General features: G+C 37.8%; 2 protein-coding genes across 3 annotated transcripts; both read right to left on the bottom strand.

The window, feature by feature from the left end:
- Positions 1-17,484: 17,484 nt before the first annotated feature.
- Positions 17,485-48,853, bottom strand: LOC118831388 (cyclin-dependent kinase inhibitor 2A-like). Of its 2 annotated transcripts, none has more exons than XM_036738709.1 (3): positions 48,488-48,853; positions 19,301-19,601; positions 17,485-17,702 (listed from the first exon to the last, which is right to left on the bottom strand). In XM_036738709.1, the coding sequence occupies exons 1-3, from the start codon at positions 48,663-48,665 to the stop codon at positions 17,684-17,686; spliced, it is 498 nt and encodes a 165-aa protein (XP_036594604.1). In that variant the 5' UTR covers positions 48,666-48,853; the 3' UTR covers positions 17,485-17,683. The 2 variants fall into 2 exon arrangements, with proteins under 2 accessions (XP_036594604.1, XP_036594605.1); XM_036738710.1 differs by lacking the exon at positions 48,488-48,853 and adding an exon at positions 23,112-23,304.
- Positions 48,854-64,143: 15,290 nt separating this feature from the next.
- Positions 64,144-68,716, bottom strand: LOC118830620 (cyclin-dependent kinase 4 inhibitor B-like). Its single transcript, XM_036737517.1, has 2 exons — positions 68,050-68,716; positions 64,144-65,930 (listed from the first exon to the last, which is right to left on the bottom strand). The coding sequence occupies exons 1-2, from the start codon at positions 68,206-68,208 to the stop codon at positions 65,670-65,672; spliced, it is 420 nt and encodes a 139-aa protein (XP_036593412.1). The 5' UTR covers positions 68,209-68,716; the 3' UTR covers positions 64,144-65,669.
- Between the last annotated feature and the right edge of the window lie 3,373 nt (positions 68,717-72,089).

Below are 72,089 nucleotides of genomic sequence, written 5' to 3'. Positions count from 1 at the left end.
AAAAAATGAGAGCAAAGCTCAGTGATAGCCCAAACCTCAGTAAGAATTCCATAGTTGCAGGCCAGACACAACCCCCCAAAACACTGATAGAGTATAAGAAAATCAATCAAAACCAGCAATGCACCTAGATGAAGGAGATTCACCACGGCTGTTGCTGTGCATCTCATGATATTAGTTTGGTTTTGGATGGCCAGGCATCTGCATGAGTGTGCTCTTTCATAAATCCTATTAGCATTGTGTCTTGTTTCTTTTCAATGCATGGTCTAACCTGCTGTGTGGATTAGAACCCACCCTGGCTATTGATATCATCTGCACCACTGGTATGGACTCGTTCCTTTTTTCCACGTCAAATGGCATGACAAGTTATCCAATGAAAAGGGTTGGGAATATAATCACTCCACAAGCAGTAAAAATGGGCTCCTCCCAACACAGCTAAATAAGAATTAGTCATGAGTTGAGCCTGACGCCAAAGGCAGGAGGTGGTGCACTGGGGCTTGGGCAAGTGGATATTTATCACTTTTTTCTTTGCCAAAAGAAACCCAGGAATTGAGAAATAGTTGAAAGCATCTAGCAGTGGCAGTAGGATCAAAAGAAAATAAATCATGATGACACAACAAGGACGCAAATAATGAATACAGCTTCCTGCTCACCACAGGAACAGAGCATCTTTAGGATCTAGAAGCTACTGCTGCTCACTACAGGAAAGTTGAAATTTGCTGTTTTTGTGGAAGAGAAAGGCCTGCACAGGGTAAGCAAAGCTTTGCACTGGGGGTCCCCCACCTCCGTAACGTTCTTTGCTTCACAGAATCCTTCATTTCCATCAAAACATGGCCTTGATGCCATTTCCTCCTTACACAAGGATTTCCCTGTTCTCCACAGTTGTTAGTCTCTCTCAATGTCCTGAAAATCCTATATATTACTTTGTGCACCTGTGTTCATATAAAATATCCTTCTAGAATATATTTTCTGAAGGTAGGGACTGGTTTTTTCCTTTCTTCCTCCACTGCTTTGCACACAGTACACACAACATTTTTTGTTGTTGAAATGAATTGCCAACCAGTTCATCTGACCAACCCATTATATCCCCAAATTATTGCACCTATTAAAAAAACTCTACCATGTACAACCTCATTAATAAGGACCCACCTCCACTCATGATTTAGCAATCAGACTGGTACACAGCCAGGATGCATATTAGAAATCTATGGACCATGTAAAACTCTCTTTTGAAACGTTAATTTCTATCTCCTTGCCTCCCTCACACATGCCCCTAGACCATGGAGTGTAATGGAAAGAGCAGTGAGTTTGAAGACAGAAGACGTAGTTTCAAATCCCACATTTTTACTAGAATTTGGGCATCTCTCAGTGTTATTCTAATTTTTTCATTTTAATTTGATATTTGGCTTATTAGATTTGTGACAGCGGGAAATGACTTCTCTTCCTTGGACTTCTACTTCCCTCATGTATGAAATGAATAGTTTGCACTGGATAATCTCTAGCTTTGTGACAGTGGAAAATGACTTCTCTTCCTTGGATTTCTCATTCCCTCATGTATGAAATGAAGAGTTTGGACTGGATAATCTCTAAGGTGCTCTTCCAATTCTAAATTTATGACCCTATGACTAGATCAACCAATCCACATGCACTTAGGTCCTAGGGATATGAAGCTAAGAGTCAGAGTCTCTACCCTCAAGGAACTTATGTTCTATTAGGAAAGACAACATGCACATATATAAAACAGACATAAGGTAACCTAGGAGGTGGGGAAGGGAGAGTCTAAGTATAGAGGAAAATATGAAAAACATCTTATGTAGAAAGGGGCTCCTAAACTGAATCTTGAAAGAAACCAGGGATTTCAAGAGGCAGAGATGAGGAGTAAATGTAGTCCAGACATGAAGGAGAACTAATTCAAAGGCAAGAGATGGAGCACCATGTGTCTATAACTGCAAGTAGGCCAGTATCTATGGAGGGGAGTAATATGTAAGACTAGGAAGATGGGATGGATCCAGGCTCTGGAAAGTTGTAAATGCCAAACAGGAGCTTATATTTGCTCGTAAAGATAATAGGGAACCATAGTTTATTGAGTGTTCATATCTATATCCACAGATGTATCTATATACATAGATATACTTCTGCCTTTCTCAGCCAAACAACTTGAAAAAAGCTGTCTACACTTGGTGTCTCCACTTCCTCTCCTCCAAATCTCTTCTAAATCTGTCACTGTCTACCTCTTCACTCAAATTCCAAAGGTAACGATGATCTCTTAAGTCCTAAATCTTATATCCTTTTCACAGTTCTCATCATTCTTGACTTCTCTTCAACATGTGACACTGCTGACCATGGGACTCCTCCTGAATGTCCTCTCTTCTCTAGGCTTTTGTATACACACACCCACACACACAGCTAAATAGCACAGTAGAGAGAGTATTGGGCCTAGAGTCAGAAAGACCTGAGTTCAAATCCAACCTCAGACACTTGTACTAGCTATGTAACCCTGGGCAAGTCACTTAGCCCTGATTGCCTCCAACAATAAATAAACAAACAAACAAACAAATAAATGAATGAATGAATGAAGTGGGGATACTAATAGTACCCACCTCCCAGGCTTGTTGGGAGGGTAGAATGAGGTAATATTTATAGAGTGTGCTTGGCACAGTGGCTGGTTCATTGTAGGCACATAATAAATGTTTGGGATAGCCAAATCAATTCATAGGTGTCACTGTGCCACCTGGCTGCCCCTAGTATCCCAATTTTATAGTTAAGAAAATGAGCCTGAAAGGAGTTAAGTGCTTTGCCCAGGATCAAATAGATAGTTAAGTGTCTGAGGCCAGATTTGAACTCAAGTCTTCCTGACACTCGGCCTAGTGTTCTATCCGTTGTGCCATTTAGCTGCCAATGAGATATCTAGTTCAAAATGTTCACTAGGAAGTTGGTGATGTGAGATTGAACTTCATGAGAGATGCCTAAGCTATATGTGTCTAGAGATAGGTAGATATCAACTGGAATCGTCTGCAAAGAGATGTTAATTGAACATATGGGAACTCACGATATAACCAAGTGAAAGAATACAAAGATAAAACAGATGAAGGCCCAGGTGAGAGGCTTGTGGGACACATACTCAATTAGTAGGTATGACATAGATGATGATGATTCCTCAACAGAAACTTAGGAGTGGAGCAAAAGTTAGGAAAACCAGGAAAGAATAGTGTCATGAAAACCCAAAGATGGGAGAATATTCAGGAAGAGTGCCATGGTCAACAGGGTCAAAAGTGTTGAAAAGAGGTCAAAAATTATAATTCTGAAAAGGACATTAGAATTAGGACTTAAGAGATTATTCATAGTAGAGGTAAAGACATAAAGAGACAGTAAGCTAGAGAGTGATGGATTTAGGAGAGTTGGAGGAGAGGAAGTGGAGACACCAAGTGTAGAATGTTTTTTGTTCAAGTGGTTTGACTGAGAAAGGAAGAAGAGAAATAGAATGATAGCTAACCAGGATGGTGGGATGTAGTGGAGGCTTTTTGGAGATTGAAGAGAGATATATTTGTAAATATCAGGGAAAGAATCAATAGATAGGGAAAGATGTAAAATTAAAGAGAAGGGGGCATGGTAGTGGTGATAGTCTGCTGGGAAAAGTGGGAAGGGATGGGATAATGTATCCATATGGAGGATTTGCCCTTGACAAGGAGAAGAACCTCTTCTTTACCAGAAAATGGAGGAAAGGAGGAAATAGTGGAAGATTATGTCAAGGGATTTTGAGATGAAAGGAAAGGGTTGTGAAATAAGAGGATGTGTTGCAAAATGAGGAGGAGGAGAGAAGAAAGCTTTAGGCAAATGGATTGTATTTTCTCAATAAAACATGAGGCGAGAGCCTAAACTGAGAGGGTAAGCAGAGGCAATTCTGTGGCAGTTTGAGAAGAGAAGAGAGGTTTGGAATAGTTGTTGTGGAGAGTCAATTAAGGAAAAATAAAAGAATTGTCTTGCTTTAGTGAAGGCTTAATTGAGATTAGAAAAAAAAATTGATAGGGGAACCATTCAGTAGAGTTGTGTGACTATCCAGATTTTGTTCAGTAGCATGTGAATAGAAGCAAAGGAAGGATATGATAAAAGAAATCCATAATTAGGTTTTATTAAATGTGAGCAGCAATAGCATATGGAAATGAAGAATTTAGGAGAAGAGTCTACTGTAGAGTTGAGGGTTAAAATTGGAAAGGGAGGATACTATAGCCAGAGCAGAGCAGAGACTGGCCAACTATTGAAGGGTGGAAGGATTAGAAGTTATGATTGGGTCAAAAATAGATTATAAAGACTTGTGGCTGATGGCAATATGTGTGACCAGTTCTGTGTATTAAGGTGTAATAGATCATGTTAGCTGAGTACACTGAGGAACACAAAAGCTAGGTTATTTGAAGGAACATCAACATATATGTTCTTCTAATTTCTAATGCCTTCTAAGTTGATGGCAGAAGTTGGAGTCAAGAGGGGCAGAGTGGCTCAGATGTTGAAAGTCATTGAGAAAGTAGAGAGAATGTCTTCAAGGAAAAGGATCACAGCCACAAAGATCTAAATTAATCAAAAGCTACTGAATGCTGTCAGAAGAAGGAGAGTTTGGATGACACATCAGGGAACAAAGGAATATTCTGATTCTGTCTCCAAGACCAGCGAGTTGGAGATTATAAGAGAAAACATTGCTAGTACTGGAAAGGATGGGCAGGGATGAATTGTTATCTGGGGGTACCAAGTCTCAATGAGAGCAAGACGATGAAAGGAGTATAAGAGGAAAATGTCTAAAATGAAGAGATATTTGCAAATTAATTATTGGGTAGGTATTCCTGAGGACACAGTGGGAGGGATGTAAAGAAATAGGATGAGACGTTATGGGGATAGGATTGAGGTGGATGGGGATGAGATATAAGGCAGCAAGGGTTGGAGATGGAGAGTTTGATCTTTGGCAGTTATAGATTCATAATATATGAGTTAAGAGGTGAAAGGGGGTGGAAGTTTGCTAACTATATGGCAATGAGCCCAGGAAGAATATCAGTGAATGGGAGGATAAATACATGCACATAAATACAATGTGCAAGATCTGATTACCGGTCTCTCCTGTTTCTTGGGGCAGGGGGGAGGGGGGCTGTGCTTATTCACAGTAGCAGTAAAATAAGTAGCCTAGTGTTCTGGGAATGGGAGCAATGCATCAGAGGTAATTTCTCAACTCTTTTCAGCTTTAAATCCTATCATATTTATTTTTTATTTCTTCTACTAATTTTTTCCTGTAGATTTTGCTTTAGCAGCAATATGTCTCTGTTGTGTCATTTTGCAGTCATATCCAGCTCTTTGTGACCCCATTTGGAGTTTTCTTGGCAAAGATACTGGAGTGGTTTACCATTTCCTTCTCCAGATTATTTTACAGATAAGGAAACTGAGGCAAACAGAGTAAAGTGACTTTCCCAAGGTCACACAGCTGCTAAGTGTTTGAGGTCAGATTTGAGCTCAAAAAGACTAGTCTTTCTAATTCCAGGCCTGGCACTTTATCCACTGGCACAACCCAGCTGCCCAGTACATCTCTCAGGAAGGCAATACAAGTTAAAGTAGCATGTATTGAACTTCAAGTCAGAAGTTGTATTCTACTAGTTTTCTCATCTGTCAAATGTAGACCCTGGAACAGATTAAGTTTAAGAGACCTTCCCAGATGAACATTTTGTGAATTCATGAATTATAGGCAGAAGAAAAGGAAACAAGCAGATAAAAAGACCTGAATAGTCCAGCTAGGAATGCTACTTCACAAAATCACAGAATCTCAAGATTTAGAGGGGCCACAGTGAACATTTAGCCCAAGAAATCTCACTGGAATCCCCTTTCTAACATTCTAGACAAGTGGCCCCTGGCTATGACAATATGTCATAGAAGATAGAGATTTAGCCTTGAGGTCAAGAAGATCTGGATTCAAGTTCTGCCACTGACATATGCTAGCTATTATGACCACAGGCAAGTCATTTAACCTCTTAGTACCCCCAAGCAACTCTCTAAGAGTGTAAGTTGCAGACAATTTGTAGATCTTACTCTGTGGAAGGAGTTCCCCACACCGATGACATCATAGGTTGATACACCCAGGTAAAGTGAAATATTACTTTTATCATCATCAGGAAGTCTCCCTTTATAAATTTCTCACAGCACATTGCCTAGACCATTCTTTTGTGTTTATCTCATTTTTGGATTCAAGAAGACTTGTCTTCCTGAATTCAAATCTGGCCTCAGACACCTGCTAGCTGTATGACCCTGGGCCAGCCACTTAACCCTGTTTCCCTCAGTTCCTCATCTGTAAAATGAGTTGGAGAAGAAAATGGCAAACTATTCCAGTGTCTTTGCCAAGAAAACCCAAAATGTGGTCATGAAGAATCAGATATAACTGAAATGGCTGAACATTTTCCCACATATGTTCATTATAATGTATACCTGTCCTTTCAATTAATTACAATTAAATTATAAGTCACTTGAAAGCAGAGTTCATGCTATTTTTATTTTTGCATCTCCAGGGCCTAACACAGTGCCTTGCACATAGTGTTGACAGAGATTGGAGGAATGTTTCAACAGAGAGATTCATGGCTGGTTAGAGGAAGAACAGGAGGAAGAGGAGGAACCCTGACCAGGTTAGGCCAGTGAAAATTCCTATCATTGTTTCTTTTTCTTTTTAAAAATAAGGCTTATGATGACTTTTGTTTTTTATGTCATAGTCATTTCCAGATATGCTCCCCTACTCCTGAACCAAAGGACCTTTCTTATAACAAGGAAAAAGTTGAACAAAAGTGGCTGCATTTAATAGCATATAGAACATTCTGCACCTGAGGTGCCTACTATGAGGAAGGGCCATGATAGTTTCTTACTAACTTTCAAAGAAGGCTTTGCTCTTCCCTATTTATCTCTCATTTCCCATAATAGCTCAGTGTGTATAAGTGGAGGAGATGAGGAGCTTAGAGTCCTGGATTCCAACCTTGTGCTGGAGAGAGAGCAAAGTTGTGAGTAGAGTTATGCAAATATTTAGCTTTTTCCTCTGAAGGTTTGAGGTGTGGATGGTGGGGGGGATGACAGAGCTCTGTATCTTTCCTTTTCTTCCTTTCCCCCAAGGAAGGCTGATATTAGGATTTAGTCCCAACCTTAAAAGGAAGTCAGAAATTGTGCTCTCCAATATCAGTCAATCTTTACTCCTGCCCTCCTCATGAGATTTCAACCAGTTTTGTGCCCAAAGAAAATTTGTTATCAAATAATAATAACTTTCAATTTTGCAAAGAAGTTTCTATACATTATCTCATTAGAGTATCATAGTAACCTTGAGGGAAGATACTAGAGTATTATCTTTATTTTACAGATGAGCAAATTGAAGTTCACAGAGATTAATTGACTTGTCCACGGTTACACAACTAATAAGTGTCAGAGGTGGCATCTGAACCCAGCTCTTCCTGAACTCCAGATCCATACTACCCTTCACACCACACTATGCTATCTTTCTAATTAGAAGATATTCAGAATGATTTTCTTAACATAGTGACAAATGAATTGTTGAAAAAGTTTAAACTGGTAAGTACTACAGAATACAAATGAATTGTATACCAAGTATATTTAATGACAAAAAATTTTAGTAATATGAAAATATTATTCATGATGGTGAAAAATAAATGTATATTGTCAAAGATATCTCTTTGCTCTGTGTTAATATAAAGGATACTGCTGAAGAGCTTTTATTGATCTTATTAAAAGTTATTTTAGAGGAAAGTGTAGAGGAAGTTGTATGACAATGGAGCAAATGTGAAAGTCGAGCACAAGGATATTTGGCTATTAGTTTCTTTTCTTCCCTCCAAATCCATCCTTCTCCCATTCCTTAGTACTGTTGGGGGCACCACCATCCTTCCAATCACCCAGGTTCAAAATCAGCTGCCAAATCTTGTCATTTCTACCTCCACAACAACAATGTCTCCTCCTCTCCACTCACATGGACTACTCTAGTTCTGACCATCATCACTTCTTGCCTAGACTATTTCAATGGCTTTCCAAATGGTCTCCTTAATTTATCTTTCCTTATACCAATCCATCCAAAGTGACCTTCCTAAAAACTCAAGTCTGACCATGCCCACTCCCTACTCAATGAACTCCAGTGGCTCCTTGTTACCCTTGTTTGGAATTTAAATCTCTTCAGCTTACAATCTCCTAGGGGGAGGTGAAGAATAGAACATATACAGAAATAAATATAAAATCATCTGAGGAGAGGGAACATTTATAGCTCAGGGAAAGAGAGAGGCTCCTGGTGGGAAGAAATAATTAGAATAATAGTAACAATAACTAGCATTTATAAAGGTTTTACTTTGTGTCAAGCACTGTGCTAAGCTCTCTACAAATATCTCATTTGATTCTCACAATAACCCTACGAGGTAGGTGCTGTTATTATCTCCAGTTTTCAGTTGAGGAAACTGAGGCAGACAAGGATTAAGTGACATGCCCAAGGAAGTGGTGCCTGATCAGAGTCATGAAGGAAACTAGGTTTTCTAACAGGCAGAAATAGGAAGAGTGACATCCAGGTATGGTTGAACAGAGACAGACAGGGAGAAAAGTTATGCCCAGCGGAATGGAGTAGGAAGGAAATAGAATAGATTGTAATATAGGTAGTGTCCACTATGAAAGAGGAAGTGTGGCATAGTCACTACAATGCTGAACTTTGAGTCTGGAATACTAGATTCAAATTCCACCTCAGACACTGTGTGATCCTAGACAAGTCATTTAATATCTTTGAGCCTCAATTTCCCCATCTATAGAATTAGGGCATTGAATTTGATGACCTCCAAGATAGTTTCAGGCTTTATAATCTATGATCCTAAAGTCCTATAATACATTTCCTATAAAGTCTTATAAATGTATCACCAGACAGTAGTGGGAAAATAAAAAAAAATTGATAGCACTAGGTCTCAAGGAATGTGGGTGCATTGTTTGAATTCATATTACATATTTCTGTTGCGCTGGAGCCAATGACCATATTTATATAATTACAATTTCAAATAATGCAAACTTCAATACATGTTACCACTTCAGGGGATTTGTTATTCATACCAGGACCAAGCTGTAAAATCATGAACTTAGAGGAACATATGAACTGTTTATATTGTCTATCAAAAAAGCTTTTTCAATGACATAGACATTGTCTTCTGAATTGCTTGGAATCTCTGATTTTCAGATGTGTTAGCTAAGAGTAAATTATTTTTCCCAACAACCCTGTGAGGTAGAAAGCGCCACAACACCATTGTAAGGATAAGAAAACTGAAGTTCACAGGGTTAAATGCCCTGCCCATGATGTGTCACACTTTTCACAGGCCAGAGCCAGGATTTAACTCAGGGGAAATGACTTCTAATTCAGCCTTCTTTTCAATGTTCCCTACTATACTGCTTTTCTAAAGTCAAAAAGGATTAAGTCATGATCTCAATCAAAGTTTATATCACAGAATCTCAGAATCAGAAAATAATTTAAAGGGCATTCCAACTCAGAACACCAACCTGACTCACTACATTCTCAACAAGTGGTCATCCTATCTCTGCTTGAATCTCTCCAGGGATAGAAAACTCACTCTTCAACATGTACAAAATTAAGCTCATCATGGTTCTATGCTTCCCCCCCCACCCACCCCCCACCAAATACACCCTTCCAAACTTTCCTACTTCTGATGAGAGCACAACCATTTTACTAGTCACTCAGAATCATTATGCTTGGGTATTATCCTTGGTTTATCACTCTAATCTCATTTATACAATCAATTGCTAGTCTTGTTCCTAACTACCCAATTGAAATACTGGCCTCCTAATTGGTCTCCCTGCCTCAAATCTCTTCCCTCTCATCTATCCTCCATATAGCGGACAAAATGATTTTCCTAAAGCTTAAGTGTCTCTATGTCAGTGCCCTACTCAATAAACTCCAATGGCTCCCTATTGCCTTCACGATCAATATAAAGTCCTCTGCTTACCTTTATAGGCCTTCACAACCTGTCTCCAATCTTCCTTTCCAACTTTATGACATATTACTCCCCTTTCTGTATTCTAAAGTCCAGCCAAATTGGACATTTTGCTGTTCCACAATATGACGCTCTATCTCCCATCTCCTCACTTTTTTACTGGCTGTTTCCCATGACTGGAATTAATTCCCACTTTTTTTTGCCTCTTAGAACCTCATATTTCCTTCAAAACTCTTCTTAAATTATGCATTGTACTTAGTTGTTCCTGATCTCCCCAAATCCTACCTCTCCCCTCAAAAATTCCCTTGCATTTATTTTTAAAAATTATCTACATGCATAGTGTTCCTTATTATTTCTCCTGATAGAATGAAAGCTCCTTAAGGATAGAGACTGTTTCATTTTTGTCTTTATTTTCCCAGAACCTAGCACAATGCCTGGTGCATAGTAGACACTGAATAAATAATTATCGATTGATTGGTTCTTGAAGCAGTACATTCCACTTTTGGATAGATCTGATTTTTAGGGAAATTTTTCTTTTTATCAACTCAAAATTTTCTTTCCTGAAACTTATCATTACTCCCATTTTTTTCTTGAAGAAAAACATAAAAATCTAACTTATCTTCATTATGATAATTCTTCAACGATGTGGATATAGTGATCAGGATCATGAATGGTGCCAGAGAGCATATGTGCTTTCTGAGCTTCTCTTGTCCATGCTAAACATTTCCAGTTCCTCCAACCTGATTCTCACAATGTATACTCTCCAGTCACATCATATTATGACTTACCTTCCCTGAATCATTCATAAAGTCTCTAACCATGAGCTCATTCTGTCATGTGTGTCATTTCTAAACTCTAGGGCACAGATCATCTTATAATGGGAAACAGCTTGGTAGTAACATACAGGGACTGAATATTGCTTGAAAGATAGGTTGGAGCCAGACTGTGAGGGAGTCTGTATTCTATCCTATAGAATCTATAATAAGAAGTCCCTTAAGGTGACCTGACCTTGTATCTGGAAGTATGGCTTCACAAATAACATGACAGAAAAAGGAAACTTAGGTTATTCTTAAGGCATTCCTTTTTTTAAGTAGCCCAGCCTGGTGATTGTGAGAGCCCTAGTTCAGAAGTTATGTTGAATGATTTAGGCATACATTGTTGATACTCAAATGGTTAATAAGTGAGATCATACATGTGAAAATTATAAGTTCTTTTAAAATGTCAGATATTATAGCTACCATCCAATTCAACAAATATTTATTGAATGCCTGTTATATACAAAGCACTATCATAGAATCATAAATTTAGAACTGAAAGGAACTTTAGTAATTCAATCTCAACAAACACTCATCTAGCACAGCTTCTAGTTATTTTACAAGGAAGTGCCAACAAATAAGCCAGAGGGTAAATAAAGCCTCTAGGGAAGTATGAAATACAGGGCTAATGTCACCAAAGGTCCTTTAAGGAAAAACATTGAAATTATTATCCTGTTTCAGGTTAACAGAATGCAGGGTACACAAGTAGCCTTCTAATACTTAAGGCCGGAATTCTGTTCCTGTTTGCTTTAAGGCATGCTAAATTGTACCTTTTTAGGCCAAAGGCTGGAAGACCACATTGACAAAAATTATGTTTTGTGCCACATAACATAAAAATTATAGTGTAAACCTAGATTCTGCTCATTGCTACATTCATGTGAACTGGAGTCTAAATCTTGGGGGGTATTTTGGATAATAACTTGGCCTGTCTGGCTTATTTGCCCTCACCCAGATTGCTAATGGAAACTTTGAAAGGCATTCAGATATAAATTTTCGGTTGCCTATGGTTAATCTGATCTGGGTAAACATTGGATTAAGAACATATTTAGTCTTAGGGAATCTATCTCACTCACATTTTGGAGTATATAAAAGCCCATCTTCTCCTTCTTCCCCAGAGTGGTTTGAGAAAGCTTCCAGTATCTGCAGGACTCATGGCTCCAGTATAAACAGGGAATTAAGCCTTTGATATAGACAGTTTTGCCATTGCTGCTCACAAATTGCTCTTGCCTTTGCCATGAGTTCCTTTGCTCATCTGCATGAAGGTGCCTGGTCTGGTGCTTGCCTGGTCTCTGGCACCATTCACGGACCTGTTCATTATTGTCTCCATGCTTTCCTAGGTAATCCCTCTTTCCGCATGGTCATCAACCCTCAGTAGCAGGTGTAGAATAAATGAGAAAAATGTATCTCCCTTCCCCCTCTTTTGTTGAGGTAGGGGATTTATGGGTGTGGAACATTGCATATACTGTTAGACTATTGTGTGGCTTAATTTCACTGTATTGCTTCCCCAACACTTTATGTCTGTCAGTGTCTCTGTCTGAATCCTTATCTCTCTCTGTCATTCCCCACTTCACCCTCCACCCCACTTAGCTGAGTGAGAAAGGGGATATTTGTTTGAAAATGAAAGTTATATAAATATATGTGTGTATAATATCAATAAATTTTTAATTTGGAAAAGTGCCGAAGACAGTGGAATAGATGAACTCAAACATTCTTTTCCAGATTTCATGTGCTAGTTATTTGATGTTAAAATAAAGTCAATGAGTTTCTCCTATGAACAGCACAGCCCCAAGAGTGCTACAAATCCACTAAGCAGAGATCTCTAACTGAAGTCTCCAGCTAGCTATCCATGGCTGGTGAAAGTCCTTCAGATTTCCTCTACATCATACTAATGGAACCCACACAGAGATACTGTGGGAGGGAGAGGCTATTGACTCCTACTCTGAGCATTCAGTAGGGGAGTAGTTGGAATTGCAATAGATGCTGAAGACAAAAGCAGTGTCTTAATTTATCTTGTGTTTGATTGGGAGAGATAAAGAAAAATTTGTTTTGAAACTGGGTGGGGGAGTGGGAGTGGGGAAGGTAAGTAAGCCTTCATTCTCACCAACTTCACCCTACCACTTCCCCTGGCCAGTACACAGAGGCTGAATACAAGTGGTGCTACACAGTATGGGTTGAGGAGGTGAATGTCTTTGAAAAAAATAGAACAATTGTGCACTTGATTAGATGGCAAAAAAAGAATGAAGTGAGGAAACTCAAGGCTTTCTGAACTTTTTGGTCATGGTGACTCATCTGTCTATGTTTTGATTTTAAGAAATCAGCACTTGTTCTGTATTTGATCATCTTAAAGACTTACTGGGAATTTTGGTGACTCTTGTGAGCACTGAGAAGCTGTAACTTGTCCAGGGTATGACAAATATGAGTCAGAAGGAGGGACTTGAACCCAGGTCTTCCTGACTTGGAGGCCAACAACACCAAGCTGCTTCTCTTGCCCCTAGAAGTCCTAAATCTTCCACCTAGCATTTAAAGCCTTCTACAATCAGGGTATTAGTTACTTTTCTTGTCTTTCTTCATACTCTTTTCCTTCATGTAGTCTCCTCTCCAGGCAAACTGGTATTCTAGTTGTTCAGCAAACAAAACATTCCATTTCTTGCCTCAGTGGTTTATACAAGCTGTCACCCTTGCCTAGCATGCATTACCTCTTTACCTCATACTCCTAGAATCACTATCTGCTTTCAAAGCACAGTTCAGAGATCACAGCCTACACAAAGCATTTCTGGTGCCCCCAGCTAATGATGTTTATTTAATTGAAATGAAGGACCAAACTTTATATTTGTATTTCTCCAGGATCTAGCAAAATGTAGATATTTAATAAATGCTGAAAGTTACAGAGAAAACACAGTGACTCCCCTGAGCTCTCTCCCAAACCCTTTGAAGCACCTTCAAATAATGACATAAATTCTTTGAGCAGCAGAACCACAAAAGGATAGGGTGAAATAATTTTCCAACCAAGGACAAATTAGAAGGTCAGCAGGAAAGGTCTCACACCTGGGTGAGAGTGGAGCACAGTCCATCACAGGTCTTGCCAGCATAACCCAGGACCAGCAAACAAGAAACAGGCCTTGGGAGCCACTGAATCAATATCAGCAGCTGCTGCTTCCAGAGTACTCAGTCCACAGAGGGTAAGGGTGTCAAACAATTGATCAGAAGGAGATTACAGGAGCCTTTTTGCTGGCACTGGGAGCAGGACTCTGATGCTTTGCCTATATTCAGATCTGGGTTGCAGTCCTGGGTGCCAGTCCCCAGGTGAGGAAGCATATTAGTACACCAGATTTTGCAGCTGCAATGGAGCATGGACACTCATCACAGTGCCAGGGGAGAAAAGAGTACTTGTGCTCACTCACAGACCAGAGCATAGGCCAGGAGAGTAGTAAACACACTTCTCCTCAGATCATACTGCCTTAGAAGAACTGAAAACTTACAGGTCCCTAGAAGTATCTCTAAAAACAGTTGCACAAAACCTCTGAAGTTTGGGACAGTGTACCCTCCACCCTGGAAGCAAAGCCCTACTTTAACAAAGAGTTAAAAGTCAAGAAATATACTGGAAAATGAGCAAACAACAGAAAAAAGTTACCATGATAGAAAGTTACTGTGGTGACAAGAAAGATCAAAATACACTCTCAGAAGAAGATAACAAAGTCAAAATTCCAATATCCAAAGCCTCCAAGATAATTATGAATGGGTCTCAGGCCATGAAATAGCTCAAAATAGATTTTAAAAATCAAGCAAGAGAGGTAAAGATAAAAGAGAAGTGAGAGTGATGCATGAAATCATGAAAAGAGAGTCAACAGCTTGGTAAAGGAGACACAAAAAATACTCAAGAAAATACCACCTTAAAACACAGAATAGACCAAATGGTAAAAGTACAAAACCAAAAGAACAAAAAAATAGAAGATGATGTGAAATATCTCATTGGAAAAACAACTGAAATAGAAAATAAATCCAGGAGAGATAATTTAAAAGTTATTTTACTACCTGAAAGCCATGATCAAAAAATGACCCTGGACATCATCTTTCAAAAACTTGTCAAGGAAAATTGCCTTGATATTGTAGAAGCAGAGGGTAAAATAGAAGTTGAAAGAATCTACTAATTACTTCCTGAAAGAGATCTCTAAATGAAAACTCCCAGGAATATTATAGCCAAATTCCAGAATTTGCAAACAGCCAGTAATAAACAATTTGAGAATCATGGAGCCACGGTCAGGATAACACAAGATTTAGTAGCTTCTACATTAAAGGATTAACGGGCTTGGAATATGATATTCTGGAGTGCAAAGGAGCTAGCATTACAACCAAGAATCACTTGCCCAGCAAGTATAATATTTCAGGAGAAAAAAATGGATATTCAGTGAGTTAGAGGACTTTCAAGTCTTCTTGATGAAAACAACAGAGATGAATAGAAAATGTGACTTTCAAATATGACTCAAGGAGCATAAAAAGCTAGACAACAAAGGGAAATCATAAAGGATTTAATAAGGTTAAAGTGTTTGCATTCCAACATGAGAAGATGATACTTGAAACTCATAAGAACTTTCTCATTATTAGGCCAGTTAGGAGTATAGATAGACGGAAGGCACAGGTCTGAGTTGCATATGAAGGGAAGATATCTAAAAAAAATTAAAGGGTGAGAAAAGAAATGTGCTGGGAGAAAAAGAAAGGGAGAGGTAGAATGGGGTAAATTATCTGTCATAAAGGAGGCAAAAAAAGTTTTTTACAGTGGAGGGGAAGAGGGAGGACCTTATTCTCATCAGAATTGGCTCAAAGAGGGAATAACACTCACTCAATTGGGTATAGAAATCTTTCTTACTCTACAGGAAAGTAGGAGGAGAAGGAGATAAGAGAAAAGGGGCTGGGGTGATAGAAGAGAGGGCAGATTGGGGAGGGAGTAGTCAAAAGCAAGACCCTTTTGAGGAGGGACAGGGTAAAAGGAGAGAGAACAGAATAAACAGGGGTGAAATAGAATGGAGAGAAATACAGTTAGCAATAGTAACTGTGAAAAAAAATTTCAAAGCAAGTTTCTCTGATGAAGGCCTCACTTCTCAAACATAGAGAACTGAGTCAAATTTATAAAAGTAAGAACTATTCCCGAATTGATAAATGATCAAAAGATATGAACAGTTTTCAGAGGAAGTAATCAAAGTTATCGATACCCATATGAAAAGACTCACTCTTGATTGGAGAAATGCAAATTAAAACAATGCTGAGGTACTACCTCATACGTATTAGATAGGCTAATAGGACAGAAAAGGAAAGAGAAATGTTGGGGGAGTTGTGGGAAAAATGAGACATTAATGTACTGTTAGCGGAGTTGTGAACTGATTCAACCATTCGGTAGAGCAATTTGGAACTATGCCCAAAGCACTATAAAACCATGCATACCCTTTGATCTAGCAATAGCACTACTAGGTCTGTATACCAAAAGAGATAAAAAACAAAAAGGAAAATGACCTGTATGTACAAAAAATATTTATAGCAGCTCTTTTCTGGCGGCAAAGAATTGCCAATTAAGGGGATGCCCATCATTGAGGAATGGCTGAACAAGTTGTGTTACGTGATTATGATGGAATACTATTGTACTATAAGAAAAGATGAGCAAGATACTCTCAGAAAAACTTGGAAAGACTTACATGAGCTGATGCAAAGTGCAATGTATTATGTACAAAGTAACAGCAATACTGAAAGATGGTCAGCTGTGAATGACTTTGCTACTCTCAGAAATACAGTGATCCAAGACAACTGTGAAGGGTTTATGATGAAAAATGCTATCTGCAGAGAAAGAAATGATGGTGTCTGAATACACATTGAGACATACTTTGTTTTTACCTTATTTTTCTTGAGCTTTTTTTGTCTTTCTTTCACAACATGACTAATATGGAAATGTTTCGCATGACTACACATGTATAACCTATGTTGAATTGCTTGCCTTCTCAATGAGGGGGGGTGAGGTGGGGAGAGAGGAAGAGAGAATTTGGAACTCCAAGTTTTAAAAAACTGTTAAAAAATTGATTTTACATGTAATTGGGGGAAAATAAAATACTAAATAAATTCTGACTGAGTAAAAATGAATGCAAAGAGAAGACTGATTTCTACGACTCTCTTTGTAAGAAAACCCTAACAAATAATTCATATTTAAGAGCCATGGAAATAATTTTAATGTTTACTATATAAATAAAACAACTAGATGGGTCTATCCACCGATAGGTCACTGGAACTGGAATTAAGAGGACCTGAGTTCAAATCCAGCCTCAGATACTTACTATCTATGTGATCCTGAACAAGTTACCTAACCTCTTTGCCTAGAAGGTGGTTTTGTGGATAGAGCACTGGTCTAGAGACAGGAAGACCTGAGTTCCAATTTGACTTCAGACACTTACTAGCTGTGTGACTGTGGGCAAGTCTCTAACCTCTGCTTGCCTTAATCCACTGGAGAAGGAAATGTAGCCACTTTACTATCTTTGCCAAGAAAACCATCTGGACTGTTGGTCCATCAAGTCATGAGGAGTAGGACATGACTCAACCACCACTACCACCACCACCACCACACACACACACACACACACACACACACAACATGAGCCCAGCCACAGCCTACTGAGCAGCTGCCAAAGTAAGAATGATAGAGACTGCTGTTTCAGGGCCTCAGAGAGAAGCAAGTTTATTAAAAAATTTGCCTTCAACAAATATGGAAATGCCAAACAAGATTTAGTTGAAGGCAAAGCAAGACACAATATAAGTAACTAAGCCTTCTGAAGTTGCTCCAGGGAAGAGGGAGGGCAGGAAGCCCTTTCTTGGGACTCTTCAGTTTACCAGCTGTCTAAGGAGCCAAGTTTATGGAGGACATCGAAATCTACAAAAGAAAAGAGCAGTTTAAGAAAACTCCACAGAACTAAAAGCCAAATGACATTCCTTTTGCCATCCCAGTTCTCATCCAAAATCTCAAAAGTTCTACAAAGAACTAGCTTTCATTTAATTCAAACAACCTCTTCTCACTGCTTGTCAGGAGCTAGTCAATCTTCTTTCAAAGGATCTTTCTACGGACTGTTTATATCAAGACTCCTCCCGCCCTTTCTGTATCCCTCCTCATACTTGGGCTTTCCTATTGATTATCACCAATTCATCTTGTATATATCTTATTTGTGCAAAGTTGTTTGAATATTGACTCCCTCATTAGACCGTGAGCTCCGCCAGGGCAGAGCTTTTTGCGTTTTGGCGGGGGAAGGGGGTAATCTCAGCGCTTAGCACGGTGCTTGGCTCAAAGTAGGTGCTTGTTGACCAACCCAGAGCAGTTCATAAACAAGTGGCATATGGCACGCTACTGCTTTGAAATTTGCCTCTCCTCGCCTACTCCCTCCTGTACAATAAGAGAACCCATGTTTCTAACAGAGCACAGCGTCCCTAACTGTAGGTCTTGACCTGGGGCAGCTCTGCGTCCCCCAGTTGAATAGGGGTTCCTCTGTGGGCTATCGATCTTTATAGATCCCCTTATCCCCACTATGAACTTTTCCACCGGTCATTGCGGGAAAACGGACAAAACCAAGAATGCTGATTTTGAAAGGCTGGGGGATAGCTCCAACTAGTTCTTTTCTTCTTGGCTTCACAAGTGGTGTAGGCTCTACTTACAGATCCCTTTCCACGATTTTGTGAGGAGCCCAGAATCTATCCGCGCACTCTCCATAGCTATGGAAGGAAGAGGCAAGGGAGGGAAAAATGGTTCTTGGAAAGCCTAGTATTTCTGCGGACTTGGAGTGGAGAGGGCGTGGGGTAGGAAATTTTCGGCGAGGACGTTAGTCTACCAAAGTAAAAGCGCTGCAATTTACAGTTTTAGAGCGCTGTCTGTCGGGCATGGAGAAGTTACTAGTAATCAGAAGTTACTAGAGCACCGTCACGAAGTCTTTCTCAAAGGCTGAATTTGAACCCAGGTCTTTTTGAAACAGGGTTTTCTATCCATTATGCCCCACAACCTCTAAAAATCATCCGTCACACGGAATAGGTTCCTAACATATTTATGAAATGGAATCGTATATATTTCTATTTTGGCTGCACTCAATTCTGAACACACCTGACCTCTAGCCACAGCAGCAACCTGCGTGCATACCACGGTAGCTACATTTTACTGTGGGTAGAGTGCTGGACCTGAAGTCAGGGAAACCTTTGTTCAAATCTGCCTTGAGACACAAGCTACGTGACCGTGGGTAGATCACTTAACTTCCCTCAGGCTGTTTTCTTATCTGTAAAACGGGGATAATTGCACCTACCTCCCAGGGTTTTTGTGAGAAACAAATGAGATATTTGTAAAGCGCTTTGCAAACCTTAAAGAGCTAAATAAATGGTAGTTATTATCCTTAACTTTGGTGGTCCTAGGGAAGGGAAAAAGCAGTGTCAGTCTTAACCAAAGAAGTTCCAGACACATTTACTATTTTTAATTTTTTTTTATTTTGGCCTCACCTGGAGGATCCTATTCTACATGCTGGATCGTGGATTTCAGTCCTCCCTTCACCACCTCGCGCAGATATGTAACCACGAGGTGGTGTCCCTGTTCCTCGGCTAGGTCCACGGGGAGGCGACCCAGCGAGTCCCTGACGTCCAACCGTGCTCCTGCCCGGTGAAGCAGCATCAGAGTGTCCAGGAAGCCCTCCCGGGCAGCGTCGTGGACTGGTAGAGCCAGGGTTGTCGGGTCTGGGGTGTTGGGGTCCGCTCCGTGCTGCAGCAGGAGCTCTGCCACGCGCACACTGCCCATCATCATGACCTAGAGGACAAATGGCAGGGTTGGACACATTAACAAAGCAGCTTGGGAAAATTCCAATCATAAAGCGCAAAACGTGAGGTTTATGTTCTATTTATCTCTGTATCCCCAGCAACTAGCACTGTCTTACGTACAAAAAGATGCTTTAGAAAAAAAAATTTTTTTAGGTCGAACTTAATTTAAAGATGGGATAAGGCTCACCAAGGTGAGAAAGTTGGGAGAAGTCAGTACTACAATAACAGAATGGGCAAAGAGGAAGTGAATTTAGCCATGGATGTATGCATTCATTTTTGCAGTACTTCAGACTAATAGAGCTGGAAATGTAGTTGCCTGAGGCGTTGTTTACAGCGCAGAACAAGGACACCAGCTGATTTTAATTTTGATTTGACAACACTCTTTGAGTTGCCCAGTAGATGAGATGATATAGATTAATTCCAATTAACCTTACTGAAGAAAGTACAGTTCCGTGAGATCAAAGGACCATGAAAGTGGCAAAGAACTGCTGCCAGGATCTCACCACACAGATCAGACTATTGGGTCCTTGAGGAATCTAGACTTATGTAAATTGAATTAAATTCAGTTTAAAAATTAGTGAAAAGAACCACTGATTTGTAGTCAGAGAATCTGCATTTGAATCCAGGCTCAGCTACTTACTATATATATGATCAAAGGTAATTCAAGTTACTTTCTAGGGCTGAAGTTTTCTGGTTAGTAAATGAGATCCCAGTCCTAGAGGACGTCTAAGTCCTTACCTGAAACTCTTTATCCCAAGGATGTTCAGCAATCCAGCCACTCAAAACGCTCTTAGGCCATGAAATAGATAAATGAGGCCAGAGCATATACAAGACTATTTGAAGAAATTTATTTTCTGATTGTCAAATAAATACATTATTGTATTATATGGAATTTTATTGTATTGTACTGATATGTGGGCAACTCCATTTAATTGGCTTTAATTATTTTTTCAAAGAAAAAATAAAATTGTCATGGCTCACATGTGAAGGTCTGTAGCTGTCAAATTCTTCTGTGGAACTTTCAAACAAAAATATAATGTCCCAGTAGTGATATTATGCATTTGTGTATATTTGTACAAGCGGCACGTGGTTTGGAAAACAAGGTGGCTATTATAATGGAGGGTGGATATTAAAACTAGCATTTTAAAAGTCTGAAATGCTAAAATTGAATTGATTTTTCATAAATAACATAGGCTAAAAGATGAATTTTGGGGTTTTGCTATATTTATGCAGCAGATGGCTGTTCAAGTTGTGAGCTCTGCCACAGTTCATGCCTTTAGTCCTGGTGGTATCTGATTTTAAAAAAGAAAATTTTGAAACTTAAAAAGAAACCTAGTTTAATTTAGCTTTTATTATTTAACCAGTTTGGCTTATCCCAGGAATACATCTATTTCATGGATAGCGGAAATGATTATGACGTAGTATGACTTGTAAACTTAAAAATAATTTCCAAAGAGAAGTGCTTTGAGTTATGGCAACATCAAGGAAATAAGTAAATAGCCACCCGAGGTGATAAATTTAAGGACAATACTCATGGATTCTAGTTTGATGAGTTCATTTACAAACCAGTTTAGTGGCTTTTAAACTTCAGCACTCATACATAGCTCACAAAACTAACAACAAACGACAACAAAAATTAAAAGATTTCGGGACTTGGAGTTGGACCAGATCTTAGGGACCATCAAAATCAACACCCTTATTACTTTAATTTGCCTATGTAAATACCAATTAAATCCCAAATGGTTTACAAAGTACACTAAAGGAGTTGAATATTCATTACAAATAGTAGTAAAGCTGTTGAAAGTATTCCTTTAAATATTCATTGGAAATAGTAAAGTTAATTGAGCATTTTCATTTAAATTTTCTTCAACAATCCTAGGTGGTAATCCAGGGGGACCAAATTAGATATTCGAGGGAAAACATGCTATGTTGCAATTACCATCGTTGTATCACCTCTCATTAAACTCTACATAAAATATTGGATGTCATAATTCAGTTCACCTCCTAAATAAGAAAGAAACAATGCAATATTTGGAGGAAGTGTTTTTTGAAAACCTCGAAGTGTTTAAAAACAACTCAAAAGATATTTGCTTTCACTAATTGTTTCTGACAACGTAGATAGCAGCCAACCCTAACCTGCCCAATCTCTTGTCTGAATCCAAAAAGCTAGCCACAAGGATAGTACCCAGGTTCTAGGCGCTTTCAAATTCTCATCCCTTTTTAAAAAGGCCATTTAAATATAGTCTTTTTGAAGATTGTATTTTAATTCATTATTTCAAAACATAAACCTAGCTATTTTCTGTCCTGCGCTTCCCTTGTTTTCAAAAGCAATTTTTCAAAGTTCTCAAAAATTATTTTTTCTAAAAGAAACACGCCATTTTGTTTCACTGACATACTTAAAATATTAAAATACATACACATTTTAAAATCCAACATTTACTAGCACAATAATTTATAAGCGGGAATTAACAACCATAAAGTACTTTTGTAGACAGCAGTTTCTATCTTAAAGGTGAAGCGTTTATTGCTTTGAGGTCACATTTTGAAAAGGAACGAATATAACCATAGCATTTTATTTGCCCCTCCCCCAATATCTGATTATTCATCCACCTCGAAACCAAAATATCTTCACCCCCCACCCCACTCCTTAGATCCACAATAAGCTAGGCATTGTTAGTTTTCTCCACCATGAACTACATTTTTATGTTCTGTAGATGTTTTGGAGGCAGGAAAAAGAACTTTCATTTGTGAGTGGAATCTTTGGTTTTTCGTTTTTGTTCTCTGTTTTCTTGGGCAGAGGTCGAAATAATTTCACACGAAATTAGTAAACTCTGAACTAGAATAATCCCGGGATCCTGAAAGGGTAACAATTTATCTCTTTCGGGAGATAGTAGTGGAAGCAATTAAATGCTTTTGTAGACTGGACATAGCCTTAATTGTACACGCAGGCACACAGGCACACACAGGCACACACACACACACACACAATTATTACTTTGCAGGTCACATTTTGAAAAAGAAAGTGTTTTCTCTGCCCCTCGCCAGTATCTGATCACTTACCAGTCATCCATCTTGCAACTAAAGTATCTTTATCCTGTCCCACCCCACACCTCAGATCCACAATAAATTAGGATAAGATAACTTTTATATTTACCATTGTTAATTTTCTCCCCTATGAACTGTATTTTGAAAAGCTGTAGATGGAAAAGATGGCTCATTTGTATACATATGCACGAATTATTCCACCCATTTCATCATCTGGAATCTTTAACTATGTAGTTCATTATTTAGAAACATACACCACTGCGAATGCATTTTTTAAAAATTACTATTTCTTTTAACTTACACCCCACCCCCGAGAATAATCTGAATCAATACTTCATTCTTTAAAGCCTATGATGAATTCCCTTTTATAGGGAGCTCGGTAAAACTCCTTCCCCCCTTTCCTCCTCGCTCCCTTCCTCCACCCCCATTCTCGAACACTTCCTTTTCTCTCTACCTGAATGGCGCTGCGACCGAAGCGGTTCACGACATTGGGGTCAGTGCCTGATTCAAGAAGCTCCCTTACTATCTCAGTCTGACCTCTAGCAGCAGCTTCTGTTAGGCTCTCTACAGACAGATTCATACTTTTCTCTGGACTGTGCCTTCTGTGCATCCCGGTTTCTTTGCAGTATACTGCACCCTCACAACTCCCTCCGAATTAAATACCGCCCGATTTTTCTCTCCCTCCAATTCCCCCTCCTCCCCCACCCCCGTTAACTCCCCAACCCCTCCTTCCTTCTTAACAGCCCCTTCTGATTTGAGGAACACAGCAACTCTTTCACCATTATTTTTTTCTGGACCTCCGGTCCTAAAGGGGGGAGGGGCAGACCCGGGCTAGGCGGAGCGAAGCAGGGAGGAGGGAGGGGGGTGAGTCAGAATTGGGAGGGTGGAGATGGGGAAATTTGCCCAAAATGTAGGGCTTTGTTACTTAGGTCACTAACTTTTCTTAACTACTGGGTTTATGTAGAAGCCAGCTGTATCGATAGCTTAGGAAATCACACTCTTCAACCTCTTTCTATTCTAAGGGTAAAATCCTACCTTGACGACTAACTATGGAGGAACTTGGCAATGAGCAGGGTGAGTGGACCGCGTGACGGGAAGTGAGAAGCATAAAGAGAATAACCGTTCCCCTTCGACACCCCCCTTCTCCACTGCTTTCTATACAGAAAAATGCTTGGGCTCTGTGACTGTAACAGAACCTAATACCAACTGAGCGCAGCTCAGAGACAGTTATAACTGAATGGCGATAGTTTAGGTTCTCTATGTACTGCTGTATCAGTTTTATTACTTCGGCAGCACCTACTTTCCAATTAAATGGGAGTGCAATGTGATGTAGTGACCACAGCTTTGATTTTGGAGTCAGAAGACATGGATTTGAATCCTGGCTTTGCTACTTAATAATTGTGAGTTTAACTTTTCTAAGCATCAGTGCCCCCACCTGAAAGATGGGGCTTTATGGTCCTTTTCCCAGCACTAAATCTTATGACCCTGTACAGACTTGAGGACATGATATACATATAAACAGACACATACATATACATGTGTACACACATGCAGATATCTGGAAGGAACTGGGGCTATTTAACTTCATGAAAAGAAGATTTAAGAGGCACATAACAATCTTAAAGTTTTTGAGAAGTTCTTATGTGGGAGATGGATTAGACTTTATTTGCCTGAACCCAGAGGGCAGAACTGCAAGCAGTGGGGTCAAAGGAAGGTCCAGAGAATCAGTTTTAAATTTGATATAAGCAAAAACTTCATAATATTCAGTGCTGTCCCAAAGTGAAATAAGTTGCCTTGGGAGTTAGGGGATCCCCTCAGTATTTATCTTTCATTCATCAAGTATTTGTTAAGATTACTATCGTAGGCATTGGGAAACACAAAGATTTTTTTAATGTGCTAGCCCTCAAAGAGCTTACACATTGATGGAGAGAGACATCATAGATGTATAGAGATAAATCAATATAAATACATAAAAATAAATACAGAGTAATTTCAGAGAGGGCACTAACAAATAGTGGGGGTATCTGTAAACATATTGTGTAGGAGGTGGCATGTATATACTTCCCTCTCCTCCCCAGCAAAGAGAGTATACCAGAGAGTATGGTGTAGCCTAAGCAAATAAGTATTATTAGAATTGGATGTTCATGGAAAACCAGGTGAGAGGATAGAAATGCTGTACAAATGTAGTATTATTCCACCTGCAGGGGAATTGCAGTTACCCTGGAAAGCATCCCTAGGTAACAACTATGATTGCATTTGTGTTCAGTCTAGACTGAAACAGAGCTCGTAAAGTAAGACAGGAACTACTCTTGGGACAGGGTGGAGCATGAAAAATAGATATGGAAAGAAGAAATTGTCCTAGGACCTTAGTGGCCAATCCATGCATGAAAGGAATCCTTACTATAACATACCAGGAATATTATCCTACTGTCTTTGTTTGAAGACCTCTAAGGAGGAAACTTCCATTGCTTGAGAATGTTCAATGCACCTTTCCTTTGCATCAAGCTTTAATTTTCTCTTTCGGACTTTCACTCCTAGTTTTACCCTGTGGGGCCAAAGAAGTCAAGTCTAATCCTTTCTTCAAGTAAGACTTAATCCTTCAATTGATCCTCATATGTCACAGACTCAAGTCCCTTCACCATCCTGGCTGTTTTCCTCTGGGCATTTTCCAAGATTGAATATAATACTAGAAATGAGGTCTGAAGAGGGCAGAATATAGTGGAACCACTATTTACCTACTGCTGGTAGGTATGCCCTTCATAATGCTGCTCAAGACTGCATTAGCCTTTTTTTTTGGTGGGGGGTGGGGGAATGCCACACCATGGTTACTGATTCAGATGGAGCCTGCAGATTGCTAGCTATTACTCCTAATGTTGTGTCATCTGCAAATTTGATAAGCATACCATCTATATACTTTTATCCAAAATATTGATAAAAATGCAAGCAGTAGAGGACCAAGTACAAATACATAGACATGACTCTATCAGAGAACTCCTGCCATACTAATATTGTATCTTTAACAACTACTCTCCAATGGGATCCGAATCCATATGTCTGTATTATTGTATAATGCATAACTTTCCATGTTATCCAAAAATGGTATGAGATACTTTATTAAAAGTGTTGCCAACACTAATTCATTGTTGGTGGAATTGTGAATTGATCCAGTCATTTTGGAGAGCAATCTGAAATTATGCCCAAAGAGTTATAAATCTATCTATACACTTTGATCCAGCAATACCACTACTTGGTCTACTTCTGAAGATAATTAGGGGAAAAGAAAAAGAACCTATATGCCCTAAAATATTTATAGCAGATCTTTTTGTGGTGGCAAAGAACTGGAAGTTGCAGGGATGCCCATCAATTGAGGAGTGGCTGAACAAGTTGTGGTATATGATTGTGATGGAATACTTCTGTGCTATAAGAAATGATGAGCTCAATGATTTTAGAGAAACACAGAAAGACTTGCACAAAATAATGAAGAGCAAAATGAGCAGAACCAAGAGAACATTATATACAGTAACAGCAATGGTATTTTAAGAATGACTTTGAACAGATAAGTTATTTTGACTATTATAAATATCCAAATTAACTATAAAAGACATACGAAGAAAGATGCTATCTGCATCCAAAGAAAGAACTTTTAAATAGGTGTATAGAATAATTTTACATATAAATATATATCTATTTGTATCTAATGGTAGCCATGGGGGGAGGAGAAAAAAGAAATTTACATGATAATTTTGTTGTATATTTGAAAGGAATAGCAAGTTGTGCATAGTAGATTTTCAGTTTCATGTGCAATTGTCTTTTTTGTTATACTATGTTAGGGAAATAAGTGCTTGTTTTATTCCATAAATTAAAAACAAAATTTGATAATGAAAAAAGTTTTGCTAAAATTCTAAGCAAACCATATCCACTGCAATCCCCTCTATCTACTAGTTTAGTGATCCTGTTAGAAATGTAAATGAGGTTAGACAGGCACAAACCTATTCTAAATGAAGTCATGTGTGGCTCTTTGCAAACACTGCGCCTATTTCTAGTTGTTCACCAACCATCTCTTTAATGATCCTTTCTAGAATGAGGCAGCTAGATGGCATAGTGGATGAAGCACCGGATCCTGAGCTGGGAAGACCTGAATTCAAATGTAGCCTCTGTTACTTACTAGCTATGTGGCCCTGGGTAAGTAACAACCTCTCAGCTTCAGTTTCCTTATTCGTAAAATGGGAATAATAGTAGCACCTACCAGCCAGGGCTGTTAGGAGGCTAAAATGCAATAATATTGTAAAGCACTCTCCAAACCTTAAAGCTCTCTATGAATGTTAGCTATTAGTCATTTTCCCAAGAATCAAAGCCAAAGTCACTAGTCTCACAGAGTTGACAGACTCTATTCTCATCCTTTTTGAAAAATTAGGATATTTTTTATTTAGGATATTAGGATTCAATTAATGTGGGACTACTAATTTTGTATAATTTTTCAAATATTAGTGACAGTGGTTCAACAATCATTTCTGACAGTTCTTTCATGACCAGAAGATGTGGATGCTCTCTCACTCCTTACTTACTTTCTAACTCCTCACTCAGTTTCTCACTTACTCTCTTACTTACTCCTTGGGTATCAATTCCATGTTAGTCATTTTTGTTCTGTTATTTCCAGTGTAAAGGTCATTCTCCTTAGCAGAGAAAACAAAAACAAAATAAGGGTCGAGTATTTCTATTATAAAGATACTATCCCTTCCTTGATTTTCCATCTTCTAATAGAGGTTTTTTGAAATCTTGTTCTTAGATTCCTTCATCAGTCTAAGGTCATTATGAGCGTTTCAAAAGCATTCATGATAATCTTTTTACAAGACTGTGTCATGCTCTTATATTCATCTTTTGTTACTTGGCCTTCCATAAATTGTACATTTCTCTTTTTAATCTAAGTAAGCTAGTAAGTTTACTGTTAATCACACTGGTCTCCTTGGACAGATACCATTTTTTTCTCTAACTTGTAATTGTTTCCCTTTGTGCCTTCAGAATTTCATTCTTGGGGTGCCTTTCCCTATGTAATCTCTGGCATCATACCCATTTTTCCTATAAACCTTTTGAAATATGCCTTATCAAAATCCAGGGTACATGTTAACTATGCTTAGATTCCTTTCCTTGTCTATTGACTCTAGAATGGAGTGGTCATTCCCCCCACCTAAGACTTCAATCATTTCCATCCTAGCAACCAATTCGTTCCTCTCAATGAGAATCAGATGCAGAATAAAATTTTCCCTTTTTAGTTTCTCCATATTTTGGAAGACGAAACTGCCACTACAGCAAATCAAGAAACTATTAGCTGTTCTACTTTTAGTGGAGAGAGCTCCAGCAGACATCTGGGTAAAGACTCCATGCTTACCATATTATACCCGTGTGCAGGCTTTTCCAACCTTCTTATTTATTCTTTCTACATAAGTGATCTGTTGCATATTCCAATGACAAAATCACTTCTATTTATCCCTCATTTATCCTTCAGCCAAATTTTCTTCATTATGCTTTGTCTTCCAGTGATTGTCTTTGGATTTGTGTACCACATTAAAGGGAGAAGGGAATTTTATGGTACAAAGATAGGATATCTGAAAAGAGGCACAGGTCTATGAAATGTTGTTTTTTTTTACAGAAAGGTGAACATATCCTCCACCATATGTCTCTAGGAGTTGTGGGCCTGGGAAAGGGATTGCAGGGAAAGAAGGAGATCCTTTAGCCTTCTAACTTCCCTTTATTCTCTCTTCATTCTGCCTTCCCTTAATAACTCCCCCACCCCTTTCCTTGTCTTTTTGTACATATTAATTTCTTTGGACTGGAAAAACTAAAACTCTGTATATATTCAAACTTAAGGAGAAACTACATATTGATAAAACAGTATACAATAGCGGGAAGACCAATGGTTTGATAGTTACGGAAGTTTACTGCTAAACCTTAACTGTCACAGAATTTCCAAGTTGGGAAGGATGTTAGACACTATTTAATCCAACTCATACCTGAGCAACAACCCCTTCTACAAAGTTAAGGAAAAGTAGTAATCAAGAGTTTTATATAAAGATATATAGTTCAAGGGAAACCCATTATTTTCCAAGGTACTCAATTACACTTTTGGATAAATGTAATTGTTTGGAAGTTTTCCCTTATATCAGTCCTTAATCTGCCATTATTTAAGTTCCACCCATTGCTCTTAGTTCTATCCTCTGTGGCCAAGAAGAGAATACATTTATTCATTCTTCTACAACAATCCTTGAAATGCTCAAAGGCAGGAATCACATCCTTCCTTAAGTTATTTGGGAAGCTACTTGAGAATTTCTTAACTATCTAAGGTATTTCTGGGGAAAAGTGGGATAAAGGAGGTCCATTCTGTTGCTAGTTACCCATTTGAGTTCAATAGGAAAGAAATTTGAAATTAATTACCAAAGACTTTTGAAGCACAGACAGTTTTAGGAATGATTATACCACATGTAGCCTATGGGGCTGGTCACCCCTCTCTGTTACTGACTCTTTTCCTTAATAATTCTCATCCTGCATTCTAAGTCAATCAAGACATATGTTCTCTTATTTCCTAAAAAATTACAAGTATATTAATCAATTAGCTCTGAGTTGCCACACTATACATAAACTGGGGAAACATTTTTCCCCATATGCTTTTGTTCCTCCTTCCCTCTGCTCTATCCCCTCCTAAATCCTTGGTTTCATTTGTTTTGTTGTTTAGCTGTTTTCAGTCATGTTCTACTCTTTGTGACCCTATTTGGGGTTTTCTTGGTAGAGATACTAGAGTGGTTTGCCATTTTCATCTCCAACTTATTTTACAGATGAGGAAACTGAGGCAAACAAGGGTAAGTGACTTGCTCAGGGTCACACAGCTAGTGTCTGAAGGCCACATTTGAACTCATCCACTGTGCCACCTTGCTGCCCCTCTTGATAGACTTAAACTATTTATGATAGTAGCAAATAATAAAACAAATGCATAGTAACAATGTAGCACAATGAATAAAGTATGTAACCAGAATTACCTTGTGTTCTTCGTGAACAAGAGGAAGAAACTTTGAATAGAGTAACTCTCACCAAAGCTTTTTAAACTCTTCCTCGCAAAGTTAAGAAGCACAGTACTCAGGAAGGTGTTCCATCTCTAAAGAATGTTCTTCCAGATTTCTTTTTCAGAGGATAAGGGTTAAATTAAGTTATCCCAAAATGTCCCTTCAGACACTTTTCTCCTTGACTGTTACCTGCTTCATTCTCTCAGAAAGGAACTTCTTAGTCCTTTCTCTGTGTGCCCCACACAGATCTCCTTTGTCCTTGACAGTTAATTCTCTCCAAATAACAGTTAAATTGTGTATTTAAAGATGTTATGCTCTTGATGATGGTATTAGAGAAGTATTTATTATATTACCAACAAAATAGCACTTAAGAAAACCCAGAACTGTTCATAATATTGAACAATTTGATCACAACTTTCCTCCTTGATCATTTGCTGCCAGCTGAGAAATACTTCTAGAAAAAGATAGTGATGTCAAAATGATGTTATATAAACACAGGTTTAGGAAATGTCATCGAAAACCTCCAGAGCTGAATCAGATTTAATTATTGAAAAGATTTACTTTTAGACTTGAAGTATAGTTCATGGAACTCAGAAAAATAGCTTATTTTAAATAGATGTCACTGATGAAAAGATATATCTTTATATTAAAAAGAATCCTAGTTGTTCAAATATTGCTTCTCCTTGAGGATTTCTCATGTCTAGCAATGCTTGATACAAGGAAGGTGGTTTGGGGGAGGGAATAGTATCCGAATATAAATATGCATTTGTTACACTAAACATGCACATGCCACAGCTAATGAAGAATTGTTTACCAGCCTAGAGAGCATCTGTTAATGATGTACAAAGTGCATTTTCAATTTCCTTCTTAGTGTCATATCACAAATATTCCCTTTGATAAATGATAAAACAAGAATAGGGTCCCATTTTATCTTTCAGTCATGTTAGATATGTCTATTACAAGGCTCCCCATGATTCTTCTCCCTCCAGAGCCACCACTTTTCATCAGAATAATGTTTAAAGGTTGTTAGTTGTAGTTTCCACTTATAAAATTTCTTCTTCCACTGTTGTCATTTACTTACTATATAATTGTGGAAAAGCCAATTAACTTTTCTTGGTCTCAGTTTTTTTCTGCTCTAAAAATGTGAAGAAAATGATACTACCTATCTCTATTTACCAAGGTTATTGTGAGAGTAAATAGAGGTATACCTCAATTTATAAAATATATGTTTGTTCCTGAAATCGGTGTTAAATTTAATTTTAATACACATGAAAAATACTACCTAAAATAATGCTACAGTAAATTTTGTTAAGAGATAAAGCATTTTCCAAAGTTTCCATTTTTGTATATTAGATTTTCTTAGAATGAGGTATATATGTGTGTCTCTGTATAATATTTGAATCCTTTGAGATCTAGAGAGGAAAAGACATAGATAGCTTTAATAATTGGCAAGTTTTCCTTATATCAAGCCAGAATCTTCCTCTATGTCATTTGCATTCATTATTCTTGGTTCTGCTCTCTGGGGCTAAGCAGAATAAGTTTGATCCTTCTTCTGCATGAAAGACCTTCAAATACTTGAAGAGAGCTGTCATGACTCTTAAAAGCATCCTCTTCTCCATGCTAATCCCTTCCACTTGTTTCAAATGATCTTCTTATGGTATGATTTCAAAGTCGTTCACTGCACAGTTGTCCTCTTGATAGAAGGATGATATTCTCTAGGTTATCAATGCTGTTACTAAAATATTGTGTCCAGAGTTGAATGAAATTTTCCAGATATGATCTTACCAGGGCAGAATGTAGTAGAACTACGACTTGGTAAAAATCAGTAGAACTAATACTGGGGTGCAGGTAAGACCATGCCAACATTTTCTATCCTCTATCAGGAGTTCTAAGAACAGTTTCTACTACACAAGTATCACATAATTTCAAGTTACTTTCTTTGAGTAGCATAAGAATGCAGGTTGTTTTTAACCTGCCACATTAGCTACTAGGCTCATATTGAACTTAAAGTGACTAAAAACTTGAGATTTTTTTTGAGATGCATGGCTATAGCCATATTTCTTCCATTCTGTACTGATGGAGTTGACTTTTTTTGGATGCAAGAGTTAATTTTTAAATTTGCCCCTATTAAATTTTATCTTGTTAGAATTGGCTCAAAATTCTACCTGTCAAGATCTTTTTGGGATCCTGACTTTTTCATCTAATAGGTTGGCTGTTAATGATGGCTTTGTGTCACATAAGAATCTTATAAGAATATCATCTGTATCTTCAACCAAATATTTGATAATAATGATCAACTGCACAGGTACTCCACTAGGGTCCTTCACACATGATGAGAAATCCAGAGATTTTCCTTTGGATGTAGACATTGAACTAGTTCCAAATTCATCTAAATTTATCTTAATTTTGTTCACATGTCTCTATCAGGAGATTTTGTCAAATGCTTTGCAAATAAAGGTAAAGTATAGCTTTAGCATTGAATGAATGAATGAAAAAATTTGCTAAATGCCTAAATGCTTATAATGTTCTAGGCATTGTGATAATCACTGAAGACACAAAAAAATCAGAGATTAATCCCTACTTGTAAGAGGTTCACATTCTAATATAAAGATGCAACATGTATAGGACAGTTGTGGCTAGGGAAGGATATTTTATTTGGACAATCACAGAAATGGTGAGTGGAGCCAAAGGACAGTCAGTTGACTGCTGAGCTAGGTACTCTCTTAATATCAGCCCCATGCAGGGTATTAACTTCACATCAATCATTTTTGTTCTGTTCTTTCCAGTCCAAAGATAATTCTCCTTGAGAGGAACACACACACACACACACACACACACACACACACACACACAAACACACACACAGTAAGACTTGAACAGCCCTGTCTCTTACCATCATCTCATCCATTCTCTTCTTTGAGCCTCTTCTTTTCTCTTAAAAGCTTAAAATCCTTTTTTCTTGTCATTAAGTTTCTTGAACAGCCTATCCTCAGCTCATTCTGAGCATTAGCACTTCTGATACAATTCTTACAGCACTCTTACTGTATCACTTACTTCATACCCATATACAATTCTTGCTTTTAACGTTATCTTCCTTTATCTACCTTGTTTCCTTCATGTACATGTTTTTTTAAAAATCTAAGTTGTTTAATTAGTTCTCTTTATATCCATATTAGTTTTAAAAAACACTGTTCTCTAATGTAGCGTAATCAAATAAGAGTATTGGCTTCAGAAATAAAGGTGCAAATACCAACCCTGAGGCTTACTACTTGTGCAATCTTGAAAAAATCCCTTACATTCTGAGAGCCTCATATGTAAAATGAGGGCTTTGTATCAGATGGCCTCTGAGGACCCTTCTGGCTTTAGAGCCAAGATTCTGTTGATCTTCTCTCAAATTTTTTCATCCTTATGTCCTTATTTCTTTATTGAGAAATTCCTATTCTTTTGTGATATGACTTCTAGAGAATTTTAGTCCATGGCATTTTACCTGTACTTTTTTGAACTCTTTGAAATCTGATGTCCTAAATATTAGAATGCATGTAAGACCATGCCAAGATTTTTTGTCCTCTATAAAGATGTCTAAGAACAGTTTCTAATGCACAAAGATCCCATCATTTCAAGTTCAATAACCAGTGTCATGGTTAGATATAGAATATTATTTCTAATGGTCACTCATTTCCTGTACCTTTTTAAAAAAGTGAAATTACTTTTTTTGCAAAGAGGAAAAAGAGAAGGGAGGAGGGGGAAAGAAAGAGAAGCAGAGGGAGAGGAAGAGGGAGAGGGGCATTTTACGGGCTAAGTTTCCAAGTTTAATGCTGAAGAAGCTGTTTCCTCTTAGGCACGTTATCAGTTATCAGACTATGCAGTATAAGTAAAGTGTCATATTAATTTGTAAATTTGGTTGCAAGTGGATGATCTGAACAGCAAGGCCTTCAGAAAGCTGGGTTAAATCCCACCTAATTAGCACAGTGGAATTGTGTTAAACAAATCTTCTGGTGACTTACCTGCTAAGGGCTGGGGATTAAAAAAGTGAAACAAATAAAATTTCTTGTCCTCAAGGAGCTTATAACAGGACAGACAACATGCACATAAATAAGCATATAAAAAAGTCTAATCAGTGTAGGTACAAGATAACCTTAGAGGGAAAGGCACTAGCAGGAAGCAGAACAGGGAGGAGTGCAATAAGAAAGACTTCCCATAGAAGAAGATGGTGCTAAAGTTATATCTTGAAGAAAACTTTGAATTTCGAGAAGTGAGACAGAGAAAGCATTCCAGAGATGATGGACAGCTAGTTAAAAGGCACAGAGATGTGAGATGGAGCCTAATGTGTGAGGAACGGTAAAAAGGCCTGCATGGCTGGATCACAAAATGATTTGGGGAGAAGTAACCTGTAAAAACACTGGAAAGATAGGAAATTTCAGGTTGTAAAGAAATTTAAACATCAACTAGAAGAGAGAAAACTTTGATTTGAGAATTAATAGGGAGTCACTGGAGTTTATTGAGTAGGGCAGTGACATGGTCATACATATGCTTTATTTTTTCACATTTATTTATTTTACTTTTAATTTATGGAACAAAAGCATTTTTATAACATAGTATAATTAAAAAGATATTTGCATATTAAACTGTAAATCTATTATGTACAACTTGCTATTCCTTTTAAATATACAAAAGTTATCAGGTAAATTTCTTTTTTTTTCTTTTTTCTTGCCTCCCCCCTTTCCTGCCTTAGAGATAGCTACCATTAGACACAAATAAATATATATCTAAAATTGGAAAACTATTAACATAATTGATCATATCAATAATAAATTTTTTAAATCATGTGGTCATATCAATAGATGCAGAAAAAGTTTTTGATAAAGTACAACACTCATTTTTATTAAAAACACTTGAAAGTATTGGAATGAATGGATTTTTCCTTAAATTGGTAAAAAAATTAATTAAAACCATAAGCAAGCATTATTTATACTGGAGATAAGCTAGAAGCCTTCCTAGTAAGATCAGGTGCGAAACAAAGATGCTCATTGTCACCAGTATTATTCAGTAATGTACTGGAAATCCTAGCAATAGCAATAAGAGAAGGAAAGGAAATAGAAGGAATGAGAATAGGGAATGAGGTAATAAAACTATGTCTTTTGCAGATGATTTGATTATAAACTTGGAAAATCCCAAAGACACAACTAAAAAGTTAGCTGAAACAATAATTTTAGTAAGGATAGAAAGTATATATATATATATATATATATATACACATATATGTATACACACATATAAGGATGTAGCAGGATAGAAAGTAAATGCACATAAATCATCAGCATTCCTATACATTACAAACAAAAAATAGTAAAATATACCCAATTTAAAAGAACTCTAGACCTCTAGACAGTATAAAATGCCTGGGAGTACACCTGCCAAAACAGACCCAGGAATCATGTAAACAAAATCACAAAAAATTTATTCAAATAAAATCAGATTTAAATAATTGGAAAAATATTACTTGTTCAGGGATAAGCAGGGCCAATATCAATGACAATTTTACCTAAACTAATTTATATATTCAATGCCATCCCAATTAAATTACCAAAAAACTACTGTATTGAATTATAAAAAATAATAACAAATTCATTTAGAAGAACAAAAAGTCAAGAATATGGGAGAAACTAATGAAAAATGTAAAGGAGAGAGGTTTAGCAGTACTAGATCTTAAACTGTATTATAAGGCAGTAATTATCAAAACTATCTGGTACTGGCTAAGTAGAAAAATAGATCAATGAAACAGAGTAGATACACAATTTACAGGAGCAAATAAATACAATAACCATGTATTTGACAAGTGTAAAGACTTAAGATTTTGGGATAACAATTCATACCTATGCTTTAGGAAAATTACTTTGGCAGCTATATGGAGGATATACGGGAGGGGAGAGTGACATAAAGGAGGGACAACAATTTGAAAGCTATTGCAATATTCTAGGCAAGAGGTGATAAGAGCCTGAACTAAGGTGGTGCTCTCTGAGTGGAGAGCAGAAAGAATGGGATATATTGCAGATATATTGCAAAGAAAGATAGGACAAGATCTGGTAAACAATTATAAACTTGAGGGAAGAGTTGAGAGTTTGAAGATGACACTAAAGTTGTTGACCTAGTTAACTAGGAGGATAACTGTGCCCTTGACAGTGATAGGGAAATTAAGAAGGGTGTGTTTCTGGGAGTAAAGGTGAGTTTTGTTTTGGACATACTGAATTTGTGATACGTACTAGACAATTTCTTCAAAATGTTCATGAGGCAGCTAGTGATGTAAAGTCTCTTAGGAGAGAGATTAGGTCTGGATATATAAATCTGGGAATCATCTATATAAAGATGATAACTGAGCCTTTAGGAAAGAATTTAGAAAGATAAAAGTTTACAGCACAGATCCTTGGGGGACATCCACAGTTAGTAGTGTAACACAGATGAATATCCAGCAAAAGAGACTGACAGGTTGCAACTAGACAGGTACCAGGAGAACTAAGTGAGAGCATTGTCAGAAAAACACAAAGAGGGGAGGGTATTCAGCAGAATCCAGTGTCAAATTCAGCAGAGAGATCAAGAAGGATGAAGACTGGGAAGATGACATTAGATTTAGCAATGAAGGGATCATTGTTAATTTGGAGAGACAATAGACAGGATCTAGTGAGGTTTTGTTTTTTTTTTTTTTTTTTTTTTTGCATGGGAGGAGATTTACTTTGATTTACAGGCAACAAGAAAGGAACCAATAGAGACAGATTGAGGACTAAAGGCATAATGATAATAGCCAACAATTACATAGTGCTTTGAAAAATTTATTAAGTGCTTTATACAGAGAATCCCCAGAGTCTTAGTGCATTTTAAAAGCTTTAATAGCTTAAAACTGTACTAAGACTTTTGGGACACCCTGTATAAGTAATTTCATTTGAACCTCAAAATAAACCTATGAAATAGATTTTAAAGGTATTATCACCTCACTTTATTGTTGAAGAAACTGAGTCATGGAGAGGTAAAAAGGCTATTTACTAGCAGTAAAATTTAAATGCAAGGGTTCTCCTAATTCCTAGTCTAATACTTGATCCACCATACTATGATGACTCTTATTTGCCTTCTGTCCATATAATATCAGTGTTTCCCTTGATCTTCCTAGACAAAACATAATATATATGGGCACTATTACTACACACAGACCCAAAGGTAAGCAGCTTTAGCCTCAGGGGATATTATTGAGTACAATAACATTTCATTTTCTTTTCTAGTAGATAGGAAGGAGAGGAAATTCGCCCCTCCCCTCCCTTAATCTATTCAATGCTCTTCTGATCTTTAACACCTTCCCTCTATTAAAATAGTAAAGGTTCTGATTCATTTAAATTTGTTGAATGATTATAATTGAGTGTTCATTAGTTTCAGTTCAGATATTATCCCAATTTAAATAATTTGTTTCTACGAAAGGATAGCTGTTAAAATAGCCAAAGGCATTATCAAGCAGATGGAGAAATTATTTGGTAGCAGAACAAAAAAGCAGTATAGTAAGGTAGAAAAAGTGCTGAATTTGGACTCAGAGAACCTAGATTTGAATCTAGATCCTGACACTTATTGTCTATATGTCATTGGGCAAGTCTCTTAGCTTGAGTTTCCTCATCTTTAGATACGGGGATTGGATTAAATGACCTCAAATGCCCTTGCAGTTCTAAATCTATGACCCTTAAAGCCCTACTGTTCGGAGCCCATTGGTAAAGATGACTTTTCTTTTAGGGTGACTGAGGAGGTGTGTTGGCAGTCAAAATGGGCTCTTAGCACTCAGTTCAACCAAGTACCCTTGAAGAGTTTGGCCTTTGTTTCCTTGATTAGATTGGGAGTCCTTGGTGACCTCCTTGCCTCAGGGGAGGGCCTAGTTTACACGGGTTTGAGTGGCATGTTTGGGACATCAGAGGCTTTTAGACCACGTGGGTTTAAGTTGCCTCTTTGTGACAATTTCAGGTCATGTGGGTGAGTCGCATGTGTGACTCACCCTTGACCCTGAAAAAGATATAAAACCAGGGGTTGGCTTTCTCTTTTTCAGAGCTCTGACCCACAGCCATGGTGGCACGAGTGACTCTGGGCCAGCCCTTGTTATGAGCTCCCGGGCTGAACCTAGATGTTGGTAACTATGAATTGTATTTGGTCTGTCTGTCGATGTTTGTAATTTGTTTGTATTTGCTCTGAAGTTCAGGGTGCTGGCTTTTTCACCTGAACTAAGTGAATTGCATTTGTATGCTGAATTAAAGTAAGCTTATTAACCCCTTAGTGTTGCTTTCCTTAGTAAAGCAGATCAAAAGAACCTGTGCTTTGGCAGCATTCTTGTTGTTGGGCTTGTGTTGGTCTTTCACCCCCACAACAGTTGCTAGCCAAATTGTTGAAACAGGAGGATAAAGGACAGAAGGAATAGCCTAATTATTGTGTAATAATTTAGATTTCTATACCTACAGCCTTATATTATTATTATTGGAGTATCTAATGATGACTGAGGAAATACTGTACTCCTTATCATTAAAGGTATGTTTATTATGCTCTATTTATGTAGGGACAAGACCTGTAATTACAGATGGGGTATACCCAGATGAGGAAATTCCCTCTACCCTCTACCTCAGTACCTATCAATTATATAGTTATAGAAAGTTGCCTCAGTACTGCTAAGATTAAGTGACTTGCACAGGGTCACATAGCTAGTAGGTGTCAAAGATTTGGACTAAAATCTTGACTTCCAGGCCATCTCTCTATCCACTATGCCACACCAAGTCTGCTTTTTCTACTTACTAACATAAGAAAATGGACAGTGTATTTTGGAAACCCTTTTTATAACAAAGATTAATAAAAACAATTTATTGAGAAATTTCTGGTTAATTGGAAAATTCAATCAATGTTTACTATCATAGTGCCTGACTTGTAGTAGGTGCTTAATAAGGTCATGTTGATTTATCAAATGAATAAATGAGGTATCTACCTCTTAATCTTTTGTGTGCATATCTTTAACCATACCATACTTTAGAAGTTCTTAGAATAACATTTTTAAATGCATCAAATAAAATGCATAGGAAGGAAGGAGGCAAATATTTATTAAGCACTCACTATGTGTTAGGCACTATGCTAAGTGCTTTCCAAGTATTATCTCATTTGATCCTCACTATAAAATGTGAGGTAGATGCTATTTTACAGTTGAGGAAACCGAGGAAGAGAGATGTTAAGTGATTTGTGTAGGGTCACACAGCTAATAAGTGTCCAAGAGGCCAGATAGGAATTCAGGTCTTATGACTCCAGGCCCAGTTCTCTATCCACTGTGCCACCTAGCTACCTCTATTACAATTACAAAAGAAACCAAAGGGTAGTAAAAATAAAACTGTACTTTTTCCCCATCCAAATTTACCATCCCACCCCTGAAATCTATCCCATAATTTCTAATTCTTTTTGTCCATTTTAGAACAGTCTAAAAACCAAGTATCAATTAGAATTACATGAAATATTAATTTTAATTGGATTCCATCAATTTTTATAAAATTCCATTTTAGATGATAAAATATCATACATAGATGGGATCTTGAAGCCATCTAGTAATGGCCTTTCAATTTATATGTATATGAGGAAACTGAAGTTCATTGAGGTTATGTCACTTACATAAGATCAAATGATGTCAAATGGCAGAAATAAGACCCAAGACAACCCAAAGAGCTACAGTGGGAATTAAATTACTTGAGTCAATGAATAATTTTGATAGCTTTTCATTTTGTGACAGCAGTGGTCATGAGCACATGCTTCTGTTGACACTAAACTGACTCAGAACACCTAACTTTGACAAGGCAAAACTTAACTGGATTAAGCCCAGGGAGATTATGACTCGCCAAGGTCACACTGGTGGTAAGTCTCAGATGAGATCTGAAACCAGCTTCTCTGACTTCAGCGCCAATGCTCTTCCCACTTTGTTACAGTTACTTTTAATAGCAACCTAGAATCACAGAATAACATTTAAGGGATTAGCATTCTGAGTACTAGTCAGAAGTTATACTCAGAATATTCTATACAACTAAAGGAAACAATGTAATTAATGTAATGTAAACAATGTAAATTAATGTTTAATTAATTTTAAAGTATTACAAAGTAGTTTTCCATTAAAATATAATTGTTAGTTATCACTTTTTACATTTGTTCTAAAAATAAATTTGAATTCCTACATGATTAAAAATGAGTCTAATTTCACAACCAGCTTTGATTGTATTTCTAATCTAGGCATTAACAAACTACTACATTTGTGGTAGGGCCAAGATGACTTATTTCAGGGGAATGACAGTTTTCTTTGTTATATTTTTATCTCTTAGGGCCTCATGGGTGTTTTCACTTTGTGTTTTTGTTGTCCAATCCCCTATTCTAGTACCCTAACTCAGACCTACTCATCCCATGATCCAGCTTTATTGACTTTCTCTTGCCTACCCTGGCTCCAAATCAAAACAAAATTTGCCCATGTAACTAATCTCAGCTAGGCACTAGGAAGAAATCAATGTGATCATTCACACTAAGCTATTAGCAACTGATAAGCTCACTGTCCTAAGTACATTTGTATTTTTTAAACTCTTAAAAATCTATTACTATTAGTTGTACTGGACAGGGATTAGTACCCACTTCTGACAGTTGGATTACTGTGCTAATCAAAGCTCTGTCCCCTACTTTAGAGCTCCTTAGTTCTACCCAATCATTTTACAGATGGGGAAATTGAGATAATGCAGATATTGTCTTTTATAAAATACTACATAAATGTCAGATGGTATTGTTTGTATGGTTAGGCTAAACACATCAGTTATTGGCAAAGGGAAAACTGAAACAAGGTAAGCTGTTACTTAAAATTTGAGCCATAAGCAGAATACAAAAACCACGAGCATGCTTTGCCTAATCATTTCATGAGGGTAAAAAATGTGCATTAATCACAGAATGTTAGAGCTGGATGAGACCTTAAGATTCTCATTTTAAAGGTGAGGGAATAAAACCTAAGAGGGGTGAAACAAGTTCACACAGCAAGCAAATGACAAAGTGAATATTCCCATCCAAGCTTGGTGATTCCACACTAACCTACCTTCCAAATATTTACTCTGAAAAGAAAATGCTAATTTAAATAGGTTTCTTTGAAAAACTAAAAAGCAAAAAAAAAAAAAAAAACCAACACAACTTGAAACACCCAGAATATACACAGAGTATACTTCAAGTGCATAAGTTGTGTATTTGTTTTGTTTTTTCACATATTCATAGTAAACAAATTTTTATAATACAATGAACAGAATAAGAAAGATTATTAAGTTGGGGAAGCGACTGCTTTCTGAGTGACTCTGTTTCTTTAAAAAGTAGTGAAATGAAAAGTCTATTGAATAAGTGCTGAGTCAGATCATCAGGCAGCCAAAAAGAATCACGAGGCAAGAAAATGGTGGCACCGAAAGGAGGCAAAACATAAGTAGATTTTTAGAATAGATCAACTAAATGAGATGTTGTCACAGAATGATCAAGACTACAAATCACAAGAAATATTAGCCTTGTACTTTGGAAGGATTGTGTGTTTTCATTGTTTTTTGAAACTGTAAATTATCCTTTAGTTTACATTATATTAATTTGTTCTTTCTCTGTCAGTGTGTTGCAGAAATACACAAGACTGATCAGTTTTCTCTTAGTATTAGATTCTACTCAGGTCTCATTTTCTGTAGCCTTACTGTAACATTTAGTAAACATGATTTTTGGCCTTTTTAAAAATTTTATATCTCCTATCTAAGTTCATAATGTACTTGACTACATTTGAAATGTATTACACAAATGAAAACATTATTGTAGATAATTACATTCTGTCTGTCTCTCTCTCTCCCCCCCCCCGCCTCCCTCCCTCCCTCCTTCTCCTCCTCTCTCTCCCTTTCTCCTCTCCCCTCCCCCATCTCTCTCTCTCTCTCTCTCTCTCTCTCTCTCTCTCTCTCTCTCTCTCCCCCCCCTCCCCCTCCCCTTCTCTCTCATAAGGTACTATTTTCTAATCAAAATGACAGGTCCATACATGTCCTATCTGGAAATTCACTTATTCTGTAAAACAGAAAATGGATATTCATACACCAGGTTTTGCCTTTTCTTTCCTTTGTTTGTTATTTTGATCTAGAATCCAACATGCCTGATTGAGATGAGTGAACACATAATTATAAAGGTTATCCTTTGAGCAAAAAAATGTTTCCTCCACTATCACAGAGGCCTTCCCCTGCCACTATATGTCTCTGATATTATCATTAATATTTTACACTATAAACATGATACACTTTGAAACAAAAAGGAAATAAAAACAAAATTACATAATCTCCATTTTTATTGTTCCTTTATATTCTCATAATTAAAAGTATAACCAAGACAGAAGAAAACTATCTCCTTGAATAGACAGTGATGGTGAAGATAAGAAATTTTATTGAAACTACTTTTACTTTCATAAAAGAATGACTCCATTTATATTCCCCTACAGATCTATAACTTATTTAGAAGAGGTTCTTTTCAGTTCTCTTCATGTACGGCTTAACTCTGAACCTCTACATTTAACTCTGTATTTCCAGAGCATTCATTTAAAACTTTTCCCCAGAGCAAAAAATGAAAAATTTTTTGTGGTTAGGGGATGGGAGAGAAGATGGCAGGAGTGGGGATGGGGGTGGGGAACAGAGAAGGATGGTGAAGGAGAACACATTATCCAAGCCTTTACAAAAACCAAAACCAAAAACAGAGGTTATTATGATGAAGATGAGCAAGAACAAAGTGATATTTTCAAACAAAAATCAATTCATTATTTTCTACATATAGAAAAACATTTTAACATATTTTAACACAGCCCTGACAATATGAATTATTTTTACTGTAATTTGTAAGCCAGAATACCTAAAAAACTAGTCCAAACAAATTTAACAATTTTCATGCAAGCTAAGTAATTATTAGTAAAAATGCATCTTTGTACTTTAGAACCCACAGAGTTTTTAAAGTTTTAGTTTTACATTCTTTTAAATAGTAACAATAGTCTCAAGCACAGGAAGGGACTTTGCGAATCATAACATCTAAATCTTTCATTTTATGTATTTGGTCCTCTGAGGTTAAGTCACTGCCTTATGTAACACAAACTTGCAAGATGTAGAAGCCAGACTTGAATTCAGCTCTTCTGATTCCAAATCCAAAGATCTTTACATACTCTCATTAAAAAGTGTTTTTACTTTGGGGATTTTAATACAAAGCTTAATGAAAATGAATACATCATAACTGAAGTTGTCATCTAAAGGCAGATAACATACAATGGTTCAGGTAGACTATTAGAGGTGAGAATTTTCTTTCTTAATAAAAATGTTGATTTTTTTGGCTTTTATATCATTAATTTTCAAATAACTCTCTCCGCCTCTTCCCCAGAGAGCCAGCCCCTTGTATCAAATAATTTTTAAAGTGAAAAAAGAAAATTCAGCAAGGTCAACATATTAAGCAGCTCTGACAACACATGTAAAGTTTAACATTCATAGTTCCCCACCTCTAGCCATTTATTGGGAGCAATGGATTTAAGACTTTTCTTAAAGATGTGTCTTGTCTCCCTCACAAGGTAAAGGTAGTTGATATACGTTCTTATTTTCACACTTTTATCTAGAGAAAACTTTTTTTTTTAATATGGGAAAAGAAAATAATGAAAAAAAATAGTCTATATCACAGGAAACAAGCAATAGCCTGTTGTCACCTTTTATTAGAGGATCAGCCCTTCTTCCATTTCCATCTCTCCTTTTTCAAAATCACAGAAAGGAAAGGAAAAGCAGGAGAATGATGGAAATGCACCTGCTGTCATTTCAGAGACCTAGCCAGACCTGAAGATAAAAATGGCCCCAAACAAGGTTCAGAATCCATTGTCTTCTCCTCATCTTTTCCTGCAAAGGTCATTAGAGAGCTAATTGTTTCATACACATACAGTCATATACATGTGTGTATGTGTGTTAGGGGTGGGGTATAGATACACATACTTTGAACATCCAAAACCAGGGTGACAGCCCTTAGTGTGAAATTAAGAGAGTAAGGCAGCCATAGGAGAGAGAAACTAATGTAAATGGGAGTTAAGAAGGGGTCGAAGTTGGAGAATGCACAATTACAGCTAACGCTTTCAGTTGACAGCTCTAGTCTCAGGGCTTAGAGAGCCTGAGGAAGGCTCTGGGTGTGCGTTTGTATGCGTTAAGCAGTGGGTGGTGGGGAGGAGACAGCCTGGTGGAGTCTGCTACAGAAGAACTGATCACGTCGTAAGAAAGGAGTGGTGCAAAAAAGTGGAACAAAAGAGGTAAAGAGTCTCCGGCATTTTTTCCATGACGTACAGGTAGGGAATTCTCCTAACTGGGAGCTCACATCACCCAGCGTTTTCGGCGCTCCTGGATCAGGGGGTAGATGGGGGATGATGTTCCAGACCGGTAGGTCCAAGCGGTTGCTAAGGATTTAGGCGGAAGAAGAGAGAGTAAATTGAGTAGATCCTTAAAAAAAAAAAAAAAAAAAGTGATGATTCACAGAGACCTGAAGAGGGAGTAAACAGTTGCAATTCTAGAAGTCTCGCTGTCTTCCCAGGCCTCTGAGGATGAAGTTTAAACTTAATTACAAAAAACAAACAAACAAAAAAACCAGCTTTACAATGACCTAATCTTTCACTTATCACTAGAGAGTTTGGGGTCCTACCTCCGGATTAAGAAGAAATCTGTGTCTAAATGTACCTATGTCAGGCTTCTACGATTTCCTGAGTATGAGAACTCCCTTTGGAGAGCTCGACTGGTCATAGAGAAGTGACGCCTTCACGGTCAAGCTACTTGTAAGGGTGTGTGTGTGTGTGTGTGTGTGCGCCCTAGATTTGTGTGTGTGTGTGTGTGTGTGTGTGTGTGTGTGTGTACCCTAGATTTGTGTTTGTGTGTGTGTGTACCCTAGATTTATTTTTTCAGCATTTTGAGTCTTTTCCCTTTCCCTTCCCCCTTACTCTTTACTCCTTCTAAGTAGATATGTAGGCTTATTTGTTATACAGATTACTTTTGTCAATTTAATTTTTTTTTAAGTGTAGTGCTTAGTCAACCCTGCACAATAGACTATAAAACATACCATTAGAGATTGAATTGCTTCTTCTAAATGATCACTGATTTAGGGCTAGAAGGAACTTTAAAGATCATCTAGTTCAACTCCCTCTGGGGAACTGAAGGCAGAGAGTGGTCAAGTAATTTGTTCAAGGTCACACAAGCAAAACTTTGATTTGGGCCAAAATCCACTAATTCTCAATTTGGGTATTTTCCCCATGGTATCACAGTGCTCCAGGGTCTGAACGGGTGCATGGCAAGTGATTTGGAAAGTGTATCAATTCCTCTAGAGAAATACAACATATTTAAAATCTTATCCTGGGGGGAGTGGAGAAAGGAAGGGGGAGTGTTAAATAAAACTTTTACTAAGCTTTTACTGAGTGCGAGAAACTGTGTTAATTGCATGAAATAGAAAGGCAAGCAAAAGCAAAGACAGTCCTTGCCCTCAGGGAGTTTATATTCTAATGGGGGAAGAATACATAAAAGAAGAGGGGGCTACCTCTACGCTAGCCTAACTTACTAACTAACCTGTGATTTAAGCACTGTGGACAATGACTCTGGTCTATACTTAATGATCATAGTGTACTCATATGATTATCCGTCACCACAAGGCATTTCAGTGATATATTACCAATTCATAAAATATATTTTATATTTATAAAGCTAGATTCTGTCATGTTCACCCTGAGAGGTACTATGTAAAAAAATTGTGTACCCAAAATGGCATGAGTTTATATATTTCTAAATTCTGAGCCTTATATTGATAATGACTGTATTGTGTACCTTTCACATAAAATGCAATAATTACTAATTGTGTTTTTGTTGTAAGGAAAATAATATATACACTTATAAAAGCTACTATATCATATATGTATGTATCTCTCAATAATATGACACATAAAACTTATCTTTGCAAAAAATATCTCAGAATCATGATTACTTACTTGACTTTTAAAATGCATGTGGCATTCCTAACATTTTCATGAATACATTTACATCTGTATGCTTAAGATATAAAGCATATCTAAACTAGTGTTTTATGTGAAATACACATTTGTGTATGTGATGTTCATTAGTATATATACCTATGTAATTTAATCACAGAATTAAATTTAATACTGTGTTCAGCACTGTATTTTGGTTGTTGCTTTTACAAATCTACTTGAGATGTCACAGGGGAAATGGGGTCTTTAATGTAGACATTAAAGTATGTATATCTATTTATATCTTCCTATCTACCTTCACTAAAGGCCTACTGTAATGCTTTATCTCTGCTGTGGAGGACCCTTAGTTGATGAAGACCTTATCCTTCAAACAGTTTTGGTAAATGGTCAGTCCTAGTACACTAGAAATACTTTTAGTACAGCCTTGGCAATGAGCTGTCTGTTCCATCTCAAGCATTCTACCTAAATGCAATAAACTTATCATCAGGTTTTCTTCAGAGTGATGATTTTTTTTCAGTCAAAGGATCTCATGAAAACTAAATGGCAGAGAGGTTATGATCTTCATCAGTGGAGAAACTATCTACACCTAGAGAAATACAGATCCTTACATTACAGAAGTGTCTATCTCTCTGCGTATGTATACATGTGTGAATTTTCCATATATGAAACTCTGGCTACAACCAATAAAACATAGTTCATAATTTATATATTTGCTGAAAGTCCAAAAAAAATCTTCTGCATACTTTTAAATGAAGACATTATCGTACTGTCTTAAAACAAATTTTAAACACAAATGCTTCACCAAGAGAATCCATACACATATTTTACATATCTAAAATATCTAACTGTTGCAATATATAACATAGTCTGTTCATATATACACAATATTACCAAAGGCAACATGGTGTGGTGGATAGAGAGGGGGCTTTGGAGAATAAAAGGTTTGGATTCAAGTCCTACATTTGACACATGCAGACTGTATGACTCTGGATAAGTCACTTAATAACCTCTCAGTGCTCCAGAAAACTCTCTAAATTTCTCTGAGTAGCGGAGAAGATTCTGACTCGTCAGAGAGGCACTGCCTTACCAGGAACTCCCAACATGGATGAAATCACAGGTCCAATTCTTATTCTACATCATATTATTCCCATTAGCAGCCTAGTCTCTTATGTGGAATTATTTGAACATCAATAGGTTATAATTGGCAGTGCATTAATTTAAAATTATGCATGAATAAAATACCATATCTATAATCTACATATGCAGAAATAAAATTATATTGTTTTTAAGTTATACATGCAATAACGGATAACTGTGTATTTTCATATACAGATTTACAACTAGAAAGAGGAAGTAGGACCTCTCAGTTGTTAAACAAAGAAGCCAAGCACTAGAATGATGCACATTTTGCTATCATTCCCCCTTTCCTTATATTCATTCTGGTTTCAACCTATTCCAAAGGGTAAATTTATCTCACATATCAAATGATTTTACATATAGACATGTATGCTAATAGTTGTGAGGATCTCACTTTTTTTGCTCGAGATTCAAAACCTTATGATCAAACTGTTTGTATGTCAAGAACCTCAACTTTATTTTCCACAAGAAAAAAGATCAAATAAATTTTTTATATGAAATAAAGCAAACCCCAAATTCGACTTTGCCTCTTGCTCTTACATAATTTTTTTTTAAATGGGGAAGGATAGCTACCACATGGGAAGTCACTCAAATAATAGGCCTCATTATTGGGTTGACATCATTGTTTTTAGCTTCATAATCAAAGACAGGTTAAGGAGCTTTCCTATCCTGACTAAAATTTCCTTTCCAAATGAGTTTCTAAATGAGCTGTATTACCCTCGATGGCGAACATGTTGCCTTCAACATGTGGACTAAATGGGCCTAGTACATATTAATTCCTTGCTCTGTAGTTTTGTAATCTGACTGGTTACGGGAGATCGTCAAATTAAAATGGTCAATTGCCCTTCCTTATTTATAACGTAGGGACAGGCACAAAACATGAGATCCCAATAAAACATAAGATCGAGAGTACCACTGAAAACAGACTGATTAAAACAAAATCATTCCTGAGAGCAAGTTGGCTCTTGCTGGTTGACAACTGATGTGTACAGCTTCAGGGGGGAAAAAGTTCTTCGAGGTTTGTCTCACTTGGGCAGTCGGGGTTACGGGGAAGTTAAATCTTTTAGGTGCCCTCGCTCCCATTTCCCTCCAAAATTTCTAGAATAGGGGAGGGGGAAATGCTAGTAAAAGGCGCCACCTCGAAAGAATGAAGAAGTTGGGACTGTAACAAATTTTCATGGCTAACAACAACAACAAACTCAGAAAACCACGAGGGGACTAAATACACCGTCACTAAATGGGGTCAGACTCCCACTCATTCTTGGGCATTCGGAAGTCCCAGATCACTAAGATAGCATAGAATTCCCTACTGAGGAGCTGAGATAACTCCCATGTGAATAGCCTGGGAGAGGGGGAGGGATACCTGCTCTGGGCAGAACAGGGCTTTGTATATCCTGAGAAAAGGCACTCAGATTAAAAAAAAAAAAGATACGAGGATATAAAAGGCATCAAGGGGGTGGAAGTGGGACTTCTTTTCTGTCTGTAGGTCTCCAGCCTCTATTCAATTTCGTACTAAGGATAAGTTATTTGTCAATCAGACGAACCCACAAACACCTCTTTTCTTTTTCACGGCTTCTCTCCAGGGCTTTTGCCTACCTGGTCTTCCACGATCACGTTTCCTCCTCACTATCAGCAGCACTTGGAAGGGTAACGCTTGATTGCTGCTGGCTGATGCCAGGCACAGCGCCTGCACTATCTTTGCCACGAAAGTCCTGATGCGGTGGGGTCGACAAGCTCTGCCCACGCGGATGGTGACTCTAACCCTTCGAATCATTCTCTTGCCCGGGTTTAGAGGCCCAGCACCTCGGTTCCTCTGCGCTAACCCTTGCAGCAACAGACTCCTCTTTCTATACACACACAGAGACACGCGCGCAAGCACACAGGAGCGCGACTCGGTGCAACGCTGAAGGAGAGGGGCGGGGAACCTCTAGATCGTCCCGTTGCTCAAGGCTCAAGATCCGCTTTGCTTGCTCGGGTTAATTTGGACAGTAGGCAAGATAAAGTTAAGGGCACGGGTGGGTGGGGACGAGAGTTGGGAGATGGGGGTGGGGACCTGGGGGTGGAAAGAAGACTTAGGGGCCGTTTCATCCCCCACCAGCAGACTGGCTGTTCGTTAGCTTCCTCTCCCTCCCCCTTTCCCCTGCCCCCTTCCCCCCCCCACCTTCCTCATCTCCTTCTTCTCACACCTCCCATTCCCCCCCCTTCCCGCTTCTATCCTTCCCCCTCCCCCCCTTTTAGTTCCGCCAGTCACAGCTAACCCCCCCGCCCCTTCCTGCTGTTTTCTCCGCCCATCTCACGTCGTACCCCTACTATCTTGCCAGCCCTGCCCCCCATCTCTCCTTCCTTTCACCCCTCCTGGAGGGTCGCTAATTTCTCTTTCTTGCTTACAACTAAAAAAAAAAAGGCTTTGCTAAGATTGTATTCATCGACCAATCAGGAGCTAGAGGTCAAGTTTGAAATAAACGGCTGCACAAACACTGATATTTCTTAGGCGCGGAATAGGGCAGTGGTGGGGGAATGGAACAAATAAATAAACAGCTAACTTCACCTGGGGGGGGGGGGCGGCAACAAAATCTGGGCGCTGTAAATCGCGGCTTGTGTGCTGGCTCCGGCGGGCACAATGAGAAAGCGTCAGCAGCTGCCGAGAAGCGGAATCTAAAGACTGATGAGGAGGACAAACACTAGGTAGGCAAAGTCGAAACCCGAGGCGTGTCTCTGTCTGTGTGCCTTTCCCCCCTTCCCCCACGCAATCCCTCTCTCCCCTCCCCCTCTCCATCACCCACGATTCTCCTCTCCTCCATTGCTCTTCATCCCCCTCTTGACTTCAGCTCCTAAAAGCCTCCCTCGCCCGTGGATGTCCGGTATCATTCTGTGTAGCTCCTCTGCTCCTTTAGCAGACACCAAAGGAGGTGTCCCCAAGCCAATTTTTATTTTCGGTTTTAAACATATAGATCCGCACAGAGAGGAGTATCGGGACCCGTCTGGCATCCCTTCCTCCTGTCCTCTTTCCAGGGTCCTTTTTCTCTACGTCTCTTTGCCTCTCCTTTCCTACAAGAATTGGAACCGGAAAAGCAGGGGTGGGGGTGGGGAAATCCACAGGGTGAAGTCAGGACACTAAGGCTCCCTTAACAGCTGGGTCTTGGGAGGCCCAACCGGGTATTTCCTCCGACCAGAGGACTTGTAGTGAGATCACTTTCTTCGGGGTCTCGGTCCTAATTCAAATTCCGAGTATCTGGAGGCCCCGCCTTAGGGCAGGCATCTAGTCTCTCTCTCTCTCTTCCCTCCCCCCCCCTCTCTTTCCCTCTCCCCCTCTTTTCTCTGTCTCACAGTCCTACCGCCGGCCCCCACGCTGATTCGCTGGAAATGAGAATTGTAGAGCCCATACTGACTTCAGTTAGAGATGTAGCACTAGGAATCTATCCCACATCTTCTCCAGGCTAGCGTCAACTACATTGCCTTTTGTCGAATTGGGACTTGGGTCTGTCTGGGTCCCGGTGACAAGGCCAAGCACTCTGAAAAAAAGGAGAGGTTTTCAATGTAGGTTATTTACTCTCCTACTCCTCTCTCTCTCTCTCTCTCTCCCCCTCCCTACCCCTCCGCCCCCTCCCCAACTTTGTATGGTTAAATCCGATAGTTTCTAAGGTGTCTTCTGTAATTCCGGCACTTGTACACACCACCCACACCCACACTAAATCACCTGTTGGGGGTGTGTCCTAAATCTAGGATCATAGATTTAGAGCTCTAAGGGACCTCAGAAGTCGAGTACAACTTCCTTATTTGACAGATAAGGGTACTGAGGCCCAGAGAGGTTAAGCAATTTATTGACAATCAAACTTATATATAAAGCGAGGGAGTTGGGATTGGCACCCAGGCCACTCAGGCCCTTCAGAATCTAAATTCAGAACTCTTTTCATTGTACCAGGAATCTGTAAAATTTCAAATTGATATCTTGTAGCTACAAGAAAACCCCCTTCAAACCGCCCCCCTCACCCCGCCAAACAGGTATACTCACACGCACACATATTGTTCAGACTTAGAACTGTAGTGTCTTTCCCACAGGTCTGATCAACAGATGATATTGCCAGATTCCTGGTGACACAGAACCTAACTTTACATGTGTTGTTTTAAATGGATGCTGAGTATTAATTTAGAAATCAGTTAATTTAGTTTAGAATTTTTTTAGAAATTTTTTAGAAATTAGTTAATTTAGAAATTGTTAAGGGTGGTGCAAAATACCGGTCATGTTCCCTTATACTGACTCCATCTCTAATTCATCTTTCACATGGCATCAAGGTTAATATATATATTTATATATGTATATTATGCACAGAATTTTGGCTATGTTCCTCTTCTTCTCAGAGAACCTTAATGCCTACTCAGTAAATTTCAAGCTACTTAGTTTTGAATTCAAGGTCTTTCCCTCAAATCACCTCACTTTTCTTTTCTTATTGTATACCATTCCCCTCTACCTATGTCATAGTCTAGCCAAACTGGATTATTTATTATCTCATGCATATCATGGACTACCCCACAACTGTGCTTTTGGTCAGTGCTGTTCCCTACACCTAGAATGCTGTCTTGCCCCCAATCTCATCTATCTGTCTCTTGAAATCCTATGGATACCTAAATTAAACATTGTGGCCCAGCTCAAATGCCATATACTCTACTGTGACCATTTCCAGTCCCCTCAAGGTTTTGATGCTTCACCCTGGAATAGCACTTGGTTTATGATATATATGTATATTTCTTAGCTATACTTTTAAATCCTCCAATATCTTCCCCAGAAAAGAACACCCACAGCCATATAGGGATACAAAAAATTTTCAATTACAAAGTGAAACTAAAAAAAATTTTAAACAGCTGATTACTGTATGGTCAGGATATTGAATGTTTCAAATAGCTTTTTCCTTCATAACCTGAACTCCCATATTATAATACCAATTTTGTGTTCATTTGGTGAAATGGGGCTTATCCATGTAAGACCCTGTTCTGACTTGTGGAGCTTTCTGAAAAGTTAAAAAAAGAGGAGGCACACCATAAGACTATAGGTTGTTTTACTGGATGGGGAAGTAACAGTACTTCTGAATTCAGAGAAATATCTACCCCTACCTTCTTTAGGGCACTGTTGCAAGGAGAACGATGATAATAGGCATTTTGTTCTTAACTCTCTGAACGATGAATTGCACCTTGTTGAAATTTTTTTCCTGCCATCCTGCACCTGACCCCACTGTCAGTTGGTGTATGCTAGGGAATTCCAGCTAATTTAAATAACACTTACAACAAAAATAATAGGAAGATGCCTCTGTAGGAAAAGCAAGTGTATACTACATTCCAAAGAAAAACTGAAGTGCCTTTTGATTAATCAACTGATCCATTAATTAGAAAATATGAAGTCCTTGCTGTACGCCAGGAACTGTGCCCCTAGATCCTGAGAATGCCAAGAGAAAACTTAAATAGCCCTTGACTTAATGGAGCTTACATTCTATTAGGAGAAAGCAAGGACAAAATATATACAACGAGATTTTTTGGGAAGAATCCAAGTACTTGGAGGGGTGTGGAATCAGGAAAGGTCTCATGTAGGAGATGGCACTTGAAATGAATCTTGAAACAATTGAGGGATTCTAAGAGGTGGAGATGGAGATGAAGTGCACTTTGGGCATAAGAAACAAGATGCAAAGATACAGAGAGGAGGGAGGTGCAGTGTTATATATGAGAAGCAGCAGGTGGTCAGGTTGTTAGAAATTCGAAGAAGAGTAAAAGGAAAAATACGTAATAAGCCTGGAAGTGTAGGCAGGAGCCTGATTGATAAGAGTTGGAAAGGATATTAGAGGCCATTTAGTTCATTTTACAGATGAGGAAGCTGAGGCACAAAGAAATTAAGGCTCAAGGCCCTATGGATAGTAAGTAGCAGGGCTGGGATTTGAACCCAGGGCTTCCAACTCCAAACCTGTTTTTTCTGGTACATCATACTTCTGCTCAGAAGACTTCTGTTAGAACTGGGAGGCAATCCAACACCTCCAAAGGAAACAAGGGTTTTTATCTTATCCTAGAAGCAATAGAAAACTACTCTAACTTTTTGTATAAGGTATACAAGCTTTTCATATAAAATTTGATCAGGCATGTGCTCTAGGAATAGAATTGTTGATGATGTGGGGAGATACTTGGGGCAGGAAAGTCTCATTAAGTGACCAGGTGAAGAGGGATTGAGGATCTGAAGTAGGGGATAACTAATAGTATGAATGGAGAGAAGAGATATTGTGAAGGTTACATCATTAAGATTTGAGTATTGATTGGATTTGGGGAGGTGAATGAACATGAAGAATGGAGAATGATTTCAAGTTTGCAAACCTGGATGATTGGTACTCTTTTAAATTTTTTTTTAACATTTAATAGTATCTTATTTTTCCAATTGCATGTAAAGATAGTTTTCAACATTCATTTTTGTAAGATTTTGAGTTGCAAATTTTTCTCCTTCCCTCCCCCTTCCCCAAGCAGCAAATAATCTTATATAGATTATACACGTACAATCATGTTAAACATATTTTTACATTAGTGAAGACGAATCAAAACAAAAGAGAAAAACCATGAGAAAGAAAAAAAAAGAAAATACAAAAAAATGAAAATAGTATGTTTCAATCTGCATTCAGACTCCATAGTTCTTTCTCTGGATGTGGTTAGCATTTTCCCTTATGAGTCTTTTGAAATTGTCTTAGATCATTTTATTGCTGAGAAGACAAAGTCTGTCATAGCTGATCATCACACAATGCCGCTGTTACTGTGTACAGTGTTCTAGTTCTGCTCACTTCACTTAGCATCAGTTCATGTAAGTCTTTCCAGGTTTTTCTGAAGTCCTCCTGCTCATCATTTCTCACAGAACAATAATATTCCATCACATTTGTATACCTCAACTTGTTCAGCCATTCCATAATTGATGGGCATCCCCTAAGTTTCCAGCTCTTTGCCACCATAAGAAGAGCTGCTACAAATATTTTTGCATATGTGGGTCCTTCTCACTTTTTTGTCATCTCTTTAGGATATAGACCTAGTAGTGATATTGCTGGATCAAAAAGTATGCACATTTTTATAGCTCTTTGGGAATGCTTTCCAGAATGGCTGAATCAGTTCACAACTCCACCTAATAGAAAGCATGTTCCAATTTTCCCACATCATTTTCAACATTTATTATTTTCCTTTTCTGTCATATTAACCAATCTGATAGGTGTGAGATGGTACCTCAGTTGTTTTAATTTGCATTTATTTAATCAATAGTGATTTAGAGTATTTTTCATATGACTATAGATAGCTTTAATTTTTCATCTGAAAACTGCCTGTTCATTTCCTTTGACCATTTAGATGATCAGTACTCTTGCCTGGGATTGTGGTACTCTTGACAGATATAGGAAGTTAGGTAGAGGGGTGGATTTTGGGGAAAAATGAGTCCTAATTTGAATGTGTTGAGTTTGAGGTGCCTATGGGACATTAAGTTGGAGTTCAACAGATAGTATATTTGTGGGATGTTTTGCATTATCTATACCACTACTCCCCATATTATCATGGATAACTCACAGTAAACTCTAAAAATTATTTGTTATTTTTAGGAGAGGATGTTTCTATGATATTATTGATCCCAGTTCTTCTTTTCTTGCCTTCTTTTGTGATCTGTCCCAAACACAGAGTTCAACAAATATCGAGTACCTACTGGTCAGAGTGTACTGTGCTAAATACAAAGATAAATAAAATCCCTGACCACAAAGAATATACCCCAAAAATACAGAGGGAAGACAGCCCTCCTCTTTGTCCCATTCAAGACTACTGGAAGACATAATTTTAATTTGTGGCTGAGTCTCAGGCTTACAGTATTTTACAGCTAGCTTATATATCCGGTACATTTTTGTATTTAAGATATGTGCATAAAAGTGGGGGCAGTTAGGTAATGTTGTTTTGTCACCGAATGGTTCTTCATAGGGTCGTAGATTTAGATCTGCGTGGGAGCCCTCAGTGCTCATCTAACAAACCTCTCATTTCAGAGACAAGAAAACTGAGGCCTGGGTTGGGGATGTGGCTTGTAGAAGCAGGATCTTAACTTCCATCCTCTGGCTACAAATTTAGGGCTCTTTTATATAATTTATTCCTCATAAATGGTGGGAACAAAATATTATGTGAAACCACTTTGTATCCCCTGTATCAAGTTCTCTACAGAATATATACACACCTTTTTGCAAACCTTAAAGTGTCATCATCATCATCATCATCAGTATAATCATCATCTTCCTCACCAGCTGGTATATTTGAGAATTGAGCAAACTATTATTACTGTTATGGTCAGACTGTTATCAGTTGAGAGACAGCTGTTATATTAGAAAATCTTCTGGACTTGGAGATAAGAGGTCTGGAGTTGATTTCCCATTCCAATACTTCCCCCCTTCCAAATATGTTCTACCTCTGATACATACCGGTAGTATGGCCTTGTGCAAGTCACTTATCCTCTAAGTGTTCTAGGCCATTCTCTATGACTATAAGTTACAATACTGACATGCATTGGTGGAAGGGGTTTTCTTATTTGGGAATTCCCTGTGTTAATGAAATCACAGGGCCGGTCCCTACACCTACTCCATTTAGTATTTAGTAACCATATGATGACATGCAAGTTGCTTAACTTATCTGAGGCTCAGTTTCCTTATCTCAGTATGAGAAGACTTTATGGTATATGTTCCATAGGGCTATTGTGACGATCAAATAATGTATGAAAAATCACTTTGAAAATTTTAGAGTGTTAGACAAATGTCAAATCTCTTTATTTTTCGGATTATTTGGTCATGATGAACAATCACAATACATCAAACTCTCAAACTAGCCTAGATAAGGGAGGGAATGATAATACATAAAAACAATCATTCCTAAATTACTTCTATTTGGTTTTGTAATACAACCAGAGAGATATACAAATGTACAGCTTTTCTTTTGTTAACAACAATCCTTCCAAACTCAAGTTTATAAAAGGGCTGGATGAAACTAGGAGTATGAATAATTAAAACTAATATTTATATGTCATTTTTACATTTTCAAGATTCTTTCTATACCTTATCTCATTTGAGCCTCACAACCACACTGTAAAATAGATACTATAGGTATTATTACCCCCATTTTACAGGTGAGGAAACTGAAAGTGTGAGAGGCTAGCTGACTTTCCTATAGTGACACAAGTAATAAACCTCAGAGGCTAGATTCAAACCAAGGTCCTTCTGATTTCAGTGCACTTTGTACTGTCATGCTTCTCATGGAAGGGGATGAATTTCAGATGACATATCACAAATACACAGCCAATGTGTTGTACCCATCTATTGTTAAGATTAGACAATCTTGTTTGTCTGGAATCCAGACACACCTTCTGTATCAAAATCAGCATCTAACAAAACCTCAGTCCCTAAAAATGGTTTAACAGATATATTCAGAAGCACATAGCTGTTTAATTGGTTGTTGGTATATGGCTAAAGACTCAGAGGGAACCTAGAGACAATTTGGTCCAATCCTTTTGTTTTATAGATAAAAAAAAAAAAACTGCGGCCTAGGGAACTGAAGGGGACTTTGCAAAGCCAGATGACTCACTAGTGGCTGAATTGAAATTCGAAACCAGGTTGCCAAGTCCTAGTCAGTACTTCTTTACTTTCTTTATATTTGGTTTAGCTTTTTTGCAGGGATCACAGGGCGTATTTATTTCTTCTGATTCTGCTCTTGTAATATTCTGGCTTTGAAAAACAATGCCAACAACCTATATTAAGATTATCAAACAATCGAATATGTAATTTGGGATTTGTTATTTCAATAAATCAACTAATTAAGGCCTCTTTCAGCTATTTCCTAGCACATTTCTAGATACATATTTATTACAAAGTGTTAATTATAGCCTTGTAATTGAAGATTAACTAAAAGCATACAATCTGAGAATTATTCTTGTACCTCATATACTTCAAAGTGGTTCACATAATAATCTTCTAATTCCTTTTGCTGTTATCCTGTTAATATCACCTGTGGCAAAGTAAGTTTTCCTTAATTAAATAATGGGGATAACTGTGTCACCTCCTTCTCCAACTCATTTTATAGATGAGAAGCTGAGGCAAACAAGGTTGAGTGATTTGTCCAGGGTCACACAACTTGTAAATATCAGAGGATGGATTTGAACTCACAAAGAAGAGCCATCCTTCCTGGTTCTAAGCCCAGTGTTCTACCTACTACATTATCTAACTGCCATATGTCAGTTTATACATATATGTGTATGTATATATATACACACACATATATGTGTGTGTATATATATAATACATAAAAATGTGAGAATTATATACATACGTACATATTGTGCATCTGGGAAAGTATCATAATCCTGTCTCCATTAGAAAGGAGTTACAATGCAATTCTACAAAAATGTTAATAACTACTTAATGTACTGTGCTAAATAACATTCATAATTTCCATAGGGCTAGATCCCTGAACTCACGGAGATTACAGCCTATTACAGCCTAATGGGGGAAGATAAATATGCAATACCAAATAATAATGAGTATTTTATGTATGTTAAGCAGTTATAAAGGAGTCATTGATAAAATCTGAGAGTAAATAACCTGATAACAAAGTATATTGAATCTTCTGAATCAACTTGATGGAATTTTAGGTTGATGACCACTGGATGAAGGCAACTGATGAAAAGAACATCCATGCCCCTTATGGCTTACATAAAAAGCAAGATGGTCTTACCTTTGAAGGAAGGACTCAATTGTTAAGGACTTTTGCCTATTTGAGACTGAAGTAAGTGTGTGTGGGAAATTTCTCCTCTCTTTCCTGTCAGCAGTGGCATCCTATACACAGCTTGATAGGGAAATTCAAGCACATTGCTTCCTGAATTCTAAACTTCTGTGTCCAAGTTAGAGTTCTTAAATGTGAGGGTTCCAGGCATGGGATCTTCTCTATAGAGAGGAGGTTTTCTTTTGATGTATCATAATCATTTGAGGTAGAAAGAGATAGTTCCCAATGTTCTGATCCTGAGGCCTACTTAAAGCTCAAAGCCTCTGAGGAATTCTGTGGAGTGAGAAGCTGAAGGTGATAGAGACTACAGCAAAGAAATGATGTAGTGTCCAGTGCAGCAGCATCTTTAAATATCCAATAGAGTTTGCTTCTCCACTTGTGCACCCTGGCCACATGTGTTCCCTATGGGTTCGCCTTCACTTGTGACCTCTATTTGTATCCACTATTCCTTTTCATGCTGTGTGTATTTATGGAATAGTGTGCCCCAAGTTTATGGTGGGGGGTCTTTTGTTGCTGCCTTTTAAAAACTATGCCATTTCAGTAAATTCCTTTGTTTTAGGCTAATGGTATCCTTTGGTTGACTATTAAAAGGTAAAATTATTGGCGGGGACTTGTTAGCTATAGTTTTAGGAATACTGTGGACCCACAGAGTACCTTGATTCTAAGGTAGTTGTCTCCTGGTTCCTAAGGATAGTTGTCTCCTGGAGGAACCTAACCTGTGAGCATAAATTGGGAGGAGACACCACCTATAGATGTAAAAATGTGCAATGTGGTTCAGGAACAGGGAAGGGGAAGTTGTTACTGTCAAGATATTAGGAGATACCTGGCTTTCCAGAGCTAAGGACCAGCAAGCAAGCTGTGCCCTGAGCTTGGCATAACGACAATCCTTTGCATTCGCCCTCTGGCAAAATCACATAATTATTGTATTGCTTTGACCAGCACTAGGTGTACTCCGCACTCAGACAAGCACCTGACGAGTACCCATGTTCTGGTCGTGAAGCCCAGCTATAAATCAAACTTGTCTCATTGTTGCTGTTACTCCCTCATTATCAGGGCTACAGCTCATGGCATAGCCATTGGTATAAGTATTGAGATCTTCCCACACTGCCTTGTGTCCCCTCACTAGGGGTGGGGTCCCAGCACATGTGTATAGATCCCCTCCTTGCTTGTAAGCCATTCCCCTCACTTTGAAATTAAACTTCATTTTGATTCCTGACTCTCCTGTCTCTAGCCTGCTCTGTTCCTTCCAGCCATCCACAGGTTAGAGGCCGGTTCAGTTTGGTTGACATTAACTATTTATGAGATAGATCAGGGTAGGCTTGGAGGAAGAGGTGCATTTGAATTGATCTTTAAAGACCATGTACTTCAAAAGGAAAAGTTGTTGAAGGTGGGGGAGGGTCATCATGGTATAGACAGAAAATATTAGATTTCACTTCTGTTGCTTACTACCTATAAAAACCTTAGGCAAGTTACTTAGCCTCCCTCATGCTCAATTACGTTATCTATAAAATGACAGGCTTGGAGTAAATGGCCCCTGTCATCCCTTTCATCTCTACATATATGACATTTTGTGTATAGTGAACAATTCACAATGTTCTCCTTGTTACTACTGTATTTTAACAGGCAAAACTGGGCTATGAAGCCGAGAATGAACTTATCTGTGATAATTTATGCCAATAAATTAAAGATGGTACAGTGAGTCAAGTAATAGTAGGGTTTGAGGTAATTCCTAAGACTTGGGGCACATGACTCATAATATTTCAGAATTCTCATCAGCATGAACATCTGGAGACAAATATGCATTGAATTTATTATTGTTGAAATCTCAGCCTCTGTCCCACAAACACTGTTCTTAGCTACGGTTTTCAAGAGGGAAGAAATATTACAGTTTGTAGAAACAGCATGGTGCAGGAAATATAACACTGTTAAATCAGAAATTATAATTTAGTTCTAGCTCCACCATTTACCAGCTGTGGGACCTTAGACATGTCATTCCCCTCTCTGGGAAGAGTCCAGCTCACATGTAAAGAATAATTTGCCTCTTTTTATTTTACAGCTATTCCTACATTTCTTAATGAATAGAAAAAACATTTTGTTTTCAGTAAAGGGATTAATATGTTCTAGATATTGAAATTTCTAAGAAACTTTTTTCTGTCTTTTGAAAGTAGCAATAACATTTGTGTATCAGATTTTACATCAATATTCAAAAATCTTGAAAACTGAGTTTCCTCAACTTTAAAGTGAGGGAGCTGGATTATGCCACCTCTAAAATCACTTCTACCTCTGAACAATCCCATAGCTGTATGATTCACCCCTGAGGCTTGTTAATGGTAACACCCCCCTCTCTCATTCCTTTCCTGCTCTTATTCTCTGCCTGTCTTAGTAGCTCTCTCCCAGTTACAGCTGCTGTTAAGTGGAAGAATATCCAGACTCTTTATGTGCCCAGCTTTTTCTGCTATCAACCAAGTTGCTTCTGTAAGACTGGGGAACTCAGGGACTAAAGAAAATGATCTTTGAAGCCAGTCAAGGAGTTACAGTATCAAAGATATTCGGGCCTACTGGAAGGTTGTGCTAATTCCACAAGAGGTATTTACAGAGTATTATAAGAAGCTTCTAAGACTCCATGAAATATCAAATTTGTAATATAATGCCCACTTCAACTAAACACTGAATTTTCAGTGCTTACCTTCTGAAGATCACTTATTCGGCTTGATCTGCATGGGGAGAATGTATAAAGGCAAGAAAACCCTTCCTCTCTACCTTCATTTTTACTTCCTAGGCTTAACTAATGTTTACACAATCTCTGGAGTTCAAGAAGGTTATATTTTGAAATGAACAAAACAAAAGGGGACCCCCTTATGACTCTTTTTTTTTCCTCCTGAGGACTCAGATTGTGTAATTAATATGGCTGATGTATCACCTTAAGAAGAAAACATTTAATCGCACATACACATTTAAAGCATTCCCCTTCTAGTTTATACTGTGACAAGAATTCTCAAAAGGAAACAATTTCAATAAATGTGAAACTTAAAAAGTCTCAACATGATCCCCACAGAAGAAAATTATACTTTATGATAAAAAATGTACTTTTATTTCACTGTTTTTCCTTTTTAAAATAAAGTTAAATGCAAAGTCTCGAATCTTTGTCAAATAATGATGTTTTAGAAGGTGAGAACTGCAGCTTGCAAATCGTTTCAGAATCTGCTTCTATGTATTTAACAGAAGATATGAAACTGAAGTCCTGGCTCTGCCACCAATTAGCTGTATGATCATAGACAAGTCACTAAATTTCCCTGAACCTCATTTTCCTCATCTTTAAAATAAGAAGGCTGAATTATATAACCTCTAATGGCTCTTCAAGATCTAAGATCTACGATCTATGAAATAGAATTAGAATAAACTGTGTTACAGTTAGTAATTATATGTATTACAGGTCCCCAAAACTGACTTTTTCTTCAAAAGTCATCCTCCCTCTCATGCCCTGCCCCTTTATACAAACTACTATTGCTACTAAATCTTTCATTCAGGAGACACTCTACTAGGTTTATGAAAACTAAATGATATTATGTGATCTCATAAAATAATAAAATTCTGGGAGAGAGAGAGAGAGAGAGAGTGTGTGTATGTGTGTGTGTGTGTGTGTGTGTGTGTGTGTGCGTGCATGTGTGGGCATGAATGCACACACTTAAATGCTTGGGTGCATGAAATGAACCTGGATGAATTTGGCCCTTGTGCCTTGGGAAGTGATTGAGTCTTAATTAAATAGGCTGATAAAAAACAAAATCATGAAAATTGTGGTAAATTTCAGACCTCCCAACCACCTCGATACATCTTTTTACATTTTCCATAGAGAGGTAGATGGATATACTGATAGATAGATGATTGATATAAGATAACTAATATGGTTATCTGTTTCTTTCAAGATAGCCAATATAGTTATCTGTATCTTTCAAGAAAGGCCTTGGGCTCCTGCCCTGCTCTGCTACTAAGCTAAGTGAGCAAGTCATTAACTTCTGAGGCCTCTATTTCCTGATCAAATAAGGGAGGTAGACTAGATTTCTAAAGGTTCCTTATAGTTTCAACATTCTAAGATTGAAAATGAAACCTGAATTTCAATTTGCAACATTTACTAGCTGAACAAATATTGAACCTCTAGGGAAATGGAATTTGCTGACTCTACATAAATAAGAGCCTAAATAAAATCATTTATGGTCATGAACTTCTCAAGGCTTTTCAAAATTGTATGTATTTCTGTAATTCCTTTTGAAATGCTGTGAACTAACTAGCTATTAATTTATTATAATTTATTTCACTTTTATTATTGAAATAAATTTTAATGAACACTAAGAGGTTATAAATTTCTTCAGGGCAGGGTTTGCATCTTTGTATATCCTTGGGTCTTATTTGAATTAAAATGTGAAATTGAAGCCTACTCAGGAGCAATTATATTGTTTTAATATCCATAAGTCCTAAAATTGGCTTCATAGTACAGTAAGAGAAATTTGAAGAAACACATTAAGCCAGTATAAAGTTCTAAAAAATTCTTGGCTCAAAAAGTCAGTCTAACTTCCTTTCAAATAGTACATATGTAGTGAAATAAATCAAAGAAGTATTTATTTCACTTCTTACTATTTGGATTGAATCAGGCTGGGCTTGTGAACCATAAACTTTTTGGATCTAGTGACCTATTTAAAACACACACACACTCACACACCCTCATTTTGGCTTAGTTAGTGGTTGGTCAACGAGAGTACCTTAAGAACGAAAGCAAATCTAAACCAAACCCATCGTAATATATACAGTGTCTCAAAAGTCTAGGGGTGGTTTTAAGCCTTGAGATTAAACCTTGCATTATAATTTGAATGAACTACATTGAACCAGACTCTCCCCTTGTTTAAACTATTCTATAGATGTCTGCTAAATATATTGGAATTACTCTTACAGGTTATTAATATATTACTGAATCAGTGAATAGTCCCTGAACTATTTTTCTAAAACTTTTTAGTCTTGGTAAGGTAAGTTTGGTTAAAAAAAAACCCATAGCTCAATATTATGGTGTTATGGAAGTAATTTTCTTTTGGTTTTACTTTCAATTTCGGCTACTCATTAGAAATAACTATAAGAAAGTTTTACTGGCCTATAAATGAAATAATTTGTACACAAACTTGAATTTATTTCATATGCACCCTACAAAAGAGTTCTTTTACTCAGCATCGTGCAACTACTAAATAATAATTAATTAATAATTATTTCTTTGGATTTGCAAAATGCGCTTTTCTCCCATGACCTTGTGAGCTGGGTAGTATATCTTCCCTAATTTACGATTAGGGACTTGTTTTAGGATTACATCTGTACAGGGAACTCCTGGGTAAGGAAATTCTCTCTATCAATGCAGGTCAGGGCCTTGTTTATCTTTTATAGCTTTAGATGGTTGCTTGGAATACTAACACTAAGAGAATGAAAGAGTGTGGGAAGAAGGGGGAGAGATGGAACGAGGGGGGTGAGAGAGAGAGAGACAGAGACAGAGAGAGAAAGAGAGACGGAGAGACAGAGAATGATAACTATTAGGTCTTTAAAATGTCTTCTATCCAAGCTAATGAAGGTACAGAAAAATTTGGCTGAGAAAATCTGCTCAAGATTTAATAAACATTTTTAAAGTGAAGTGGATATTTAAAATAACACTGTGGTGATAAATAACAGTAGAGAATAAAGCACATCGTGGCCCGTAAAATTTACTAAGTCTCCTAATCCTATATTTGCCAAGTGTTCCACCAACAGATCAGTGGGAGAAAATAGACTTCACATTTAAATAAGTAATTTCTTATTCTTTATACTCTTTTTTGTCTGATTCATTCTGAATGTTTTTCCTCCATTTCAACATACTATGTACAATGCTTTGAGATCTTAGAAGTGAAATAGTTTTATCATTTAGATAAATGTTTTAATGAGTCATTGCATTTTTACTTGTCAGATCATTTTTCTAAATCATGTTGCCTAGTCACTTGCCAGTATATTTGCTTTTTTTTTTTTTGTAAAAAAAAACAACAAAACTTGAATTTTCACAAAAACTAACACAGTTCTAAATGTGTAGATATTTTGAAATATGTATTTGGTATGGTGCAGTTTCAAGATCTTCACACTTCTTTAGTCGAAGGTGAATTCACATTCACTTACTTTGTACGCAATTACCTACAGTACGGGATTTACTTTGTGTGTTAAGTCTTGTTATTAAGACAAGAATTATCAGCAGTTATGTTTCTGAATCAATCTACAATGTACATTTAAATCTAGAAGCGACGCATTATGGCTTATGCATTAGAAGGCAAATTATCATATTACAAGCTATTACAAGTCATTCAAGAGCTATGACATTGTCAACAGCTTTTAAACTCATTTCAATCCATCTGCAAACCTATAGGAAAATTTTTGTTTCTACTAAGAAACCCAAGAACTGAATTGAGATAATTTTATTGAATAAATTCATCAGTGCCCCAAACCACATTTATAATATTTAAATAGTCATTTAAATACATCCCCTGAGACAAGCCCACAGAGAAAGCAGTTTTAAAAACAACAGATGAATAGGTTAGGGATAGAGAGTAGATCTGTGATGTCCCTGGCTTAGGGAGCTCTCCAGTGAGGAAGTTCCATCTACCTATTCAGGTTAACACCTTCCCTGCAACTGAGGTAAACAACTTTCTTTGTCTTAAAGAGTTGCTTAGAATCCTAAGAGATTAAGTCTAACTAGCCTGGGGTCACAAAAGCCAGTTTGGGTCTTGAATTCAGACTTTGGCTTCCGGGTGGGTTTGAAAGAGATGTAAAGAGATCCATTATCTCAGTTTAAACTAGTAAACAGGTTGTAATTAATGTTGTTCTAATAGAAACCTCCCAGGATGCGGCACTGAATTCCTTGATATCTAATCACTATAGTAAAATTAACATGGATGTTTTAGGCATGAGTTTGTTCAGTTTACATGGTGCTATGGCACTTTCCCAATACAGTTAGTCTAGGTTTCAAAGAATCTTTTTAAAAACACTTCCCTAACTCTCACATTTTTTTTTTCCACTTTGCTCTTTCATCCTGACTAGAACCTTTGAGGTGATGTGGACCTTCAGGGACCCAAAACACACTAATAGTGGCAAAAACATTTCAGAGAGCCATCTATCATTGGAACTCTTGGTTTTTAAAGTTTATGGGCAAATCTGTGACTTCCAGTTCTCCCTTCCCTTCTGCTTTAAGCCAGACTGAATAAATCTGACCCCCACAAAGTGAGCACATCGGTTCTATTTGTCATCTTTGGCTTCCTTGCAAAATTCAGTAGAATATCTTTCTCCCATAATAAAATCTACCTGCATCATTAAAACTATCTCCTTACCCCCACTTTGTTTGTACCAATATTACCAGTGTTCTAGGACACTCCAGTTAAATCGGGGAGAATTCCTACACTACTGCCAATCCCTTCACTCGAGTGAAAGTTTTTCCAACTGGTTCCTCCACCAGCGATGCCTATTTGGATGAGACAGTACTGCATAGAGCATCATTCCTTCACCTTCAGAGAAAAAAAGTCCTCTACCCACCACCTCACTAACTTCCCACCACAAATTACCTATTTACAAGTCTCACATTTGCAGATTTTTCTACCCTGTTTCTATCTCCTCATATGGGAAATCCTGACCAAAAAGTTGCTTCTCCATTTCTACTCAGCTACTGTTTTTACTGTAAACTGAGAAAACCAAGGAAACAGTTGAGGGTATAGCTAGAATTTGAATACACCTTCTTTCTTCTGGGGGAGCTTTGGCTGGGTGGGTCTCTATTAGAAACTTGTCATCCCATCTGAGAAGGTGCATAAGGGAGTATGTTTAAAGCTGCCCCCTGTCACCTTCCAGGCATGCTTTTCTCAATCTGTTTGGAGCTGCTGTGGAGGTCAAGGGGAAAAGGGTAAGAAGTCCCCAGGGTGGACCAGTTTCATCATTGCTTTCAATCCCCCGTAACTGCTCGAAGGTATAAAGTGACTTGGTGGTGTCCCTGCTGCTGGGCTAGGTGCAAGGGGAGGCGGCCCAGAGAGTCTCCAATGTCCAATCGTGCTCCTGCACGATGAAGCAAGATCAGAGTGTCCAGGAAACCCTCCCGGGCTGCGTCATGGACTGGTAGGGTGAGGGTGGTGGGGTCAGGGATGTTGGGATCTGCTCCATGCTTCAGTAGGAGCTCTGCCACTCCAGCATTACCCATCATCATGACCTAGAAGATAATTGGAGAGAAGTCAATGAGTTGATGTGAATGCCTAACTTACGCCAGTGGAGATATATCTATACACGCGCAATTACAAATTTGCTATATGCCTGGAAATTTTTCATAAATTAATTTTTCATAGTAGTGAGTGAGAAAGGAATTATACATATATGTCTATTTTATGTAAATCCACATATAAAAATAAGTTAAAATAAATTTCTCAGCTGTCAACTTTACATATCATTTCCCACCCCCCCCCCATTTAAAATAATGGTAAATTAGTAGAGTAACCCTTTTTAGAAAATGATGTAAGTTTTAGGAAATTACATACTACTAGTTTTCTTACAATTAAAAATTTTGTAAAACAAAATTTGACCATTTTAACTATTAGTGTTGAAATTAAATTTCAAATTGGAAAAAATCTAAAAGATACATGTATAAAAGATAAAGTATATGTATAACATGTATATACATGTATATGTCCAAAGAGTAAAATAAGCATTTTTGCTCTGTAAAAAAGTGTCATTTATTTATTTTAAAAGAAAGTTGGAGTTTTAGCAGTAAAATCCTTTAGACTACCAGCAACATTCCCCATACACATCTATATAAAGATTGAGTAATTCCAATTTTTAAACAAATATTTTTAAAGTGACTTATAGAATAAACTTATAAAATGAACTTTTCAAATGGAGAATATTAATGTTTTTTTTTTCTTTTGGAAGTGGAGTCAGGTGAAGTGGAAACAAATATGCTTAAGTAGTCAAGAACTTGAGTTGGAACATACACATACGTATGTATGTATATATGTGGATGAGCACCTATACACACATACATAAACACACATTTACATGTACATACATACTTATGTACACACACATGAAACTAGCTTCTGCCATTCAAAGTACAGTAGAAATATTTTGAAGTAGAAGGGGCATAATAAGGAGAACTGGAAAATAAAACTGGTTCTCCAACAAAATAATATAGTAATAGTACGCAATATAAATCCTTATAACATTTTAAGATCTAAGAGATCAAAGTATGTCTGTTGCCCTTCTGTTATATGTATGTTATAAAACACATATGAATGGAATGAAATTTTTTTTAAATCGGCAGTTTTAAATCAGTATAGTATAGTAAAAGGCAATAATGAAACGGACTACTTTCTTTGACTCCAAGTATTGAGGAGGGAGACTCATGAAATTGTTCCTCTATAGACAAAATGTTCTCGCAGGGAAATGACGAAGAAGTCGGGACGGTTTTTTTTTTTTAAAGTTATTGAAATAAGCTTTCTTGGAAGATGCTTTCTCTTTCGATACTCTTTTAAAGTCTGGGAGTATCAATGAATAATGAGTATAATACGCATATGGTACTTTCATTACAAGGCTCGACCTACATTTAGAATCTTTTAAAATGTAATGCGTCTGAAAACATACCAATTGCTCAAATAAGCATGAAGTCTCCCCAACCCTTCCTGCTGTATGTAATACCGATATCAATCTCAAGGTAGCATAATTTTCTTTTCCCGATTCTCTGACATATAACATACCCGTATATAAACATATCATTTACCTTTTTTTTAAAATTGAAAAATAGCATTAGTATTCCTGGTGTGTGTGTGTGTGTGTGTGTGTGTGTGTGTGTGTGTGCGTGTGTGTGTGCGTGTGTAGTGTGTGTAGTGAGAGAGAGAGAGAGAGAGAGAGAGAGAGAGAGAAGTAGAAATACTTGCATACCTTCTGAATTGCGGAACTTTTCGTTTACTTTCCAGCCTGTATGCGTTATCAGTAAAAGTCAATAAACAGAAAAAAAAAAAAAAAAGGCCCAAAGTAAATCCACAAAGAGCTTTCAGAATGGGAGAAGAGAAGGGAAGAGGACATCTCGGACATTTTTAAAACTATTTTTTAAAAATCGTGTGGTGCATTATGTTATTATCCAGCTATTTAAAAAAATTCATTTCTTTTAATAACGCATTTCACCGAATCTCACACGCAAAGCACCAGTACCTGCTGGGGAAATGTTGCAGCGCCCGACTTCTCTGCCCCAAGTACCGCCTATTTCACAAAACCATCCCAAGGCCAAGCTCCTGCTACTCTCCCGCCCTCTACCGACCATCCAGTATGGCCCCAGGTACCTGGATGGGCCGCCTTCCAAAGCGATTGACTCCGTTGGGATCTGCTCCCGCTGCCAGGAGCTCCTGCAAACGTTCTACTTGCCCTCGGGCAGCGACACTTGTCAGGTCGAGATAGCTGCCGAGGCGAAAACTCCTTTCCTCTTCTGATTTTTCTGTCATTTCAGTACCCGTGAATGCCTCTACTGGATATTTCAAGGCTCACTCTGTGTACTTCTCTTTCCTCCTTCCCTTCTTCACTCCAGGGCCTTTGCTCCTTCTTGGAGAAGGTTGCTTCACCTCTTCTATTGTTTCTGTCTTCTTGCGCTGAGTCTCAAAGCTGATAGCTGGGCTTTCAGCCACCCCCTAAAGCCCCTTTCCAGTTCAGTGACCCGTGGTTTCGCAGTCCAGAGTACTAGTTAGTCCCAGCTTTCCACCCCTATGAGGACTCTAGGGTGAACCTAATAAGTGAAAGTCTTCCTCGCCTCTGCTAATGAAAGGGGTTCCAGTACTCTGGAAGCACCTGGGCAGTGCCGAAGCAAAAACCTTTCCCACCTCTGCCTAGTTGCGGTAAAGGGAATACGCGCCTGAGAGACTGAAATTATTTGTTCTCTCCAGCTGGGACTGTGTCCGACTCTCCCCACCCCCCCATGGCTCCACCTCCGCTCCAGGCTAGCGCTGAACTTGTTCTAACTTGCCTGCCTTTTCACCAGTCAGCCGATGACATCACGGCAGACAATCAGGAGCTACCACACTCCCTTGAGAAGGGGAGGGCTGGTGTAGACACTGAGGCGCATGCATTGCAAATCTATTCAGGTGGACCACCCGGACCCTAGAACAGGTTGCCGCTTCGTACTCCCCGGAACATTCCACCCCAAATTCGTAGTCCAAATGCAAGGCAGGAGCCTAAAAGACTTCGGAAATACTTGCAGAAACACCTCCCCTTCCTCTTCCCCCATCTTCAAGTAGTCATATTTGCTCCCTTCTTTCTTATGGGAAAACAGCAGGCCAGCTCAAATGCTTTTGTTATCTATGTCTCAATGCCACTAGCTTTTACTCTTAAACCCAATTCCTGGGATTCGCTCCGCTGGCGCCACTCAGTGGTTTAAACGACCGATTTTTTTCAGCTGAAGGTTTAGTGAGATATTTACAATAGACATTTAAATAATTCCTCCTTTCCGAGAGTTCTCCCTTTTGTAGAAGACCAGTTAGTGACAGTTCTGCACCTGTCATGTTGGGCAAACCCTTTTCAGGAAGGACTTGGCATTTCAGAGGCTTCCCTGAAACCAAGTCTTGCATCAAGTGAAGAAGCTTTCTTACTTGGGCGTGTCTGGCAGCCAGAAACACTGAAAAATCTTGAGTATCCTGTTTTGCATGTGTATGTGTGTTTTTCCTTTGAAGTACCGATAGAACTAGGTGGATGTAATGCATCAGAAAAAAGAAAATGCAGCGTAAGAGGAAAATATATTTTAATGAAAAGAAATCATGGCCCATATGATTTCAATATGTTCATTCAGTGTTTCCTTGTTTCCACTTTCACCTATTTAAACCCACCATCTTGGCAAGCAATTAAATTTTTATTGTCAAGGGAATTTATGCAATTATAATTAAACATATAGTCATAAAAATAAAACAGGGTGTGGTGCTGTCATGAAACAGCTGAGCAGTCATTCATTTTCTGTGAGTATAAAGGCCAAATGTTTGGTAGGACTTTTTTTTTTTTTGGAAACAAAATATATGGCAGCCATCTCCCAGTTTCATGCTCATTAGGTTTAGTGTTAAATAAATATATGCGTTACCTAAAAGATTTTTTTTTAAATACTGTCTGTGCAGGTAGGATAGGAAGATAATGATAGGTTATGTCTACCTGGGATCAAATTTTATTTTTCTGAGGAAATATAATGGTGAATATACTTATGGGTGGGCTGTCTGAAGAGCTTTGGCTTATAATGACAATGTAGTTAAGTGTACTGAAGAGGACAATTTCTTCAGTGTTGACTGAGGAGATTTAAAAGGCAAGTTGATCACTTTCATGAGATTAAGACATAGAAACTGGGTATTTGTCAGAATTTCTTTCTTGTAATTCACATGAATGTGAACTACTTATGATTTTCTCTCCATAAAATGAAAGGATTGAACCAGATGACCTCTGAAACACTTTCTAGTGCTATATCTATAACCTTTCTTTTACTCTCTTCTTTGCTGTTTCCTTTTTCTCTTGAGGAAACCAGAATTTTAAAGCTGCTGATATAAAATTTGCTGCTAGGACACCCCATCTAATGAATCCTGGTCATACTAATGTGACTATTAAGGCTGCTATGTCCTTGTAACTGGCTTTTTAATCTAGGCCTTAATTTTCTATGGACCATGCAAACAATATAAAAAGAACTGGAAATAAATGATCTGGGTTTAATTGTTACAACATATTTTCCTCATATAGGGACACCAATCTAAAGTTTTTGCTTGGAAAGCAAGTTTGACAGCGCAAAGGGGGTAAGAAAAGCTGGGTTCTTTGACTAGTTTTGTCTAGCTGTATGACCTTGGGTAAGCTACACTTGTTAAGGCTCTATGCCTTTTTTTCTTGCCTTCTTCATGGAGTTATTGTGAGGACCAGGCAAGACCATCAATATGAAATCATTTTATGTAAACAAAAAAGCTCTATGTAAGTGTGAACTATTATTCTAGAAAATGTTTGGGAGAAATGAGGACTATGAGGTCAAATTTGGTGAGTAAGAAAAAGGCAGGCAAAGACAGCAATATGATTGAGATATTCGTAAGAGGTAGCATGTTAGAGTGAGAAGACCATTAAATTTGAAGTTAGGGAAACTGAATTTTGAAGCCTGCCTCTAGTACTTTCTGTTTGTGTGAACTTGGGCAAATAATTTCAACTCTCTGAAAATCAGGTGTCTCATTTGTAAAACAAGGGATTGGGGACTAGAGTATTTTAAGGGCCCTTCCAGCTTTAAATTATTGGGAAAGCCTGCTCAGGGCAGAATTGGCACCACAAACGCTCGAAATAATAGTACCACGGACAGCAACTCCATTCGCATCTTCTCAGGGTGGTCTTACATGCAACTCAGTATCTGCTCTGCAGACCTTAAGGGAAGGATGTGTAACTTCATTTACTTTTTCTTCATATTCATCTATATGGGAGTCAAGTGTACACTCATAATTTCTGTTTGTAAAATCATCTTGCCTTTTTTGACTCCTAATAACTGATTTGTCAAATGCAACCTTTTAATGACTAGGTCAGTAGTGATTGAATTCAGCAACAGCATCTCTGCAAGAGAGGGTGGTTTGTGTATAATCTATAATCTGTCACAGATTTATTATCTCTCATTATTTCTTTGTACTTGTGCCTCCTTTCCCTCTCTTCTGTCTCTCTTGAAATTCCAACATTTAGTCCAGGTTATTCTGACATACAAATGCCTCTTTGAGCAACCCATCTCTTTTGGTCCATTTCCTCTTAATGCAGTGGATATCATCTTTGGCTACTGTGTTTTATTGCTGCGGGGTCACTAGAATATTTTTGAAGTGATTAGTAATAAATATTATACTCTAACAATATAAGGTAAAACTTAAAAAAACACCCTACATAGCTTAATCCCAAGGATTAGTTACATTTTGCTATTCTGCTCATATTAATGACTCTGAATTAGGTAACACTGATTGTTAGTCCAATTTTAGATTTGGAACAGAAAGAAATATTGTGACCAAAGTAATACAGTGCCAGTGCAAAGAGTGAAAACTGATTATTTTGACTACAAATCTGAGAACTTCTTATGTATTCCTTAGTTTCTCCTCACTTTCTTTTTTTTGGGGAGGGTCGAGGGGAGTTGGAAAAGGAAAGAGGTCAACAGAGGTTAGTGTTATGAGAAAATTTACAATAAAGTTAACAAAATTTTTTTAATGATATACCTTATAACTAGTATATGGCAAAAGTATAAATGCTAAACATTTCACCTGGATGAATGCAATTAACATTATTTTTATGTAGGCAACATTTCTAGCATTAGCTATGGGGGAGGGGAAGTGGAGCATGTTGTTACTTGGAGTCACCACTA

This window comes from Trichosurus vulpecula, chromosome 9 (assembly GCF_011100635.1).
Source record: "Trichosurus vulpecula isolate mTriVul1 chromosome 9, mTriVul1.pri, whole genome shotgun sequence".
Lineage (NCBI taxonomy): Eukaryota > Metazoa > Chordata > Mammalia > Diprotodontia > Phalangeridae > Trichosurus > Trichosurus vulpecula.
Note: the sequence above shows the minus strand (reverse complement) of the source record. Positions and strands in the feature narration are given on the sequence as shown.

Coding starts and splice junctions, on each gene's coding strand:
- LOC118831388 (XM_036738709.1), bottom strand. CDS start 48,665: ATGATTCGAAGGGTTAGAGTCACCATCCGCGTGGGCAGAGCTTGTCGA. Junction 19,602..48,487: donor ACGTGATCGTGGAAGACCAG/GTAGGCAAAAGC, acceptor TTTGTCCTCTAG/GTCATGATGATGGGCAGTGT.
- LOC118830620 (XM_036737517.1), bottom strand. CDS start 68,208: ATGACAGAAAAATCAGAAGAGGAAAGGAGTTTTCGCCTCGGCAGCTAT. Junction 65,931..68,049: donor TTGGAAGGCGGCCCATCCAG/GTACCTGGGGCC, acceptor ATTATCTTCTAG/GTCATGATGATGGGTAATGC.